Consider the following 72,089-nt stretch of genomic DNA (forward strand, 5'->3'; position numbering starts at 1 on the left):
TATTGGATTCATAGCTGCATCTCATGCAAACTCGAAATTGAACATGCATTTAATATTTTTGTATTTGATAATACAACATTTTAATTATTAAAGTTCGTTACAATTTTTTTTTTCATAATAAAGTATTATGTATTATGTACTGCAGCATGATGATGATGAAATTATTTTACTGCTAAAATTGATCAATAGTTAACATTAAAACACAACAAACAAATTCTCTCTAACTTCGAATGTTAATATTTTTGCATAAATGAACAAAAAAAAGTGAAGTTATTAAACTATATATCAAATTTAATATTACTTTTTTTTAAAGAGATTCTAGTGATAAGAACGATACGTAAACCATAATAATTAAAAACATAATAATAGAGAATTAATTAATTCTCAAGAAGAGTTGTTATGGAAATTAAAGCAAGATATATAAGAAATCAAGAGAAAGAAAAAGAGGTATTAAATGAGGTCTCCACCTTCTTCAAACGAAAAAGAAAAGAAAGTAAGAAAAATACCAACAGTGTCTTAATAATGTGCAAAGTCCAAAGAGGATCGAAGGGAAAAAGGTTGGTCCCATATACAATTAAAGACAAAGACCAGCAAAAAGAGTTTCTTGACTTAAAAAAGAAAACAAGAGAAAGACTAGAGAGAGTTTATTGAAGAGTACAAAACTATCCAGTTCTTTAACTAAATAAGATATATAAACTTTTGGTTAAATTGCAAAGTAATTTACAATTTAGAAAATATTGTAAGAATTGCAGTAAAAAATAAAATATTTTAAAATAGAAATTAAATAAAAAAAAGTGTATAAGTTTAAATATAAAAATAAAATAAAAAATATAGCTAGACTCTGTACGTATATATAATAACATGCTAGAGCACCTAGTCTTATAAGCAGAACGAGCACCCAACAAACCTGAACTATCTTTTTATATTAATTATAATTTCATTAATTTAAACCTGAAAAGATAAGATTAAGATGAATATATATATATATATATATATATATATATATATATATATATATATATATATATATATATATATATATATATATGAATTTTCTAAGTTATTTAAAATCTTGTGTTTTTCATTTTAAAATTGTAAGATATAGCTATAAAAATATAAAATAAAAAAATAATTTATTAAAACATAAAAAGTCAAGAAGCATATATATATAACTGTTCACAAATAAGTGAATAAAAATTAAATGAAGTAACACATTAAAATATTTCAAAAAAAGTTTAAAGAAAATGCCATTTGGAAGAACTTTAATTAATATTATAGATAAATTATATTCATAATGTATATATATATATATATATATTGACATTAACTGGTCCATATGAGAACTTTACGCGTGTTAGATGTCATCTTCAATCACCTTATCAGTATTGTCCAAAAAATTGGAATACATGTGAGGAAAACAAGTAGACATTTTAAAGGTGTCTCTTTCAAACAAGAGAACAAATATTAAAATTAAAGAGGAATATGCATGCTTTGTAGACTACCATTAATTAATCTGCAATTTTCTATATACATATACTAGCTACTTGCAAGTGTTTAATACTCTGGGCTTGGCTAAGAGAAGAGATATTTGTTTGGAATGTCTTAACAACTTAATTATCTTCCATGTGATGGATCTTGTAAAATCCCATTGAGGATGAGCATTTGTTCTAACTCTAAGTAAAGTTAAGGCTAAAAAACAAAACGAATATATTCTTAACTTGGAAATATTAGACTGAACCAAAACTACTTATATTTTTCTTGAAGAAGCTATGGTCATTTATTTAATTAAGGAGCATGCATGCAGTTAAATATCTCATTTTAATATTTTTACTATTAATAAGTTTTCATGTCAAACCGATTAAATAATAAAGGTCTATTTTTTTTTATTAAACAGGTTTACATATAATTTAACTTAATAAAAAATATTAAAAAATATAGACCTAACATTAATTTATCTTAAGTCTTTGGAATGAATATGTAAATTCACTATGCATAAAATATTACCCCTTGACCTCTGACCTCACAGTCCATGTTCATAATAACCAATAATTTGATTGCTTTTGAAAAGGTAATTTAACTTTATAATTTGTTGGAAATTGCCATCATCATCCATTATGCAAATTAAACTGCAAGCAGGACGGGACAATGATAGAACATGCTGTTGTGGCAATATGGAGAAATGGGACAATTTCTTTAGACAAATAACCAAAAAATAGAGGTTTAAAAATGTAGAGAAAACTTCTTAGATCCGTTTAAGGGGTAACGAAAAAGAAAGAAAAGGAGGGTGATTGATTTGGGAAAAAGAGTGAGGATAAGATCCAAATCCAATTAAAAGAAGTTTGACAATGATGCTTACTGTGGAGTTGGGTACTGTTATAAGTAGCATTTTAATGTGTATTGTAATGGATAAATATTTATTTTTATATACTCAGAATTTGCATGTAATAAATAAATATTTAAAATATATCAATTATATTATAAATCTATAATAAATAATTTAATTTGTAATACAAGATTATTTTTGAACTAAAATAGATAAACAATTAAGGAAAGTAAGTATATAAACAAAGATAAAAATATTTGAAAGAAATAGTTTTTTTATCAACTGCAAAAGAGTGTATGAAACAGATAACAAGAAAAGAGAGTATTAAGAATATCAAATTGAGAAGAGGAGAGTTTCACACCTAAATTGAGAATTATTTTACATTTTTTTATGTAGAGAATTATATATTAATTTTACGTTAGAGCAAGATGGAAACAGTAAAACTATCATCATTAATTGGCGTGGTGAAATAATGCACCGAACGATTTAACACGAGTTGTTATAAATTTTCTTGTATAAAAAAAAATTCGATTCTTACGTATTAAAAATAAAAGACTAGCATTAATTAATGATTGACGGATATGAATCGTTACATACAATACAACTATAGGAAGGTCTAATAATTTGATTGTAGCTACGTGGACAAGGTTCATTGTCAATATAATTGTACCTAACAGCTTTGCATTTGTTTTGAAAATGAAGTGAGGGAGGAACACTTGTAGTGTGTGTGTATATATATATATATATATATTGACAGAAACACTTGTAGTATCAAGAAGAAGTTTTGACGCAATATAAACTTGTTATTTAGAATTAAAAAATATAAATGAGAGGACGTTTTATAAATTTAATATATATGATATCATTCTAAAAATGGATTAATAGAAGCCATAAACTAATTTTGTTAGCACTTGGTAAATTTATAATTATATATGCAAGTTATATAACTATGAACTTAGAAATTTGAAGAAAGGGGAACCATTTTTCTCACTGATCGAGTCGTTGCATGAGTTAGGTGCTGCCTTTATTTGTTGGCGTGGTGTAATGGTGTTGTTGTTTTTCTTTTCTTTCCTCTTCTCTACTTTTCTGGAAGTATTGCTGTGGTGTTTTTGTCAAAGAATTAGGACGTGACGAATGAATAAACTTAATGAATTCAGAATCTGATGATAATAAACAGAGAACAATTAATAATTTATTTAAGATCCATTAAAAACATCAAAATTAAATTATCAAATTGATTAAAAACAAAATTATATAGTTGATCTATCACTTATTTTATGGATTGATAATGAGTTTATCTTTCATATATTTTTTATGATAAGAATCATGCATAATAAATATATTAGGTCAGCCATTTGCTGAAAATTATTTTGGTTTATTAAATTATTTTTTTTAATAAATTAACCAAGGTGTTTAAATTAATGTTACGTAATTTTCAAGTTTTCTGTATCAACTTTTTGTTTATTGGCTTACTCAAATATTAATGTTTTATAAATACAAAATTAATTATTGCAAATGTTAGATTTATCATACGATTCAAGTTTATACAGTAAAATATACTATCATTTGAGATATATTTCTTAAGTTAATCTCAAGTAAATTGTAAACAATCTCTTCTTAATTAATTTTTCTAGATCATATTTTCTTTTTCATTTTTACACTCAATTCCTTAATTTTTTTTTCATTTGATCTTCTTTTTTCATTCTCTATCTTCTTTAATGTTACACTATTTATTTTAATAAAATTATATTCTTAATATCATACTGTTCATTTCCATTATTACATTTTTTTAAGGGTAAGAAAACAAATTATTTATTATTTCGTTTGATCTTTATTAAAATATGTACACTATTTATTATTATTTAAAAAACATTTTTGGCTACAAAAATACATATGAAAAGTCATAAATATGTTCTTTTATACATTTTAAATTTATTTCCTATGCAATTAACAAATTTTAAAAATTTCCAATTCAATAAACTTATTTAACATTTTTTTATTTTAACTAAATTCTTTTTTCAGAGTTTAGTTGTTTTATTGTCCAATTTTAACAAATATAATTAAAGATAGTTTCACACTTAAAAATTAAAATAACGTGAAAAAATCTATTAGAAAAGAGAAAAAAAAAGAAGTGTTTGAATTTGTTTACCATCGAAATTAAAATAACGTGAAATTATTTATTTTTTTTATCATACGAGTATACATAAAGATTTTGGTAGAAAAATAAGACTCACATGCTTGTCGGCTGTGTGTGCACACCAAAAATTCAAAAAGAATAAAGAGTTGTCGGGGTTAATTTTGTCATTTTAAATTTCCTCCTTTCTTATTCACAAAGTACTAATGAAAACTGAAAAAGAAAACCATACGTCTCATCTTTGTTCCTTTTATTTATTTCCTCTTGCCCTTTGTTAAACTTTGTTTTAGAATGTGTTATGGAGAAGCTTTTTTATATCAAATTCATTTTTGTTTTTTAGTTTGCTAACCATGCAAGTTCAGTACAAAATCTAGCATCTCTTTGCTTTCAGAGAACCCCCATACATCACTCCAGTGATTAACTAAATCTATCAAAACACCAAATCAAAGTTTCAAAATGAACACAGTATCCCCCAAGTCACCAATGAGGTGCCTCTTATAAAAGCACCGTCTAGCATCTACAATACAAGAACTGCAAAATTTTGTTAGCCTGAAGCCATGTTCAAGTCACGGAGCAAGAAGAACAAGATTAAAGCTGTATTCAAACTGCAATTTCAGGCAACTCAGGTAAAATGAAGCGAAATAAGTATTTATCCATTATATACTAAATGACAAAATGAGGTTTGGCCTAGTAGTTACAAAGTTACAATTGTCATTTTGTCATATTGCCAGGAAGTTTGAAATTTAATACAGAATCACTTATCACATTGTAGATTTAGGTAAGTGAGTTTGATAACTTACTTATTGTGGTGAATTTCATGCCAATGCATTATTTCATCAGGTGCCAAATATGAAAAAGTCAGTACTGATGGTAGCTTTGGTGCCGGATAATGTTGGGAAGCCGACGGTGAAACTAGAGAAAGTTGCTGTCCAGGATGGAACCTGTTTATGGGAGAATCCAATCTTTGAATCAGTTAAACTCGTTAAGGACACAAAATCAGGAAAACTTCAGGAGAAAATCTACCATTTTGTTGTCTCAACTGTAAGCAGTAGATTTAATTGCATACTATCTTTTACCTGTCTAGGATATGTTGCTGGAAAGTCTAATCTCTATAGGTTCTTGCAGGGATCTTCAAAATCTGGCTTTCTTGGAGAATCCTCGATTGACTTTGCGGATTTTGCTGCAGAAACTGAGCCACTGACTGTTTCCCTACCTCTGAAGTTTGCGAATTCAGGCGCAATCCTACATGTTGGTGCCTTCTATTCCCCTCCCCACCTAGTTTCTTGTCTCTCTATATCATGCACATGATTACACATCTTTAAAAATATGGGCTTCATCAGAGCTTTTTCTTTCCATTCACATTCCATATTATTTAATATCATCAGATTACAAAAACCAAATATAATTCCTCAAATAACATATGTTGAGACAGGTGACAATTCAGAATGTGGAAGGGGTACATAGAGATCAAAGGTGAAAATGAACCATGCAGCCAGCTAATTTAGTTTAATCTCTACAAATTTCCCTTTGTTTCTTGATTTTACTTCTCTCCTTTTTACTTACCTGTTGCAGCAGTTTCAGAAATGGGGAAGATAATTGGAATGGAAGCTCAAGACACCTACTGAGCATTTGCAGTACAGATGAAGGTTCTCATAATGCTGATAAAGTAAGGTTTCACATGATACAGTGGCTTTATTCAGCTAGCAATTTCTATTGTACAAAGTTGAAAATTTCCTAAACAGAACCTTCTTAAGAGGATAGATTAAGAAAACAAATAATCAATATTACAAAATTTCAGTAACTATTAATATTTTAAAGGATGAGAACCTGACGAAGACAAGCATCTAATGGCGTCACTTCTGTGGCAACTTCATGGCAGGATTTTCCCCAGCTATTACCACCCTTGAGACAAAATTCAATGCCATCAAGAGGAACTATTGAAACCATTGCAACAAGAGCTCAAATGCATCATATGGGGCCAATGGGTTCAGCATCAGATAGGAGTTTAGGTGACTACTGGAGAAAAAGCCTGGAAGATACTCTTCCTCGAGAAAGATTACAAGAGCCTTCAGATAATGTCACTGAGAACCTCAAAAGTGAAGTTGCTTCTCTTAAGAGGAAAGTGGAAGAATCAGAACATGAGTTACAATCGCTTCAGAAGCTGATGGAGAAGGAATGCAGTCGAGGACAAAGTATGTCAAGACAGATAATCAGCCTCAGAGATGAGAGAAATATGATCAAAACTAAATATGAGCAACTCCTGTCCCAGCAAAATGAGACCAAATCTTCAAAAGCCTTACAGACTGAGATTGCAGATGCTAGACAGCAGTTAGAAGCAACAAAAGAAGAGTTTCTTTATGAAAAAGAGTTTAGTTCTAATCTTCAATTGCAACTCCAGAAGACACAAAACTCAAACTCTGAACTGCTTTTGGCAGTGAGAGAACTTGAAGCAATGCTGGAACAAAAGAATAAGGAATTGTTGGAAAATAATAAAGAGAATGAGGATGCCACAGAATTAGATCACTTGAAGCAGAAAATTGCAGACCAGAATGGTGAAATAGACAATTATTACAAGCAATGTGAAGAGCTAAATGGGCACATAAAAGAGCTCAATTTTGAATGTGAGGTTCTGAAGAAAGAAAACCTGAATATCTCTTTGAGATTAAAACACGGAGAAGAACAACAAGTTGTGTTGCAAAATAAACATTCAGCTTCTTTGGCAACTATAGAACAACTTGAATCACAAGTACAGAGATTAGAAGAGAAGATAAAGAATCAGGCAGATGATTTTTCAGAGACTTTGATTTACATCAATGAACTTGAAAATCAAGTCAGTGATTTGGAGAGAGAACTGAAAACGCAAGCAGAAAAATTTGAAAAAGATTTCCATGCTATGAAATGTGCAAAACTTGAGCAGGAAGAACGGGCCACCCAAGCAGAGGAGACATTGATAAAGACAAGACACAACAATGATCTCAGATGTCAGCGTTTGCAGGATGAATATAGAAGTCTTTCTGTTGAAATGGCATTGAAAGTAGAAGAAAATGAAAAGAAGACCATGGAAGCTTATGCAGAAGCTGATGAATTTCGGAAGCAGAACAAACTTATGGAAAAAATGCTCCAGAAATGCAATCAAGAGCTCAGGCTTATTACAAATCAGAATGAATCAAAACTGCAACAGCTCTTGAACCAAATAGATTCAAAACAAAAGGCAATAGAAATGATGTCACAAGAACTAGAGATTAAGTCCAAACAACTTGAAGATCTACAAAGGCACAGGGATGAACAGGATGAGGCATTATCGAAGCAAATTCAATTGCTCAGAATTGAAATTAGAAAGCTGATGGCAGAGGAGCATGCATTGTCTAAAACTGAGTCAAAAGAGAACATGACAACGATGTTAATGCTAGAGAACAATGATGAGGAGGAGATAAGGCTTGGCACCCTAATGTCAGAAGTAGAAATCCTTAAGACCCAGCACAATGAATTGAAACATAACTTGCACACGGAACAAGCAGAGAAAGAAAATATGAAGAAAAAAATATCTCAATTAGAAGGAGAGCTGAAGAAGAAGGAAGAAGAACTAAGTGCTGTAGAAAAGAGGCTCAAGAATAGCAAAGGACAAGCAACAGCCACAAATATGAATTTGGCTTCATGGCACTACGAGAGTGCTGCATCTTCTTCTTCCACTAAGGATCGCAATAGTATGTCAAAATCAGAAATGTACAAGGTAATTTTCCAGCTCCTTTGCTTAGAATCGTAATTAAGAATGTTAGTATCTCTCTTGCATATTAGGTCAGGTTGCATGTTATCACCACAACCACCCCCTTACAAGTACACTACATAGTAAAGAGAATTGAATAATCAAGATAGGACCCAAGCAGATTGTCAAAATTTTCTGAAATGAAGTAATAATTAGAATTTTCAACAAACAGATGAATCATCATTTTCAGGGAATGTCAAAAATTTTAATACCTACTGTAAAGCGAACATTTGACATGAACACAACAAATACTTAAAGAAACTGTGTGAAAACACATTATAATCAGTTTGGTCATACTTACATGGAGTGCTTCTCCTTAATGCTTTGGGGATGATAATGCCATTTTTTAGTCATTAATACAAAGTTAAGTCATATGACAGCTGTTTGATGATCAATGCACTAGACTAAAATTTTGTGCTATCTGCCAATTGATAGTCAGCAAAGTTAACCGCAATACATTTTATATTGTACATTGCCTGTGTTGCATGCAATAGAGTTAGCAAAATGAAAGAGTAGGGATCATTAGTATTTTTCTCTCTTCTGTACTGTGAACACAATTTTGTCCCCTGGTTAAGTAGGTAACAAAAATTCAGGGTTCTGTGTTGTGCCTTGAGCTGTTTTTTCTAAAACTAATTTGAAAATCAAACAAATTACTTTTTTTTTTGCTGCCATCCTATATCTTATATTTTAGTAAATAAAATGAATTTTAAAACTTAAAACTCTGCTAAAAGAAATATACAATTAACCAATGAACTTGTAGCTCAGTCTTAGTCTTTAAGATTTGAATGTGATGTTAATGTCAGAGGTTTGGTCCTCCACTAATTGATCTTTCCCTTCTCTCTCCCATGAGCTTGAATCGAATATTTAACCTAAAAAAGAGGAAAGAGAGACAATAGCTAATTAAAGTTTACTTTGGTTTTGATTAGCACACATTAGTTGATGACTTGATTATATACATTAACTTATAATTTTTTTATATTGGTAACATAAAGGAAATGGATGATGCAAACACCCATGTTGACAAGTCTGAAATAGGAAGAACGATATGCACTTCAGCTGAGAACAAAGTTTATCTAGCATCACACACAAGGTAAAATCGAATTCCTTTTCTATCGTCTGAATTTGTAGTTCCCTTGAACACAACGCATTAGACTTCTTATCATCCATTAACATTGAAATAAAAAATTGGTGCTTCAGGCTCTGATATAGTACACCACTCATGACTCATCTCATCCAGGATGTTATTTATTTTAAATTTTGTCTCCTCTTTACATTGACAGTGAAGTGAAAACTTGCTTGGAGAATGAGGTTATCATCTTCAGTAATGATCATGCTGGTGAGTGTCATACAAATAAATTGTTGAATGAAGTGGAAGTACTAAAGGAAAGGAATAAATATATGGGAACTCAGCTGAAAGAAATGGAAGACAGATATTCAGAGATTAGTCTTAAGTTTGCAGAGGTAGAGGGAGAAAGGCAACAACTTGTTATGGCTCTACGTAATCTCAGGAATGGTAAGAACTAGAATTCTTTACAGGCGTTATTGCTCACGTACAAAATACACATGGGTTATGAAACAGACAGGATATCATGGTCATTTGGTCGAATACAGATCAAGCTTAGCCATTTCACTTCAGTCGAATCTACATTTTCACCTCCTCCAATTTAAATTTGCTGGGCTGCTTAGTTCATTATTTCGGGTCGAATGATGCATTGAATTGACAAGGTAGCTATGGGTTGTGGCCTCAGATAGGCTATGTAGAAAATGGATTATAATTTATCATCTATTTGAACAATTTTGGTGTACATATATTGCAAACTTTATAGCCGATTAATAAGGCCAATGATGCTCAGATTTTTTTTTAATCAGAAAAAGACAATTCTTTTTTGGTATTCAACGGGGCTAAAAAGCCCGGAAAAAGAAAGCTACACAGAAATTAAAGGAGGAGTCACAGCTCCCATCGAATAAAAAAAAACAATTGGCTTAAAAAAGCACGCAATTGTTCAAACATCAAAAAATCTCCCTCAGGTCTACACCCCAAATTAGCAAAAGACAATTTGAATATATATAAACCGAGTAGCACCAGCAATGCCACTAAAAACTATATGATTTAAGGCATAGTTGCCCGATAATGTCAGCTAACAGAGGTTAGGAGTATTTTAACTCATTATATGAGATAAAATAATTACTAACCAAAGAGAATAATACTCCAGCTAGCTAAAAATAACCAAAACCATCCCTTATACATTTTATTGAAAATGTGAAAGATCAAAGAACAAGGCTACTGAATTTTGAAAACCTATCATCTAGCTGTGGTACTTGTGCTTTTCAAAAGCTGTTGGCTAATTTAGAAGCACCGATTTTAATTTTCTAAATAATTAAAAAGGGCTACTTGTTTTTGTTTTGTTTACAAAAAGCTAAATTGAAAAGCAGTTTGACTGTTGATTAAATATATATATATATATATATATATATATATATATATATATATATATATATATATATATATATATATACACACATATTGTTGGAAAAAAAATCACCTGTATGTAATATTAACATTTCTTTTTAATCATTTTGGTTATAGCAAAACATTTCTGAATTTCTTATAATTTTGGTAAAATAATAAAAATAGAAGCACTAACAATTTTTTGGTTAAATTTTGTACCAAATATGCAAACCTTCTTTTTTTATATATGGATATGAGTAGCCTACTAGCCTATGATACTTTTTGAATAAAGAAGCAGACTTTTTTGATAGGAAGAATCAAATCCACAACCTTTTCTTCTTTCTTAACCACCAACCAACTTTATATCTCTTACTTTCCACCATTAACAGGGTGAAAAAAAACAAACTAAAATTGCTATCCTAAGCAGGATCTTAGATCTTAAATGAATCATCATGTGAAATCCCCATTGGCTTCAAAGATAGATTATCCAGTACGCTATCTAACTTCCTGTTCTGATCTCGAACTCCATTTTCATCACCAGTCTGAGAATTACCCTCTTATTATGGTTTTAAACCAAAATACCTTTTAAAAGGTTAAAGCCACTGACGTATATAATATAAATTCTCCATTCTTTTCTTCAATGATGGATTATTGTGCCTGTTATAGTCCGCATAAACTAGCTGGTAATTAGGCCAAAAAACTCCTTAATACAATGATGATTAATAAGTAATAACTATCATTGCAGACTTGGATTCCCTATCATAAGAATAAGAAACATTCAATGACGTAGGACAATATGAGTCATTAGATGAATGAGTATAAATCTATCTAACGGTTTATATTTTGTCACGTGTTCACCGCACGGTGAATATGAACGAAAACTTCCCACCTACATATTGCACCTTTTATGCATTCATTAACACATTGGGAGCAAGATAAAACTAAAAAGGAAGAATAATTCTACCCCCTTTTTCTATCTATGCCACTTATGGCTATATTGCTTATTGCCGTTAATGCATTGAAAAAGGTTATATAATTTGGTTAAAATCATTTGACTAGTCTATTGCACCACTTATATATTTTCACTTTAACACTAGCATATAATCTAAACGTACCTTCATCGATCTCTTATCATTAGGAGTTCATGTTGAAGTGGAATATCTTGCTTTCTTGATTGAGTTTGAAGATGGACCTGATTGCTTCTGTCTTTTCTGTTCCGGAACATTTCTAGATGCTCTATTAGGTTGGTACTTAAACAAATCAATTACGGAAGGATTTATTCTCTTAGAAGTCTTGGACATGCTCCCTGGGTACCCAAAATAAGGGCCAGAGTTCTCACTTGATAATGATTTTTGACGCAATCCGCTCTTTTCTTTTACTTTATTAATAAACTCAGTTGTCCAAGGTGAATTCTTTAATATAATAGCTGACTGGCGGGCAAATGAGAATGGAGTTATGCCCAAATGTGAGATTTCCTCCTTGAATGGTGATTCTAAGTTTCTCATCGATGCCTGAGTTACAACAATGTTTTTGCGGGGCTTGAAATCAGGAGGAAAAACATCTTCTCCAAAATCTGGTTCAGGGTAGTTGTCAACTTGTCCTCGTGTATCTTTAAAGGATCTCCATATTTTCGATGAGCTGGATGCTGGGTGACTACTATTATCAAATGACAATTTCCTTGCAATTTTATTCTTTCTCATCTGATCTGTCTCTGCCATCAAACTTGTGAAGTACATGGAATCAGGAGTGGCAAAGCTTTTATCAAATAAGGGGTTATCTGTCAAGTCCGCCACCTCACCTCTAATGTCTCCATGCAGCTTCTCAGAATTACTAAAGTTATGCCAATTCACACCTTTGCCCATCAAAGCAGTGCCCAGTATTTCATTTTGAGCCAACTCTTTATTTTTCAAGGATAAACTGGGTTGTTTCAGTTTCTCTGATTTGTGGGGAGCTTTGCAGTTCCCTGGTGAATAAGAGACTCCAGAAAGGTTTCTCATTGTAACTGCACCGGTGCTTTGCTTTTGACTGAAAAACTCACTCATGGAAAAACTTGCGTTTGCCAAGTCACTAGATCTCCCTGCATTTTTTGACATACCAAAATCAAAAGGTTTTGGCAAGGTAGAGGAATCCGGGACAGCCTCAACTACTTGATTTAATGTCTCAAATTGCAACAATTCATCCAAAGATGGTTCATCTATCTGATCACTACTTATAGGATTTTTTCTTTTTCTTTCATTTTCAACTTCATATAAACAACATCTATCTGAGTCCAGACCAGAAGATACTGAAGAGGAGCAATCTGTCATTATGGATTTTGAATCCTCCGGTTCCCCATATCTGCAGAAAACACTGAATAGAGAAATACTTTCTTCTGGAACATGATACTTTTCTAAAACATGCATCCTTTGCTCATGTGACCATGCAAGAAACTCATTAAGCATGACCCCTGAAGATAGTATATAGTGTGCAGTTAAAGGATTTATTCCAGGAAATTCTGTAAGAAATGACTCGGCAAAAGTTACTGAGTCAGGCATTTTAGGATACAGACCCCTTGTCATATTGGTAGCACTCTTAATGCAGCTTACAATAACTTCATTTGTCAACTCAGGTGAGTAAGAGAAGAATATCTGCAAATCAATTCCCAGGCTTGTTGCTGCAGCATAGAGCCTATCTGAGGATTCCATTACAGTTGAAAGAAAGTTAAGCTCTCCTTCAAACACCTGGAAAGAGAATATAACATATTTAAACCAGCTCAATGTATAGGTACCTAACAACCACCATCACAACAACTCTCATATCTTAATCATATTTACATTTATTATGATGCTTCTATTCCATCATATCTCAATATAATAAGATTCAGAAAACTAATTATATCAGCTACCTTGTACTAAGAGTTTATATCTTCCAAGCATCTAATACAAAATGATGATGGCTATGATTAAAATCCCTTAATCCCCTAATCCCCCTTTCTGCAGGGGTTTATATAAGTTTTTACTCTGTGATACATTAGTCTTCCAAAGGGTCTAAAGGAAATTTCAAAAATAGAAAAGCTGAAGCCAAGTTCTGAGATTGAGATTCTTTCCCTCCAAAAGGCTTCTCAAATCTCAAATAACTCCTAACAAAACCAACTGGTCAATGTCAAGTACCTTCAATTTTTCTAGAGCACTACTTGACATTGCAGTATTTTATAGAAACAGTTAAATAAATAAATAATTAAATATCACACAAATGTAATTAATATAAAAATTGAAATTACCAGAAAGCAACCACGGAAGTAAAAACTAAGCAATGTCAGAACATCTGTGGCAATATTCTCAATACATAAAGGCAAGCTTGAGGATGCTTCAGTCGCAGGAGTTGCTTTCTTCCCAAGGTTTCTACTATCATACTGTGCCAAGCAAATAGCAGAACTTAATATAATATCCACAGGCAAATCTAAATCACGTTCAACAACTTGAATTCCTTCTTTCTCCATTGCAAGAATTAATTGGTAAGAGCTTCTTCTAGACATTATCATTTCCTTATCTACATTTTGAGTATTTACGATCATAACTGTTCCAGGAAAAACCTCCATGCTTTTATGATCATGCTCAGTTTTCACAGCAGGAATTAGTGGCGCATGATTATCTGCTTCAGGTGCAACCTTTGAAGATTTTTTATCATAGCTTTGCTCCACAGGACAAAAGTTCAGTAGTCTCTCCAAGTTCTGGTTCATACTTTCCTTATGATTGAAAATGAGACGAGTCTCACTTTCCTGGAAGACAATCATTCTTAGTTGCATGAGTGAGTTCATAATATGTTTACAGGTTGATTGGTAGACAATATATGAACTAGGAATTAAGAGTAAAAATCAATTGATGCAGCTAATTCAGTAATTCCAATTAAAATAGGCAACAGATGAAAGCATTTTATTTCAAGACCAGTACCTCAGAAATTCCAACTTCGTTTACTATAATCACAAATTTGAAGTTCCAGTCATCTTCCTCTGTGGACTAAACTTGTAATTTTGTTAATAATTACCAGGCTAAGCCATTAACCCACCACTCCCCTTCAAATAAAAATTGTTTCACATTTCCGTATCTGTTCAAATATAGTATTCCTACTAAAGCCTTCTTTCTGGTCTACTTAGACTGGTACACATGCAGAGATACAGAAGCAAGAACCTGTTGTTACATTTCAATTTAAAACCAATTGACACTAAGTGAAGTTGCCTAACAAATATATAAGCTGCACCCCAAGAACTGAGGCAGGCGATATGAGACTTCCAAACACATGTCACAAGTATGATACTGTCCCTCAAGTCGTGAATAAGTAATACACCAAATTAGTTGATTAAATTACGAATATCGGTCAATTGAGTTCCTGAAATTACAAAGTCTTTAAAATTACCGACAACAATCATTTCAGAATTTAGTCTCTGACGTTATATAAAATGGTCATTTTAGGTCTTGATATTACAAAAATAAGGACTAAAATGGCTGACATTTGGTAATTTCAGGAATTAAAATCACACTTTTGTAATATAAGGATTAATATGACTACTTTTTGTAATTTTAGAATTTTGGGCTAATTATTTCTTTCATTTTTTTTTATCCTTTTGCTCTTAATGCCTTCTACTTTGTAAGGTACCACAAAAATCCACTTTGTGGAGAATCCAGAGTAGGGACACTGGGGAGTGTAGTGATGGCCATAAGAGGTCAATGAAAGAGCTACAATTTGAAAACACATTATAGTTGTGTTTGAGCATTTCCTTCAATGGAGTAATGAATTATATTAGTTCCTGTTGTAATCGAAATCTCAAAACATGTTGATGAACAGCTTCATATATTTTTTTCCTCATAAATGAAGTAGCTCTATTAGAGAGAAAATACTTCCCTATTATTGGTATAGCAGATTTGAAATCTAATTTTGGAAATTTTATCCGCAGTTTATCTTAGTATCATAAAACCCTATTCGTGTATGCCTGTTTACATCCCAATACGTGAGATATTTTACATTATACTATAACAGTTGAGCTTGTGCAGATAAAAATATATGGAGTAAGGAACTTAGACAAATAATTTCTGAATTTGTAGTATAATATAGATTCTTTATATATTATCCATAATCATAGAGGCTTACCATTAACATTTCAATGTTTGGGGGCATTTCAACACCTTCACAGAGTGCTTCGAGAGCAGCATGACCATCCAATTCAACCCTCAAAAAGTGAAGATGAGGCAATTCAACCAAGTTTTGTGAAAGCTCAGATATCCTAGATGAGTCATATGGGCCTCCATATTCCAAGATAATGTCAAATTTGTTCAAAGGAAACAAGGGAAAAACATGCCTTCAATCAAACAGAACAGTTAACTTAGTTTTGTAGCAGAAAAAGTATGATAAAAAAATGGCACCAAAAAATTTATGGTCTGATTTGATGCTCACGATGTATGATTTGAACAACTAATTTGAGGAAATTGAAAGGAATTCGGTTTCATTAAAATAATGTAAGCATGGTCCTTATGTGCTCACCATTTTGGATTCTTGTTGCTTCATACCCAATATACAAAAAGAAAATCCATGTGTCGAGAATTGGCAATTTGAAAACATGCTAAACATATCTTGTACAAAAAATAAAGTGCAATTCTATGTATGCAATATAAATAAAAATATCCTCAAACAAAAGCTTACTTGTGTGAAACCAACAAGCAGTCTGAAATCAGAAGTTCTTTCGTTTTAGTATCTGTGTCCTTAGGCACAGTATTGGCATATGGCTGATTTCTATAAGAATCATTTAGTTCAATGAATGATAACCCAAGGGAAAGGAGGATATTTTTCAATGAATACCAGAATACTTCTTCAGCCACAATTAAAGTTTTTGAACTATTCTGTTTGGTGTATGACTGTAAAATCTTCTTGACAATTGTTAATGATGGGTGTGCCATAGTAACATTGCTGTCCACCTTCCCCTTTTCATCTTTGATCAAAGATTGGAGGAAGCCTAACTTTGATTTCAAATACTCCAAGTTTTGACATAATTTGTCTAAATACAAGAATGCTGGATGGAGACCATAGAAACACAAGTACCAAGCAGCCTGTTTAATAGCACATAACACAGCAAAAGCCATATTGTTTCCATTTACATGGTATTTAATCAGCTTGTGCTTTTGAAGACCCAACAATTTTAAATAATCTGCATCCGAGTTATGCATTTTTGTCATCTCTGTATCACTGTGCAGAATGGCTAGATAGCTTTTTTCAAAATATCCAGCAAGGGCCACAATATTATCGGACAATCTAACTCTATGCAGAACAGTATGGAACACTTGTGACTGTGCACCAACCTTCAATTCATTGGATGAAACTTTTGGAATGCAAACATTAGCATTAGTGGACTCTACTGCATAATTACAATTCCCCTTACCAGTCGCTTCTTTAGGGTTTAAGAAATAATCAAGATTGCTGATTTCTGACAGAGATTTAAATAACAATGAAGCCCTCTCAGCCTTTTGTTCAGGTAATTGTTCTTGACTTCCTTGTTTAGAAGATACATGTTCTATAACTTTGCCTGAAGCAACTTCTACTGGATGATTGTCAACTAGAGGCATGCCATCAGAAAGCAACTTCTTGAACTCTTCATTTTGTTTAATGTCACATTCATCTATGGTGTCATCACAGAAAACTAGATCAAATGCCAATTTTCCATCATCAAAAGATGTTCCTCCAAAATCTTGGTTGTTCAGATCTATCTTGGCCAATATGTTCTGATACCAGTTAGAGATTTTGCAATTGCACCTATCTTCTTCAAGTAGATCCCAGCTTAAGTAAATTCCATCAGAGGCAGAGAGGGGCCGGGTCTTCAAGCTGGAAAATTGTTCTACAATGATGTCATGTAGAGTTATCATCTTTTTGTGATCAGAGATAACAGGTACGGGCAGTGATTTGAATGTGTCATCTGTTAGTGCTGTCTCATTACTAACAATCAATTCATCAAAACTCTTGAAGTTAAACTCTTTCCTAAGCATCCACTCTTCTGAAACTAAATCATCCGAAGCTTTTAAGTCATAGAAAGCTTCAAAGGTTTGCATTAAGTCTTCATCAAGGAACACAAACTCCTGGAAGGTAACAAAATTCAGTATCAGATCACTATTAGCATGCGATGTCCTTTGCAGGCCAATATTCCTATCAACATGTTCAGTTTCCAGCATATTCATAAAATCCCTTTCAGGAAACAGATCTGATAACTCCAGGCTCTTCTTTGATACACACTCATCTGAGAAAAACTCCATCATGTTATGCTTCATAGAACCCAAAAGTTCCTTGCCCTCTATAACAGATTGATATTGTTCATCAAAATTTTGAGATCTGATATTTTCAAAATATGAGTCAACAATGTCTACCAAAGACAAGTACGTGGGAGTTCCCAAACTTTCCTCATCCACTTCCAAAATAAGAAATTTGTTTTTATCAGAGTGTGGCTGGTGCTGAACAGAAATATGACCTTCTAGAGAATATGCATTTTCCCCCATCAAGTACTCTGAAATTACATCTTCAACCAACAATACTGATTCCAGAGCCTCATAAGGATATTGCCTTGATGGTTCAGGCTTGAGCATTTCCTGCAAGGAAAATAAAATAACTTATTCTCTATGAAGTTTGGAAACAAACACATGAATGGAAAATAAATAATAAAAAAAATTGAAATGTTTCCTTGTGCCCTATTACTGTATGACCTATGCAAGTTCAATTCCACTCTTATAGTTATGCTTGAACAGTTCATACTGAATGAAGCAAAAAGTTATCAACATTCCAAGGATAATACTAAAACAAAATCCATTCAGCTCCTCCATATTTCAAGTTCAATAACGAAAAATGCATTAAGATATTTTATATTTTGAGAACTCATAATCAAAGCTTACAACAAGAGAATAAAGCAACTGTTTCAAGTTCCAACATCCAACTACCAGACACATTTACAGAAACAATGCATAGTTCATGTGAAATCTATAAAACATATCTTTGTTACCAGAGTATTTTCAACTTCTGGAGTTAGAGACAGCATTTGCATCCTCTCCGTCTCAGTGACACATACGTTTTCCTTTAAAATACAAATAAATAAATAACGAAGGTGAAGATTGATTCGATTGAATGAATTTTCTTAAAACACAAAAGGTTATATCATATATAACTACAAAATTAGAAAGGAGCATCTCACCAAGAACGTGCCAAGCTCTGGTATTTCGAACTGAATTGTCTCATAAACATCATCGTTCTTATCATTGAAAGCAATAATTTTACTCTCCTGCGAATAATAGCGCTAAGATCTTATCTAAATAATTAAATAAACAAAAAAATGCAGCAAACAAGGAGCATTAAATAATTTAATTGATAAATATACATTCGAAAATTTGATATCAGCTTCGGAGACACGATCTTCGAAGATAACCTCCGCCTCTATCTGCAACGCAACCAAACATCGAAAAACCGCGAGAACACTCAAGAACATGAAGCTTCATATGTAAGTACGCATTGCACATATCATAGAATCACAATTTCAGAGTGAAATTCTAACAATGATGATAATCAACACGAGCAGATCAGACAAACGCAAACTCAAAATTCACGTTGTGATTTCGAGTCTGGATGCTTACTGCGGGATTTGACGGAGTGGCGAGATCGTGAGAGTTGATGCGGATTCGGTGAGGGAGGACGGCGGAGAGGAAGGTGGAGAGCGTGGCGTGGACCGGGAAGGGGTCGAGGTGGAGGGGGAGGTGGATCGGAGGATCGAAGCGGAGGAGGTGGTGGACGGCGGAGGGAGGAGGCGGAGGGAGGCGAGGGATTGGGAAGTGGAGGAAGGGGAAGGTTTGAGGTGGAGGGAGAGCGAAGTAGTCGTTGTTGAGAAAGTGAGTTCGCATTTTCTGAAGAAGGTGCTACTAACGGACTAAATTGATTTGAATTTGGCGCTAAAAGTTTGGTATTTATAGCGCGAGCGAGATTTGGACTTTGGAGCTGTGCATGAACCGAACCATGATGAGAGAGGTTCGCTCCGATGACCCTAATTATGGATCCGATTCCAATTGTTCGTTTTTTATTATTTTTTTATTTTATACACTCTTTTTATGTGTGTGTGATTTTTTTCAAGATTTCTCTTGTTGTTTCTAGGATTTATTTTTTTTAAATGAAGGATTTTTGTTAATTATCTTCTCATGAAGGTGTTTACTTCTTTTTTGGTTGGCCAAAGGAGCACTAAAATTGGTTAATGTGTATTAATTCAAATTATTATGGGAACCAAATTAAATATAAAATCAATGCTGAATAGTTTTTTATTTGATTTTCTTTCTTTCTAAATACTATCTGTTAGGAAAGGAAAAAAAGAAGAAAGTCATGAAGCTTCAAATGAAATGAGTAAGAGCACAGAAAATCGTAGGTTGATTTGGAATTTTGGTTTCCTTTAATTTTTTACCTGCGATTTTGTTTACTCCTGTAATGCTAGTTCTCAAATTTTAAAAAACTTGTAATTTTTTTATTAATCTACAATTTCGTATACATTTTTATTTTTATATTTTAATTAATGATTTAAATATATTTTAACTTGATGATAAATTAACAAATTTTATTGTGCGTCCCTAAATTTTTTTATTTGCATTGATCAGTTCCTTAATAAAGCAAAAATTTTATTTTTGATATTTAATTTGAGTCATCCCTAATATTATTCTAGTAGGTCTTTGTAAAATATTTGATATATGAATTTTTTTTATTAATTTATTTGAAATATATACAATTGAATATATCATTTATATTTATTTTAAAATAATTTTTATGAATAATTTTGTTAAAGAATAATAAAATAAAGTATACATTTCTATAATATATATATATATATATATATATATATATATATATATAAGTTAATTAAAATGTAATACATTTATATCTGTTATTATTAGACAGGAGACTGTGAGTGTGCATTTAAATACACAAGAAGAGAATAGTGTAACACTTGCATCTCTGAGAGGATAATAATGAAATGAATGTTTTAAAAATATTGTTTTAATGGAGAATTAACGGAATATAATTTACGTATCTAAATTTCAAACACTTGTATTTGATGTTTCACATGCTTGATGCCCAAGGTTGGCCAATATCATTCGTGTCATCTCAATGAATCGAGGAAATTAACAAAAGGAAATAACTTGAACTTTCCTTGGCTTCTAAACCCCCAAAGAATAGTCCATATTTCCATGCTGGGCGAAAAAGACATTTATCTTATTATCCATTTATCTTTTATTAATTATTGCATATCCAAGACGTACGTAAGAACGGTTTGTTCCTACTTCAAAAGCTCTCGGGGTGTATGAGAATGAGCCACGTGTCTAAAGCTAGTCAACACGTGTCAAGTGACAAAGATGTGTTGGTTATATATGTCACACGTGTCTCCAGTTTTGGGATGCCAGAGTCATGCAAAGGTGGCAAAAGTGTCATGCATGTCCTTCTTTATAACCCTTTTGTTAGGAAACATTCCTCACACCGAATACAGTGTACAAACATTTTCCTATTCATTCAATCATGGATTCAAGAGCAGTTCAAACTCATTCGCATGAACATCACCATAATTCTCACAATGTTGGGTCACACGCAGGTACGAATCTCCATTTAATTTGAATTTGTATGTTTGATTTGGTTTTACAAGAACTTTTGTTTGCTTCCTCTAGATACAAAATATTTGTTGATATTTTGCTTCAAAATTTTGGATGTAGTGGCACATGGTGAAGAACAACACCACCATGACCATGAGAAGAAGTCGGTTCTGAAGAAAGTCAAGCAAAAGGCTAAGAAAATTAAGGACACAATCACAAAGCATGGCCATCATGACCATGAACATGAACATGGTCATGAGTATCACCTTGATGATCAACATATCCCTGATGATCATGACTTGGAAGAGGAAGATGAGATGGATGAATACCCAGAAGTCCATGGAGCACCGAGTAAGTTCTTTTCTTGCACATTAGAATTAATAGTAGTTATATGTTCAACTCTTTCTGTGTCCTTTTCTAAGTGTTGGAAACTCTCACATAGGTAGTTTAATTAGTTGCCAATATGAATTAAGACTGCTTATATATTAGTTAGACAGTTTCACTTAATGTCAATTAGTTGTTCTAGAAGGAAATTGGAGCCTTTAAACTGAAAAGAATCAAGAAAAAAATTTGATTTCTTGGGTTAGTTATAATAATATACATGATTGTTGTGCAGTTTATGACAGTGCCGCTGTTAGAGGTGCAGCACCAGGGCATGCCAATACTTTAGGGAGGCCTGGAGTTAATTTTGGAGGCACAACAGTTATGGGAGTAGAACCTCTTCACGAGCTAAGAGTTGTAGTTGTTTCTCCAACTACTGAAATTAATCAAAACAGAACCACTGACCCAACTAGAACATTTGTTGAGGGAGAGAAAGCAGTGCATCGTAAGGTCAATTTGGAGAGACCAATGTACTTGGAGGAAGATCCACATGCGCCAAGAAGTACATCTCAAGCATATGCTCCAGCCAATTATCAAACCAAAGTCACTGATCCTACCGGGGCAGGTAAGTTGAACTGAGCTGCATTTATAACTCAATTTCAATGACCTGTAGGTTATGGATTTGTTAATGTATCAATACACAATCAGGGGGTTATATATGGTGAAATGGATACACAATAAAATTTATTGTTGTTTAGAATAGTTGGACAGTTGATTTTGTGAGGTCCTTAAGTGTTTGATACATAAGTGTGATCCACAAGATCAGTAACAGTCCAAAATAGAAAATTCACTATCAGTTCTATCATCTTAATTTAAGATGAACTATATTTGTGTACCATGAGATTTAACATTTTCACTATGATTTCTATTTTTACTTGGGTTGGGAGTAATTCATAGGAAGTAGTGGTTCTTCTTAACAAGTGGAAACAATGCCTTGGGCTGATTCTTATCTATTCTCAAGCCTTTTCTGTGTCATGTCTTATGGCTAACAGGTGGGGCAGAAATTGACATTACCCCTGTTGAGAAATCTTTCTCTAGGATGGCTGTTCACAATGAGCCAAAACCATACCCAGAACCAAAACTCTTTTCAACTGTTCCTGAAACTCACTACCCTTCTGCTGGAAGCCACTCCCAACTTGCACCAGAGCTATCTTCTGCAACTAACTACCCAACTAACTACCCATCTGCTCAAAGCTATGGTCAGTACATGCCAGAACTATCTAGTGAAGTTAAAACTCAGTACCCCAAAAGCCATAATCAGTTTATGCCAGAGTTATCTACACCAACCAAAACTCCCTACCCTTCCACCAATATCCATGACCAACACTTACCACAACAATCTAGTGCAACAAAAACTCAATACCCTTTATCTGGAAGTCATGACAAGTTTGCACCAGTGTTATCTACTGAACCTAACATTCAGTACCCTTCAACCAAAATCCATGACCAAGACTTGCCTCAGCAGTTTACTGCAACAAAAACTCAATACCCTTCATCTGGAAGCCATGATCAGTTAACACCAGAATTATCTTTCTCTACTGAACCTAACCTTCAGTACACTTCAACAAAAATCCATGACCAACACTTGCCACGACAATTTAGTACAAATGCAACACATACTATATGTCCTTCAGCTGGAAGTCATGATCAATTTCTACCAGAATATCCAACTCAAACCAAAACCCCACAAACCTATACCACCACCCAAGTTGAGGAACCACACTATGAACCATCAAACGAGAGCAGTTACACAGATAAAATCTCCTCCGCAACCACAGCAATAGCTGACAAAGCCATCACTGCCAAAAATGTTGTAGCTTCAAAGCTCGGATACGGTGATGACACCACCGAAAAAACTCAAACAAATCATAAAGAAGAGAACACAAGCAATGAAAAACCGTCAACAATCACATCAGCAACCTCAGCCAAAAACACTGTCTCTTCGGATCACCAAGAGAACACAGGCAGTGCAAAGCCATCAACAATCTCTTCAGCAACCTCTGCAATAGCTGATAAAGCCATATCAGCCAAAAACACAGTCTCTTCCAAGCTCGGATACGCTGACAACAACACCGAAACAACTCAAGCAAGCCATCAAGAGAACACACAACCATCAACAATCTCTTTAGCAACAGCTGCAATAGCCGATAAAGCCGTCTCAGCAAAAAACACCGTAGCTTCCAAGCTCGGATATGGCGACAACACTGAAACAAAAACAACTCAAACCACTCAAACAAGGAATCAATTAAAGAACACAGGCAATGAGAAACCTTCAACAATCTCATCAGCAACCTCTGCAATAGCTGATAAAGCTGTCTCAGCCAAAAACACCGTAGCTTCGAAGCTTGGTTTTGGCGACACAGCAACAACAACACAACAAGAGAAGAGAACTGACCATGCTGCTGCTCCTACAGAATATGGAAAAAGTGTTGCTCAGTCCCTGAGAGAGAAACTAGCTCCAGTTTCTGGAAAAGATGCTGGTGTAGGAAGTGGTGTGAAGTCCAAAGTTTCTGGAACTCAAACTAGTAGTATGGGTGTGGAACAGGACAAGGGGGTTTCTGTGAAGGACTATTTGGTGGACAAACTGAGGCGTGGTGATGAAGACAGGGCTCTCTCTGAAGTGATATCAGAGACTCTGCACAAGAAGGAACTGCCCCCAGTGGAAGTTACTGAAGAAGGTGTGAGAAAGGTGGTTTCTGATGCTGTGCATAAGAGAGAGGATGATCCTGAGAGAAGAATGGAACATCAAAGAATACTGGGAAAGGTAACTGAGTCAGAGGAAGTGAAGAGAAGGTTAGGAGGTGAAAGTGTGGTGACAGAGAAAAAGTACCAAGAGATGTATGTGAATAGTCCAGGGAAAGGTGTGGTTGATAAGCTTAAAGGTGTGGTTGGGACATGCTTTACCAACCCAGCAGAGAATCAATCTTCACAAGGTAAATAACAATGAATAGTAGCTCTAGTTGTCTCCATGAGGTTTCTCTTGTTTGATCAATGCCTTTTGCAAATTTTACTTTTTTCTAAATTAGTTGATTGTATTCTTTTACCATACTTCTCTGACTAATTCTTTTGTTACTCTTCACATTCTGCTTGAGTTTTGCAGCTAGACAAACATATTTTGTATCGATATTAAAATTTATTTTCTCTCTATTTGTTTATTATATTTGTCTTGTGACATTTTTTCTATTTTCTTATCTTGGAAAAAGTGTTTTGAGAAACAAACGAAATTATGATTATGTATTTTTCTGTTAGTCTTAAGACTTGATTCCAAGATGAATCGCAGTTATTTGTTTACTTGTTTTGGTCATGCTTGCATATTTTTCTATATGTTTTTTTTTTTCATTTTGTAAGAACTGTTTCAAAAAAAGTGGAGTATTTTTTATCCTAGTGGTTTTAGACTTCAGTCCAAGGTGAGTTACAATTTTTTTTTTTTTTACTTTATTTTGGGTATGCTATTTTTTACTGAAGCAAAGTGCCACATTAATTTTGAATTTGTGGTTTGCATGGGTCGAAGATTCATCTATGAATTATGAGGCAGGAAGGGCAGAAGTGGAACAAGTTAACCAAGGTGCAGCAGGTGAAAGAAGGCTGCAGGAGTCATCTAATTGAAGAAGGGCTTTGAAGGAGTCTTTGCTTTGGGTGATTGTGTAGATTTTCTTAAAAGCTGTTTCTATATCTGTGTGTCTAGTTCTTTGTTGGAAGAAAGTTAGGATGTTCAAGTCACAGTAAAATAAAAAATTTGTGTTTTTTTTTAATGTTTATGTAAATATCCAATTTTTTCCGGGTTTATTTTTATCTTTTAAATAAGAATATTTAAAACATTTTTGAGAAAAAGAAAAAAGAAAAATTATAGAAGATGTGACAGTTACAAAATTGATCATCAGAAAACTGGAGTAATGGTGATTCAATTGAGCAAAAATTGTTCTTGGAATATAAAAGAAGAGACGCACTAGCATACAAGGAGAATTCTGTGAAGGGAAACCCATAGAAAGATTGTTTTTTCGCAATTCTTTCAAAAGATGATTATGATGCTATAAGATCAGGTTTGTTCTTTTTTTTTTTTTTTTTCTTTTCCCTCGTTCATTTGTTGTTATGTTTGACTTTTCATTTAATTTTTGGTTTCATGAATTCGTGTATGTATGCTATCCAAATGTTTATTTTCTAATAAGCATATACATTTTGACCACATGTTTACCTTCATATTGTGGGTTAAAAAGCATCATTTTTTATTGCTTATTGGTCCTCGAAAAATATTCATTTTTTTTGTTTGATCTTTAATAATTTTTTTTCGGATCAGATTTCTTGAAATTTTTTGAAATTTTTTGTTTCAGATCTTTATTGTTAGTTCAAAATCATTATTCATCCACGTGGTTGTTAATTGGCCATGATGCATGTCACTCGTGTGTGTATTCTTTGTCTGATTGGGATTATCGGGTTGGAAATATCGGGATTACACGTGCAAATTTTTTTTTTTTTAAATAAAAATAAAAATGATGTCCTATTACCCCTTTTTTCTTTCTTCTATTTGTCTCCATCATCCATCATCTTTCCTCATATGGTGTTTCATTTTCTATTTGTCTCCATCACCCATCATCTTCTCCAGATGCTGTTTCATTTTCTATTCGTCTTCATCACCCATCATCTTTCTCAGATGGTGTTTCATTTTCCCCCCAGTAGGTGGACTAAATGAAAACAAGCTAGATGAAAGAATAGACATAGACATGAACCAATAAAATCTTAACAACAAAAAATCAAATCACAAAATCGAGAAAAGAAAAACTGTTTGATGGGCTTCACTAGGTTTCACGAGTGGATTCGCAGTTGGATTGATCACAGTTGTTGGGTTTTATGACGGGGTTGCAGTTGAGATCAAAGTTGGGTTCCTGCCAATAATTCTACACTATGAATAAAGATAAAGAAATTTGTACACTATGAATATTTGGAATTAATTAAGATTGGCTAATTCGATCTAAATAACAATATGCATAAAGATAAAGAAATTAAAGGAAGAAATAAAAATAAGAAAATTAAGGAAGGAAATATATGAAAAAAATAAAGAAAAACTTTTTGTTTGGGAATTTTAACAAACACGTCAGGTTTAATTTTATTGGAGCTCCTATCACCTAATCACTCACATTTATATTTAATAAATGTTATATTATCATTAATCCACCATATTGTCTTAACATTAATTCCTTAAGTGAAGAGATCCAAATCCATTGATTAAACTATTAACATTAATTCATTGATTAAACTATTAACATTAATTCCTTAAGTGAAGAGATTCAAATCCATTGATTAAACTATTAATTCTTTGGATTAGCATAACCAAACAATTTCCATTAAAACAAAGACCTTATTGATGTTCAACTATCTCCAGACATAAAAATTATTGAGTATTCTCTCTAATTTGTAGCTCAAAGAAATTTTTCTATTACAATTAAATAAAAAATCATACAAATAGGTGTAACCAAGTTAAAAATACATATTAGACATAAAAAAAAACAATTACAATATTTTATTGAATAAAAAAGTAATCATTACATGGAATAACCAATTAGATTGGTTCATGGCAATAAAAAAAACATAAGAGATATACATCACATCCTAAAATGGCACCAAAATCTAACCAAAATTTAAGAATACATGATAATTATCACTCATCCAAACTTAGCTTAGGATAAAAAAAATAACATTAAAATTTTATAGGGACGAAAAGATATATTTTAGTCTATTATTTTTCTTGCTTGACATAACTCTCAACATTTGTTGTCGGTCATAAAAAACTTTGAGATGGATTTGATGGAATGACCTATGATTCAAGTTAAAAAAGTGGGGACCTTGATGTGAATTTGGTGGAGTTGTCTAAGGTTTGTCTAAAAGATAATATTTTTTCTTTTATTTTATTTTGAATAATAAAATTTTGATAATTATAGTTTCAAATATGTAGTAACATACTAGAATTTAATAATGTAAGACCTTTTATTGTTTACTTATCACACATGTAATAAAAGGATTAATTTAAATAATAGTTATAATTTGAAGACTCATTATTAAACCAAATTTTATTACCTTTATTGTAAATTACTAATGTTTTTTTTATTAAAATATTAACATTTACTTAAAATACATTTTTTTATTAATTTAAGCAATTCTACACATTAAACTAAGAAAATAAAATGTTTCTTATTTTAATATTTGGCACAAGAATAAATTATATTTCTTTGTAGATTATTTAAGTTATCGTATGAATTATTTTTTTAAAATATTATATTGAAGGTGAGTATTTTTATGATTGCTTAAATTTGGCACTTAAAATTATTTAAAAAGTAAAATGGAGATTAAAGTTATGTTGCTCCTATTATTTAAGCTGATAACTTGTGAGGAAAATAAAAAATATGATACAAAATTTTGTGATAAAATAATTAATATTCATTTTCAAATTAATTAGAAATAGACAATTAACACAAACAACCTTTCCAAATAATGATAATGAAAACTGAAAAACGTATGCATGAAGAATGCAAATCTTCATAAGTTGGATATTTCAATAAATTGTAAATTTATTTTTCTCTTCTATCACTATTCTTAAAATATCACCACACAAGTAAGAGAAATCCAGGCAAAGACTTTAATATATGAAGACCTGTGGTCTAACAATGGTCTAACAATAGAATAGCTAGGACCATGGATAAATAATTTAAAAAAACATGCCACACTTCTTGGTAGATCATATACTCTAATTTACATTTTAAGTTAAATATGATCTACAATACATGGAGAAATTTGGACCAAGACTTATAAAAGGAAAAACTATGATCTCAATAATTATGATAGACCAAGTTAAACAAGCATTTTAGACTTCTTTGTATCTCACTAATTAATTTTTAATGAAAAAAAAATAATATTCAAGTTAAAATAAAATTAGAAATAGTCGACACAACAATCTTTCCAATTGATGATAGTGAAAATTAGTCTTTTTTCATGTATAAGAAGAATATTATTTTGCAAATTAAAAAATGGATCAAAATTAAATAGATAGATTGGAACGAAATAGTCTTTTTTTTATATAGATTTTTTGACCGAAATAATCTTTAAATTTAGATCCTTTTCCTATAATTGATGTATTCATCATTTATAATTTTTTCATTGCTTAATTCTAAACATTTGTTGTCAATGATAAGAAACTTGATATGAAGGTAATATAGTGTCCTATATGGAGGACCTTGACATGGACTTCATGGAGTAGTCTATGGTTCAAGTTGGAAAAGTGGGGACCTTGATATGGATTTGGTGGAGTGGCCAGCTGTTTGTCAGGACAAAATTTTGTTTTTCATTTCTTTTATTTTGAATAATAAAAATTTGATAGTTTAAAATTAATTATGGGTTGAAATTGCAAGTAATAGAATATTTGAATTTTATAATGCAAGACTTTTTGTTATTTACTTAACACAAGTGTAACGAAAGAATTGATTTAAATAATAGTTAAAATTTGAAGAAGAATTAAGCTAAATTTAATTACCTTTTATGTAACTAAACTACTCAAAATATTAAAAAATTATTAATATTTTCTTAAATCAAAATTTTCATTGATTTAAGAAATTCTATACGGTAAACTAAAATAAAAAATATTTATTATTTTAGTATTTGGCATAAGAATAAATTATATTTCTTTGTAGATTGTTTAAGTTATCGTATGATTTTTTTTAGAATATTATATTGAAGGTGAATATTTTTATGATTGTTTAAATTTGACACTTGCAATTATTTAAAAATTAAAATTATGTTTCTCCTCTTATTTAAGTTGATAACTTGTAAAAAATATAAAATATGATACTGATTTTTTTGAGAAAAAAAAGTTAATATATATTTTTTTTCACACTTCTTTTTATACAACTAATTAATTTTTATACGATAAAGAAAATAATATTCAAGTTTGAATACAATTAGAAATATATAATACAACAACCTTTCCAATTGATGAAAATTAAATCTAATCTTTTTTTCATATATAAGAGAATATTATTTTGTGAATTGAAAAATTAATCAAAATTAAATAATTAGCTTGGAATGAAATAATCTTTTTTTTATAGATTTTTTTTTATCCGAAATAGTCTTTAAAGTACACCCTCTTCCTATAATTGATTTATTCATCAATTATATTTTTTTTCCTTGCTTGACTTAACTAGCTCGCAACATTTGTTATGAATGACAGGGAACTTGATAGGAAGGTAATGCATTGACCTATGGTTAAAGTTGAAGAAGACCATAACATGGCTGGACTTTGTGAAGTGTTCAAAGGTTCAAGATGAATAAATGAAAAACCTTGAGATGACTTGATGGTGTGGGCTATGGGTTGGGATATCATGAAATAGTACATTTGTTGTCAATGACAGAAAACTTCATATGAGCACAAGAATGTTAGAAGATAATTTTCTTTTACATTATTTTTGTAAAAAAAACTGTACCAAAAAGAATGTTTCTTATTTTAGTATTGAGCACAAGAAAAAATCATATTTCTTTTTACCCTATCATATTTCTTTGTTATTTATGCTTAATTTTTCGTATTCTAAGAATTAATTCGGGAGAATTGGATAATTAAGTCGATAATTTAAAAAAGCCAGCGTAAAAAAAGAAGAAGTGAATTAAAATTTTAAAAAAGGATATGTCAAAAATAAAATTTCCTAATTTTTTTTTTAATTTAAACCGTTCTAAGAAGTGAATTAAAGTTTTAAAAATATATTTTAGTATTTGGCACAATAATAAAAAAAAGGTAAAAAAAACAATGAAAGGGAAGAAAAAAACAGGCAGGGCAGCAGTATAAATAATAGAAGTTTTATGATTTATATGCAGAACCAAGAAGCACTTATACAATTAAGCTGTTTCATATATCCTTGAGTGATCATGAATTCCTCCATTTATATTCTTGTCTTTGTCCAGCTTTGGTTGTTCAGCTTACCATGCAGAGAGAGTGTGTGCATCCCAAGTGAGCGTGAGACACTTTTGAAGTTTAAGAATAATCTCATAGATCCTTCCAATAGGCTTTGGTCTTGGAATCATAATAATACCAACTGTTGCCACTGGTATGGAGTCCTCTGCCACAACGTCACTTCCCATCTTCTTCAGCTTCACCTCAACTCTTCAGATTCTCTTTTCAATGATGATTGGGAAGCTTATCGGAGATGGAGCTTTGGTGGAGAGATAAGTCCTTGTTTGGCTGATTTAAAGCATTTGAATTACTTGGACTTGAGCGGCAATGAATTCCTTGGAGAAGGTATGTCAATTCCTTCTTTCCTTGGGACAATGACTTCCTTGACTCACCTCAACCTCTCTCTAACTTGATTCTATGGGAAGATTCCTCCTCAGATTGGGAATCTCTCCAATTTGGTCTACCTTGACCTGAGATATGTTGTTGCCAACGGAACAGTACCCTCTCAGATCGGGAATCTCTCTAAGCTTCGATATCTTGACTTGAGCGCCAATTTTTTACTTGGAGGAGGTATGTCAATTCCTTCTTTCCTCGGGACAATGACTTCCTTGACTCACCTCGACCTCTCTGGTACTGGATTCATGGGGAAGATTCCATCTCAGATTTGGAATCTCTCCAATTTGGTGTATCTTGACCTGACGTATGCCGCCAATGGAACAATTCCATCTCAGATTGGGAATCTCTCCAATTTGGTGTATCTTGGCCTTGGAGGTGATTCTGTTGTCGAACCTCTGTTTGCTGAAAATGTAGAATGGGTATCAAGTATGTGGAAGCTTGAATATCTTCATTTGAGTTATGCAAACCTATCCAAAGCATTTCATTGGCTACACACTCTCCAATCTCTTCCTTCTTTGACCCACCTATATTTGTCAAACTGCACACTCCCTCACTATAATGAACCATCCTTGCTCAACTTCTCATCTCTGCAAACCCTCGATCTTTCCCGTACTCGTTATTCCCCTGCCATTTCTTTTGTCCCCAAGTGGATATTCAAATTGAAGAAACTTGTTTCTCTTCAATTACAGAGTAATGAAATTCAAGGTTCGATTCCTGGTGGTATCCGAAACCTCACACTTCTTCAAAATCTTGACTTGTCTGGAAATTCATTCTCATCTTCTATACCTGATTGCTTATACGGTCTTCATCGTCTCAAGTCTTTGGACCTAAGTTCCTGCGACTTGCATGGGACTATTTCTGATGCCTTGGGAAATTTGACTTCTCTTGTTGAACTTTATTTGTCAAACAATCAACTTGAAGGAACCATTCCAACTTCTTTGGGTAATTTGACTTCTCTTGTTGAACTTCATTTGTCATATAGTCAACTTGAAGGAAACATTCCAACTTCTTTGGGTAATCTCTGCAACTTAAGGGTGATAGATTTATCATATCTCAAACTCAACCAACAGGTTAATGAACTTTTAGAAATTCTAGCTCCTTGTATTTCCCATGAACTCACCAATCTTGCAGTTCAGAGTTCACGACTTTCAGGCAATCTGACAGATCATATTGGGGCATTTAAAAATATTGTGCAGCTAGATTTTTCCAACAACTTAATTGGTGGTTCTCTTCCTAGATCATTTGGAAAACTTTCATCATTAAGATATCTCGATCTCTCTGTGAATAAATTCAGTGGAAATCCATTTGAAAGTCTTGGATCACTCTCTAAATTGTCATCTCTTTATATTGATGGCAATCTTTTTCACAGAGTTGTCAAGGAAGATGATCTTGCAAATCTTACAAGCTTGACGAGGTTTGGTGCATCGGGGAACAATTTCACTTTAAAAGTGGGTCCCAATTGGATTCCCAATTTTCAACTTACCTATTTGGAAGTGACATCATGGCCGTTAGGTCCCAGCTTTCCATTGTGGATTCAGTCACAAAACAAACTTGAATATGTTGGACTATCTAACACGGGGATTTTCGATTCTATTTCCACACAGATGTGGGAAACACTTTCCAGGATTTTGTATTTAAACCTCTCTCATAATCATATCCATGGTGAGATTCAGACTACATTAAAGAATCCAATATCTATCCCAACTATTGATCTAAGCTCAAATCACTTGTGTGGTAAATTACCCTATCTTTCAAATGGTGTGCTTCGGTTAGATCTTTCAAGCAATTCATTCTCTGAATCCATGAATGACTTTTTATGTAACGATCAGGACAAGCCAATGCTATTAGAATTTCTGAATCTTGCATCAAATAATTTGTCAGGAGAGATACCTGATTGCTGGATGAATTGGACATTTCTTGTGGATGTAAATTTACAAAGCAACCATTTTGTTGGGAACTTGCCCCAATCCATGGGTTCCTTGGCAGACCTGCAGTCTTTACAAATTCGTAACAACACACTCTCAGGAATATTTCCAACCAGTTTGAAGAAGAATAACCAATTGATATCCTTGGACCTTGGGGAAAATAATCTTTCAGGAAGTATTCCAACATGGGTTGGAGAAAACCTCTCAAATGTGAAAATCCTCCGCCTTCGATCAAACAGATTTGGCGGCCACATTCCAAATGAAATATGTCAGATGAGTCTTCTTCAGGTTTTAGACCTTGCACAAAACAATCTGTCTGGCAATATACCGAGCTGTTTCAGTAACTTGAGTGCCATGACACTAAAGAACCAAAGTACAGATCCTCGTATCTATTCTCAAGGAAAATATGGTACGGCTTACTCTTCGATGGAAAGTATTGTTATTGTGCTACTATGGCTGAAAGGAAGAGAAGATGAATACCGAAACATTCTGGGTTTGGTAACAAGCATTGATCTGTCAAGTAACAAGTTATTTGGGGAAATACCAAGAGAAATCACATATCTAAATGGATTGAATTTTTTAAACATGTCCCACAACCAATTGATTGGTCATATTCCACAAGGTATAGGTAATATGAGATCATTACAGTCCATTGATTTTTCGAGGAATCAACTTTTTGGTGAAATCCCTCCAAGCATTGCAAATTTGAGCTTTCTGAGCATGCTAGACTTGTCTTACAATCATTTGAAGGGAAATATTCCAACAGGAACTCAATTGCAAACCTTTGATGCCTCCAGCTTCATCGGCAACAATCTATGTGGTCCACCACTGCCCATAAACTGCAGCTCCAATGGGAAAACCCATAGTTATGAAGGAAGTGATGGGCATGGAGTGAATTGGTTTTTTGTCAGTATGACAATTGGATTTATTGTGGGATTCTGGATAGTGATTGCTCCTTTGCTGATTTGTAGATCATGGCGGTATGCCTATTTTCATTTCCTTGATCATGTGTGGTTCAAACTTCAATCTTTTCGCTTAGGTAGTATCACTGTTTAGTGTTGCTTAGAATACACCGATGTTTTATCATTGTATTGGCAGGTTGATCAATTTGTAGTCATTGCTGTCTTCTTCTTTTTCTTTTTTTTTCAAATTTGAGAGCCTTATTTAAATTCTGTTTTTGGATGTAAAGAGGGAGAGTAGCTGAACGTAAAGAGGGGAAGGATAGGAGGTGTGGAGAAATGGAACTAAGGATAACCAAGTAATTTCAAATGCTTTGGTAGTCTCAATAGCATTTTTGGTAGTGACAATAGTAGCCCATATATATATAAATGATTATATGTGTGATACAACATAATCCAGGATAGATAAAACAACCCATACCAACTATACAAATTACAAGTTAATTATTATTTTTACATATTTTGATGCACAATAAATAGCACCAACACAACAATGTTATATTTACTAATATATTTTTTAATATTAACTATTTTAATACAATTAATACTGTTATTTGAACAACATAGACATTATCTTCATTTTTTTTTTCCTTCACCGTCTTCACCCATCTCCCTTTGTTACTAAAAAATGTAACAATTACAGCAAAAGTTAATTTCTTACGAAACATGCTTCATTTAGCTTATTTTAAAAATTAATGTAATAACATTTTTATTAGATGTAAATAAAGAAGAGTAATTATTTTAAAAAGAATTATATAAACATACACTTATTAGTATTGGATATGACTTTACACTCCATATAAAACAAATTCAATAAACGACACCTGAATCTTTTGTTCATAAATTTAGGGACATGAAAGGTGCATACATTTTTCTAGTAGTGTCACAGTCCTACTATTGTACGTATCCCACTTTTTCTCTTTTTTCAGAATGATAGATACCACCACGCATATTGTTTCTGGTTCTATACTCCTTTCAGGACAGATTCCTCCATGAAAAGTGGTATTTGGCTAAAGAGTGTTGTGTAGGTACGTATAAAAAAAACAATTCGACACGCAAATTTCCAAACAGAGCACTAAAATGGCAAATATTACATACCTGGATATAACTAAATTTGGGTTTATACAACTGACTAATAAGATTTTAAAAAACAGTTTGCCATTGCAATTTCTACTTGATCATGATTTACTAAACATTTTCTTTGAGGAGTCTTTGTAATTGCAACATGACAATAATTAATTATGACTGTATCAATTATATTTGTCCATAGTATTTTCCAATACAAAAATCACGAGAAAACTATAACAACAACTGTGGTGGGTGAATGCATGCAAGTGATGCAACACAAACCTTGGGGTGGGATCGATCCAATTCAGATGGCTATGACTAGGAGGGATGGTCTAGGCCCAAAATGTTTGAACTTTGAATCTACATTTGGGCATATATATGTGTACTCTGCCAATACAAAACAATTATTTTATATTTTTATCATTTAATATTCAGTCTCTCTTTTACACTATTAATACATAGACCTTGAGTGAGTTTATCAGATGTGCATCAAGCATTTTTTTTTCTGTGGCTGTACAAGATCTTTTACAGTTGCTGATGTGTGTAATTATAACCACCGCCAAGATTGGTATGAGCCTCTGTCTAATCTTAAAGTAAAGCTTTTCTGCCTTTGATGAGTGTTAAATTGACTCAATATAATTGTTGTAGATATAAACAATTGTACTTCATTATAAAGAGTTTTTATCTGCAATTTAAATAACACGTTTAATCATAAAGTAATAGTATATACTTACTCCGAACAATGGTGGAAATAAAATTAACAATGATCGACATGGTAGTTATCGGACTAATTTAATAGTATGAATAACACAACAATTGATTCTGGGGGAAATAAAATAAAGTGAAAAAACTTGTGTAAAAGACAGATACACTTTGATAAAGGGGATCTAAATTGTTTTACAAAACATGAAACCATATTCGACTTAGCTGGAATTATGGTTAGTGTTATGAGTGCTGGTGTTTCTGGAGTTCGGGGCCCAGAATTCCTCCAAAGAAAGGAATAAGATAAGAAAAGGAAACTTTGATTTCTGCTTGAAAATTCATTACATGGGTCGGCAATTTATAAGCTTCATTTGCTAATTATTCGTTCCTTTTTTGCAGGTTCTAGAGAAAGCTAGCAATAACAGAATTGCAACAATTATCCTAACAGAAAAAGCGTATTCCCGACAGGATCATCCAAGGGCCCAATCCCGCAATGCCAACTCAGCAATTCTGCTCCTATTCTGTTAGTGCTTGCCTCCTCGTGGTTTGATTTGTCTGATGGTTGATTCATAACAGTTAGAGTAACATGCAAGTAACTTTGTTACTTTGATTTTGATGTTCCTCCACACCGGAAAAATGATATAGTAACATAACAAGCACAATTAATTAGATTTCTTTATCTTACACAAAGAATCAAATTTTAATTTTCTTTATGATATCAAGAGTTTAATCCATTTGATTCAACAGACAATACGTGAGCTGTTAGAATCAAGAATTTAAAATTAATTTTATTCATTGAAAAATCATTGAATATAATTCTAAAATTTTAAATAAGAAATTCATTTAAAAACGTCAAAATACTAAAATTATATATAGCGCCGTTATTTAACAATGATTTGACAATCGATGATTCCTAAGGATATACTGAAACCAGCGACAAACAACTGAGGCAAACCACGTGAAATTAAGGAATATAATTTTCGAAGAATTAAGGAATTTCTGCTATGTAGCAGTAGTAATTAACTAGTTTTTTTATGTATAAAAGTAGTAATTAACTAGTAGTTAAGAAGTTGTTTTGTGAGAGTTTTTGTATTAATATAAAATAAAATTGTATTAGAAAAATTAAATAAATAATGCTGTGCATTCATACTGCATGGTAAATAATTTCAATCTTTTTGTTCATGTAGTATCACTTTTTAGTGTTGCTTAGAATAAACCGATGTTTTATCATTGTATTGGCAGATTGATCAATTTGTAGTCATTGCTATCTTCGTTTTTTTCTTCAAATTTGAGAGCCTTATTTAAATTCTGTTTTTAGATGTAAAGATTTGCATATTTAGTATAGTTTTGTACTTAAGATCAACTAGTTGTAATTCTCTGATAGAAAACATTAGCTAGATCACGTAGATTAAAATTCAAATAGTTGGTAAGTTCTTTTAGTTTTGAAACCACATGTTGGGAATCTCTCCAATTTAGTGTGCACTGGATAATACTATTCTCTAATCCAAATCACATATTCGCTTGAATTTTATTTACTTGAGATGATGAATGCATTCTTGCATGCCCACTTTAAAATCAACCTTACCTTTAATAAGCATTATTCTTTCACATGTACCCGTTTTGCAACTATGTACAACTTAAAAGGCAAAGAGACAATGCTTGGCTTCATCAAGACCAGTGGCAAGGAACAGGAGCACGATAGCAAAAAAGCATAAGCATGATCTTGTCTGCTATTGGTATTTAAGACCTATAAAACATTGAAAACATTACATTGTGAACATTTCACGTGAATCATTGAAAACTACAATCTATTGTATCCTGAATGAAAGACCATTTGCAGAATTACCCTCCTCTTAAATGCCAAGTTGCCAAATTATTGTTGAAATTTATGGTGTGTGGACTCCAACTATGTATGGCCAGGTATGGAGGCTTCAAAAGTAGGACTTGATCAGTTGCTCAAATTTGAGAGACAAAGTGTTCTGCCACAAGACGACGCAAAATCTTTCCGGTTGCAGTCTTGGGCAAAGAATCAGTAATGAAGACCTTTTCAGGGACTTTGAAAGATGCAAGATTCTTCTTGCAATATCTTAGCACCTCTGCATCATCAATGTTTGATCCTTCTCTTGGGATGACAGCACAATATATCTATTAAAAGGTAAAAATAAATATGATCAATATATACAAATTTCAAAGAACTAATAGACACATCATTTGAGCAAATTGCAATCCACAAATTTCTGAATTTTTTTCATTTATTCCTCTCCTAGTACAAACAAGAAAAAAGGTCATATACTAATCTTTTGAGAATTTTGAATTAATTATGAAGATTACGAAATATTGAACACTTTAAGGAAATTTTGGTAATATTGATGAAAAACAGTGAAGAGGTTCAAATAAAAATCGCCTGCTCTCAAATAAAAATCGTCACATGGTAATCCAACGTAGCTTTTTGTCACATGGTAATCCAAAGCTAGTTCCATTTGCCAAAAGAGGTTCAAATAAAAATCGTCTGCTCTCAAATAGAAGAGTTTTCTTGTACACCACAAAATGTTGGTACATGATTAGAGTGTGATCTTTGAGGGCAGAAAGTGATAAAAGTTAAATGCCACATAAATCCTCGATTCGGTTTGGATTGACTTTCATGTACATGTTACTAAGAAATAAAAAAAATTATTAAATGTTTTATATCAAAATATATAAGAGATATATGATACAAAATAGTTTGTAGTAATAGTACTTTAACTTGTATTTTGAAAGACTTCTCTATATAAACAGCATTATATAAGGTTCACTTCCATTATTTTTGGAAATGTCTATTTTTTTCACCTAACGGAAAGGAAAACATCATGGAGGGAATGCTCTGTAAAAACAATTTGTTCTTCATATCCTTATTTTGAAACAAATCTTTTAAAATTTGAAGTGGTGGTTAAAAAATTTTCAATTTGATTTTTCCTTGCATATACCACATTTGTGTTAAGCAAAATTTAGATTCCCATATAGCATCTCCAATATGCCAAGTACCTATAAACAAATGTAGAATGATTTAGATTTATTTCTTAATTATTGTTAAAATCTAATTGAAAAACATAAAATTATTTGTAAATTTAATATCCTGAATTGAAAAACATAAAAACACACCTACACAACCACACCAACTATTTTTTTTTTCAAAACTATCCCCACCTCAATTTAGTGATATAATTTTAGTTGTCTTTGTGTGTGTAGATGTATTGTTAATATTTATAGCATCCTTCCTCATAAAATTTAGGGATATAAAATAATTTGGTTTGCCTTTTATGTTTGTGTGCGTGATGTAATGTTAATGTTTACGACCAAGCTAAAAGTACAAAAAAATAATTTTTATCTAAAGGTTTTCTTGTAATAAATATAATGTGTGAAATTAGCCATAATCAAATTCTACTTTTTCTTTAATTTCCTTTTCATATACAGAGCCATATATAACATGAAACTGAATTTGTCCGTTTTCACACTGGACTAACAGCGCCAAGAATGAGAATGAACATAATTTTCAGCAATTAATTAACTTTGATCTGTAGACTCTAGGTTAGTATTAAAAACAAAAAATAAATCTCCAAAAGGTTTTGCAATAATATCTATTGTGAGTCTGTCAGAGATTTAGTACACTCAAGAGTGTAAATATTTTTTACACTATCAACTAATCAATGGTTTACATTTCAACGTGATATGAAAATGGTAATATATAGGTAGTATTTGAGTTATTTTTTGGTACTTTTAGCTTGTGTGAGACCACTGCAACAATCTGCTGTGGGTGCTTTCGCGTCAGCACCCAAATATGGCAGACACGTTGCAACACCTGTCAGGGATTCTGCACATCTCTGTTTGTCTTGAGCTGAATCTCCCATTGCATGACTAACCAATACCAATGTTATTGCTAACACTAGCAAGTGTGGTAGACAAGCATTTGAATCCATTTCTCAATCTTGATGAATGAATGAGTGGAGATAGATTATATTATAGTCTATAGAAAAAGTTGTAGGTAGAAATTGTTAGGTTGTGGTGCTACATGTAAAATATTGGTTTTTTTGTTTTAATTTATTAGAAGGTTCTGTAGTGTGTTATGTTTTAGAAAACATGGGAATTGGGAAGGAAACTAGTAGATGAAAATAAATTCTGTGCTTTCACTGTGAGTTCAATGAAGAAGACCAGTTTGTTGACTTAGTCTGGATCATTTCAATTTTGTACAACACCAATTGTCCACTAAAGAGTTATATACTATTTCTCGTGGTTTTTTTTTTTTTGTCTAGAGCTTAGTGTTCATGGATAAACATATAATTTTTTTATTTTAATAAATTTTAATATAAAAAATAATATATTAGAAAAGTGTGAGTTAACCAGGCATAGAGAAATTTCAAAGGTTGTGAGTTATAACAAGTCTTTGTAAATCACATGTCCTTCAAATTGTGGGTTAACCAGGCATAGACACGGGGTGGAGGACATGTTTCAAATAAATATAGAGATTTAAAATAATATTGTTAAACTAATAGAGATTTAAAATAATATTGTTAAACTAATTTTTCACTTGCTACAAATCAAATCATATCATTAAACTAACTATAGAGATTTAAAATAATATTGTTTAAATATTAAAGATTTTATTTAAAGAAAAATATTATCAAACATCAAACACAAAAGTACCCCTAGTGAGTTAAATATATATATCAAGAATAAACACATAATTTTATTTTGTTAAAGTACATTTTCCTACTGCAAAAGTGTTAAATCCTCTCATTTTATTGTACCCCTAGTAGTTATTTGTTCCTGAATGAGTCTCTTTAGTGTCCAATTTGCTGATGAAGGGTCCCAATGAAAATGTTGTCACAAATTTGAAATGAAACAACTATAAAAAACATTATAATACAGATAGACGAAAACAATGTTAAATACTAAATCAAATTAAATATGTTTTTATTCCTAATAAATACTTAATCTTTTAATTATTTTCTAATAAATTTTTATTTTATAATGAGTTGCTAATAAATTAGCACTTTTTATTTTTTATCCTTGATATTTTATTTTAGTTTCTAATAAATTTAAAAAAATCATATTTATTTCCTAATAAATTAGTGAGTTTTATTTTAGTCTGTATTAATAATAAATGAAAAATATTTATTATGAAACAAAAATATTATTAATTTATTAGGCTTAAATAATTAAGCATTTCATGTGTGGGATAGACTTAAACATTTCTTGTGAACAGGACCTGATCCTGAGTGTATTTTTCATATTTTCCCAAGCAAAAAAAAAAAAATCCAAATAAACTGAAACAATGTTTGACTGATCTATTTCCTATCTTCAAAGTTAAAAGGCAAGTCTCTGGAGAAGATGACTTCGATAAAGACACAATAAAACTGCTTCTGGTGAAGAGGGAATTTCAAGACATTGGTTCTTCCCCAAAAGCAACTTAACTCTAATGAGAATGTGAAAACTGAACAAGAGGATATATAGTCTAAAACCAACTAACATTCCAAAATTCCTCACCAACCATCCCTATTATATTTGACAACCACACCCGTGATGAAAATTATAGTGCGGTCTCATTCCACTGTCTCAATTAAATAAAAAATATACAAAATATCACAATAAGGATATGTTAATTAAGAATTTAGTTTAAATACACTTTCATTTGCAATTAATTAATTATATATATTTCCTATAACTTTTTTACTAATTGTTTTACAAATCATTTGGTGATTTCTAATTAATTAACAATTTAAATTTTTACACTATCTATCAAAATTAAACTCATATATTAACAGCATCAAAGTTATTTTCGTTTTAATTTTGATACTTTTGTTCTAATTAAGTAGTACTAGCAGTTGCCATTCTCATTATTTTATTATACGTACATTCTACATTCTGCTTACAACTTGCAATGAATGGAAAAAGTGGAGCTTGGACATCATTTGTCTGCATGACATTCACACCACTCACAAAAAGTGAGTGGAAATTTTTAGACAAAATAGATGAAGAATTATTAATGTTCAACCATCATTGGAAGTGGAAAGTTCATTATGAGAAAGAAAAGCAGTTCGCCAAAATGGAAAGCAGTAGGTAAAGAAAGCTCAAGTAATTTTCAACTTTTAGACATTCCATGTAGAGATAAGAAATGACAGTTCATAGAAAAGAAAAGGAAAAAAAAAATGATGGCTTAAAGATCTTTATCTTTGAGCTGTTTGTCTCTACTAATCAACTATAGTTAGCTATTTTAATTTATGACTGTCAACTTGAGATACCATTAAGATAAAAGTGGTGTGAAAAAAGAGCATCAAATTATGCGTACGTATGGCGTCGATCAAGAGTCACATCACTTGTTCTGTGAGGGAAACAAAAAACATTACAAGTTCAAAATTAAAAATAATAGAATTCCCTTTATAAAACACATATATAATTTGTTTCTCAATTCTCATAAGAAAAAACCACTTGCACTAATGGGTTGGTACAATGGTCCTTGTGGCAGCCATCATGCACAACAATGCAAATTCCCTGACTTGGTAAAAAAGGCTAGGAAGGAATTCGTAAAAACCACTGAATCAAATTCTTTTGTAACATTTGGAAATATGTGAGTGAGATTTTCAAAACACCAAACAGTTATAGTATCAAATGTTGTATCTTCAAATTTGGCTTCTTTCTACGAAATAAAGTTGCAAAAACGGAAGACCGAGAGCTTAATTAGACATAGACTGCCCAACTGTTGGGAACATCTAAATACATTAGAATTTCTTGATCTGAGCAATAATAAATTGTCAGGCAAGATTCCACAGTCCATGGGTACACTTGTTAATTTGGAAGCTTTGGTCTTAAGACACAACAATTTTATTGGAGACCTACCATTCACCTTGAAGAACTGCACTCGTTTAGATATACTAGACTTGAGTGAAAATTTGTTGTCTGGTCCAATACCGTCATGGATTGGACAAAGTTTACAACAATTACAAATCTTGAGTTTGAGTGTAAACCACTTTAATGGAAGTGTTCCTGTTCATCTCTGTTATTTGAGGCAAATTCATATCTTGGATCTTTCAAGAAATAACTTGTCAAAAGGAATTCCAACTTGTCTAAGGAACTATACTGCGATGATGGAAAGCAGAGTAATCACAAGTCAAATTGTAATGGGGCGAAGAATATCATCTACATCAATCTCCCCTCTCATTTATGACTCTAATGTGTTATTGATGTGGAAAGGTCAGGATCATATGTATTGGAATCCAGAGAATCTTCTAAAGAGCATTGATCTCTCAAGTAATGATTTAACAGGTGAAGTACCAAAAGAGCTCTGATATTTACTTGGATTGGTATCTTTGAATTTATCAAGAAACAACTTACATGGACAAATTCCTTCTGAGATTGGGAATTTAAATTCGTTAGAATTTCTTGACTTATCAAGAAATCATATCTCAGGAAAAATTCCATCTACTCTTTCCAAAATTGACCGTCTTGCTGTCTTAGACTTATCAAACAACGATCTCAATGGAAGAATCCCTTGGGGAAGACAGTTGCAAACCTTTGATGGCTCTAGTTTTGAAGGAAATACGAATCTTTGTGGTCAACAACTTAACAAAAGTTGTCCTGGAGATAAGCCAATAGGGACGCCTGAAGGAGAAGCAGTTGATGGTGAAGATGAAGATTCAATATTCTATGGAGCATTATATATGAGCTTGGGCCTAGGATTCTTCACAGGCTTTTGGGGCTTATTAGGGCCAATACTACTTTGGAAACCATGGAGAATTGCTTACCAAAGATTCTTGATCAGACTCACAGACTATATACTTCTAATGGTGGAAGTGAACATGGCCAAGTGCCATATGTGGTTCAAAGGCTAGTAGGTACGTAATTCCAATAACTTCACCCTTTGGAACTTCATAGTGTTTACTAATAGTTACTTTCCTTCTGTTTCTTTAATTTGTGCCTTCACTAATAGTAGTTACTTTATCGAAAAAGATGATTACTATTTTTCTTGTTAAAGAAATTGTTTAGATGCTGGTGCATGTTCTCTGTTTAGAGATTTTTTTTTTTAAATGATATGTCTAATGTTTGAAGTTTAAACCTCATGAAAAAATGCTTACAGCTATGCACATTTGTGTACTTGAATGGCTATATAACTAGATTTCCAGTTCATTTAATCTTCTACGAAAAATCGTTTTCTAATTCTTCTCCATTTCCATTAATATATGTAATCTGATATGTAGCACGTAATTTGCAGTTTATGGCGTATTAGCTTCAAAATTTCAATCCGGGGTGAAAGCTTCATGAATAGCTGAAGGTTTACGATATGTACTATGTAGTATTGATCGATGTTTGCTATGCAATGCAAAATAAGTGTTTGGAAAAACCTATTGATTTTGATTGTCTTTTTATTGTATAATCTCTTTTCAAGAATGCCAGATATCAAAATTATGTTTGTTGATCAGGCTAGTATGTTCCGACTACTTATTTAAGCCTGCAAAATTTAAATACTCAGCTTTACGACCTACAAAATAATGATTATAATTACATTAGCATTTCTCTTTAATTACACTGATTTGTTGGTAATTTAATAATTAAAAATGCTTTTGTTTTTATCATCAAAGTGTTCAGTGCAAATTAGACAATTATTACATCAACATGCTGGTGTCATAGCTGTCTATTGAGGTTCTCCTCGTCCTCTAAGGCTCTACCTTGATTCAGCTATACTTCTTATCAACAAAGGTGTGCAAATGAAGTTGGTCTAACATCCAGCTATCTTCACTTCATTTTATTTCTTGTCCAACCATTTTTAAGGTCTAATATCAAAGAGCCTATGAATTTTACACATATTTTTACAGAAACTTTTGTCATACTACCCTTAGCTCCAAATAAAGAAAAAAAAGCTTTCTGTCATATATGGTTCTTATTTTGTGGAAACAAAATATAACAAAAAGTGTCAGCTCTAAAACATGATATGAAAATTATACAATTAAAGTGCAGAATATTTATAAGACATGCAGAGTAGATTGGAAAAAGAGCATACAAAATCATCTTGATAACTGAATTTATTATTCACATGTAGATATCATAACCGATGTCTGTAACTGAGCAGATAAGAATTTTTTCTCTTTTAAATATAAAGAAGTCATCTCGTTTGAGTTAAAAACCAAGACAAGTTCAGAGAAGCCAAAATATAAAATAAAAACAGAAGTTGTAAAACATATAAGACATCACCGAAACTACTAGAACCCTCTAGAACAATATTTTATTGGACCTAACAACAAAATGTCACATCATGAACTTTTCAGCTGAATTTGAATAAAACAGAGCACCAAATCCTATTACTATAGAGCACACCTAAATTTTAATTAATTTTTCTCCCTTAACTCACATGGATCAGAATATGTTATCATAGATTAAAATAAGAGTTTCCAAATTGTCAACAATCAATCTTGTTATTATTGTGAGGAAGAAATTCTCAACACAATGTAAACTTTTGCCCTATTATTGAGAGGAAGAAATTCTCAACACAAAAAGGTACTAAATAAGCAAAAATAAATTACAATCCCGAGAATCAATAGCTAGGCATTGCTATTTTGATAATAACAGCAATAGCATCCTCCAAACCTTTGTTATATGCTGCATATTACAAAATTCTAGCAGTCATTAATACCATTTTGCATTATGCACGCTATTTTGTTCCCATTGCTGTTGTGGAAGTACTTTTGCTCCAGACATGGAATGAAAATTGATCAGGAATTTTGTTTTTTTGTTCCATCGATTGAGTTTGTATAAGTGAGGACATGTTGATATTCTGACCAATTTTGTTTTCGAAATTATAATAATTACTAGTTCGCTATCTAAATTCATGGGAAATTGAAAATTGATTCCCAAGAAACTGTATTCTTGTTGTACATTACACTTCTCAGGTGTTCTTAGAAGTTCTCTTCCTACTGGTAAGCCGTATCATATTCACTCTCCCCTGCATTCTGATTTTTACTTATAAATAAGTTAATATCTAAGAGCAGGGTTGAATGAGCATAAAAAAGGGGCTCACATACAAGTCTAGATCCTGTTTAGTTTGTGAACTAAAACTATGTTTTGGTTTTGCCTATCTCTTATGCTATTAAAATTATTCTAGAATCCACCTACAGGTTTTTTATTCAAAAATAAGTGTTGGAATTCTAAGATATGATATCAAGTTTACTTATGTAATTTGTTTGGTGACCTATTGTGGAAAATTTCTCTAGTATTTACTCTCTTGGATTTTTCAAAAAATTTGATATCAGAGTCAATGGTTTGACTTAGTGACTAGTTTAGACGAGTAAGATGGCGTTGATGGATTCATGGATATAGAGTTCCTTGCATCAAAAATCTTTCTAACGGGTGAATTCATGCATGAATGTCAGGTAGCAAAGTTGCAGGTGTTACAATAGTACAAGATACTAGAACATGTTGTGGCAATGGCTAAACAAGCCGGGGGCAAAAACGATTAAGCTCTAAGGGTCACCAATGAATATTCTTGGATTGAAAATGACTTTCGCTCGAGGGAAAGGCTAACATGTGAGAAAAACACAAAATGAGAAAAAGACTATTAAAGTACAAATGTGAGGAGAAGTCTCACATCAGATAGAAATGAAAAAGTTAAGTATCATATAATGAGGAAAAAATCATTAACATGAGCCTTATAATTTTTTATGTTAAAATATGATGTAAAAATCACTTATATAGTTATTCAGGATAAAATATTGAGAGGAAAGACAATTGACTTGAGAGTCTTTTTCTTAGTTTAGAGCTCTCTGTCATTAACAATTGATAATTCTGTCTAGCATGCTATATTGTAAAGAAAAATACTTCTCTCATTATTTGTTCATTTTACATATTTCCTAGTGCCAAAATATTTTTTTATTGTATTTTTATATCCTTTAAAATAAATTTGCTTTTGGAATTTTCTCTTGGACCAGATAGCATTCAAAGAATTTCAGATAATGTAAATGCACGGGGTTCTTTTTTATTTTTGATTTTGTGGCATTTATCTCAATATTTGGTTGATATATTGAAACTTGCATTGATAGCGATTAGCTGATGTATCAGCCAACGGACCCTAGTATGGAAAAAGAATACCGTGAAGACAGAATTTTTCCACAAACTAATGTATCAGCGTGAGTTTCCTTTAATTTTCTTTTGATTTAAATATTTTTGTGGACGTGTTTTAATTTTCCTTTTTGATGTGATTGGCGAGCTTAATTTTCTAACCCATATTTTAAGGGTTGGCAGACTTGGAAAACAATTGCTTGGATTTAATTGAACTGGCTGTTTATACATGTTTTCTTTTTAGAATCATATCACATATATGTAGTCTGTTGATGAAGTAGATAGTGGGAGCTTATGTTTTGGGCAGAAATTGTGTCCTCAAACTTTCATCTGATAAGACAAAAAAAAAAAACCACCAATAACTTGTAGATGTATGTTCTCTTAAACAGGTGGTATTCTTCTAGACCAAAAAAAACCACAATAATATTCATCTATGCTATCATAAGAAGTAGAAAAAACCACCAATAACTTGTAGATGCATGTTCTCTTAAACAGGTGGTATTCTTCTAGACCAAAAAAAAAAAAGGTGGTATTCTCTGTATTCAATTATATCTTTTGGCTGGAATCTTCCGTGTTCATATGTTGGGGATTAAGATATTTAATAGGGATTAATTAACATGAACATATCCAGAAAATAAGTAGTGGAGGAGTAAAATAATAACAAGCTTAAACATACAAAATTATGTTAATTAATAAATTTCATAACTATATATTTTATATAAAAAATTAATTAACCTGTATATATAATTTTTTTAAAAGAAAAATGAGAGGGAAACCATTCTTGTTTCATTTGATACTGCCATGTTAATCAATCACGTCTAATAAATATTTTATTATATTGTGATTTGATTTTTTTTCTTTAATTAAGACATGGCTCTTAAAAAATTACTCTTACAAAATCTTACCATTCTTCAAGAAAAAAAATTAGAATTTAAAATAAAAAATCAATAATTATATAATTGTGTAATAAAATGATTTCGTATATTAATTACATGTTCATGAAGATAATTCGACCAAAAAATTATGTTAAAAATTTAATAAATAAAAAATATAAATATGATTCTATTTTTACATTATCAAGGGAAATTTTGTAATGTCATTAAATGACACGTGAGGTGCCCATAAAAGGTATTTGAGTTTGTCACTTTAACCAGCACCATGCTTAGAAAAAGTCTATGTAAAATTAACACAAACAAGGCTTAAACATTATTTTGGCTACTATAAATTAGTTAGTGTGTTTTCTGCTTTAGTTTTTCAAAGTTTTTTATTTTAGTCCTGGTCAAACTTAAAAAAAAAATATTTAGTCTTTATTGTCAAGTAAAAATATTAATTGACGACATAACATGGAATTACATTAACCGTTAATTAACTTATAAAGATTTTAATAATAAATAATATGTAATTATTTTTAGTAAATTATGTTTTTTTTTAAATTTCTCATAAGTTGATCTAACATCATCAATTATTTTAAATATATGAAAATGTAATAATTCAATTTACCAAAAAATTTACATATAATAGCATGTCAAACTATTGATATTGTCGACAGGCCAATGAACTACCAACATCACTCTTACATAATCAGTAACCTATTGATAGTTGATAGCAAACAATAAATTCAAATATTAAAATTACAAGCACTAAAATATATATAAAAAATATTTATATATTAAAGTGCAAAGAAATTCTTAATTTTATAGGGAAAAAACAATTATTTAAACCCGCCAAAAATATGATGTGTTATTTTGTCAAAATACAAGAAATACAATACTAATTTATTTTTACACTAATGTTTTTGCACAATCTTTGGTCCCCAATAAATAAAAAAGTCCTTGCACGTTAGAATATTTCCAAGTCTTTCTAGAATTGACATCATACTGTGAAAAGTCTACTAAGAACTAAGATGAATAAATATCATTAGTCATTTGGTTAAAGCGCAAAAAATGCAAGCTTAATTAATTTGTCTTGATATAAAATTTCCACAAAGACTAATAATTTCAAAGTCTATATAGTCGTATTACTTTTAAATTTGGATGTGATTGTGTGTTTAATTTTCTATCCCATTAAAAGAGTTAGAAAACAAAGAAGACGACAATATCATCTTTTTTTATCATTATTTTAAAGTACTAATATATTTCAATACATGTGAAAAATTTTAAAAAATTATAGTTTATACGCTATTTATTTAAAACATAATCTTTATATTATAATACAAAAATATCACTATTTCATACTCATACAATCAGTATGAATATAATAAACACTATAATTTGTCTAATTATTATTATATATATCATTATTATATAACAATAACATTTACAATATTCGTATTCTATTACTATTAGACTCAAATAAAAATTAAATTCTCAACTATATTATTTATTGAGAGATTCTTTTAACTAATTTCATGTAATATACTTATTGGTCTTCAAGCTCCACTCAATTTTATCAGGGACTAACATACAACCATTAATTCATTATATTGTCTTTATAAATATTTCTAATAATTTTTGACATATTCTGAATATTTCGAATGAGAGAAGCATATCGATGAGCCAAGATGATAGGACCCTTGATCAATGAAATAGCATGAGGAGAATGAGCGTAGCAGATTCTGAATTTCTCTCAATCTAGCTTGTCGAACCCTTTATATAACACTAGAAAATATACATTTAATGTTGTTATTTTAACATCAATTTTATAAAAATGAATGTTAAAAAAATAGTATCATAATTAAAAATAAGTTGAGTTTATTAATATCGATTTTTCCGAAAAATCTTTTGGTTCAAACGTCTTCACTTTTATCGACAAAGGAAGCTAACTATTAGTTGGGACCCACATAGAGTCTTGGTCTTGGTGAAATACTTACTCTGTCAAAGGACTAGATGATGGGATCTAATTGGCACTCTCATATTGGTGCAACGGAAGAGAGACAATTTCAAATTAGCATTCATTGTGTGAATTTCATTTACAGATATACTCTTTTCTATTTTCGTGATAATTGAGATAAATAGATAAGATTTGATAAGTCCAGCAACCTAACACTAGCTTGATGCAATTTTTAATGCTCTACTTGCTACTTTTGGCAAAGCAAAAGTGCATGTACAGAGGGGGTCTAACACAAGGATGCAAATACACTGGTAGTAACTAGGAACAAATAGGGTATCTTGCATTCTTCTTCTCATGCACAAATTTGATTCACAGTTAAGTATAGCTGCACTAGGAGAATATAGTAGAAAGCACTGTTGAAGATGAATAGGAAGTGGTGAAATTTTAGATATCACAGATCTAAGCACAATAATGAAAAACAAACAGCATTACAAATATATTATACAATAAATACAACAATAGCATACTAAGTTTCTGGAAACAAGATTTTGCAGTTCATTACTTAAATACAAAACATTGTAAACTCCTATATTAAAGAAATTATCTCGCATTTGTAGCTGCCAACAATGGTTTCTTCTCTGATCAGAAGCCTGCAGCACATCTGCAACAATCAGCATTTTTTTTACAACAATTAATGTGCTGGATTAATTACAAGATATAAACAGAATTATATTTTTTCATATAAAATTGAAAATGGAAGTATACATGCAGGGACCATGGCCCCCAAGTTTTTCACAAAGTGTATTTAAAATACCATGTTAAAAGAATTACGGTCCCCTTAAAATTTATGAAAAAAAATATTGAAAAATAATACATGTCATCTTAGTTCTTAGTTGACACTTAGGGAGACAAAAAGAAAAAAGAAAGAGAAGTGTATGTATAATAGGTAATATAATGTGATGGTAAAAAGTGAGATAAAAAGAAATTAAAGATAATAATAAAATATTTGTAATGTGTAAGTGTACATTTATAATTATGGAAAATCATTTTAAAAAATGCATCTATTTGTTTCTTCTATAAATGTCTAATTAATATATTTGAAAGAGTTTATGTTTCTAGTATTTAGGAATAAAAAAATTATATATTTATTTTCACATAAATGATAAAATTAATTAGATAGTAATGTTTTTATGCTTAATATAGTTGTATATTTTTTCTTTGTAAAAAATTTTAAAAAAATTACAAGTTAAATAATAATTAGATTAAATTATTATTATTATTCTTGGCCTCCTCTAAGTGAAATCCATATTGCTCTTTTTGATCCAGTGAAGCAATCTCTTGATATATGTAAAATAAGACTAAGTCAGAACATAAACCATGAAATTGACAAATTAATCTAGAACATACCTTTTTGCCTTGGAGCGATCAGCAACAATTCCCACATTCACAATAAACATACATATACAAAGTCTGTTAATCTGTTCAGAAACCTGATGTAAGCAATTCTCCAAGGACGCCACAGTAGTAATGGCCCTAATAAGCCCCAAAATCCAGTGAAGTATCCAATCCCCAAGCTCATGTATAATCCCTCATAGAAAACTGAATCATCACCTTTGACTGGTGGTTCTTGATGCTCTGCTGTTGTCTGATCTCCATCCCCAGGACAAGTTTTGTTAAGTTGTTCACCATAAAGATCAATGTTTCCTTCAAAACTAGAGGCTTCAAAGGTTTCAAAATGTCTTCCTGATGGGATTCTTCCAGAAAGAGAAAAAAAATCTCAAGAGAACAAATGTTTAAAATTAGAGAAATCTTAATGTTTAAAATTACTAGCATGCTCTAAAGTAAAATAAGGTCCTAATATATTTTCTAATTCAAGAGAACAAATGAAATGACAAAAATTCCTAAGTATTTAGTATGCTCTCTTCAAGCCTAGAAGACATATTCTTTAAATTGTGAACCAAATTAAAGGTTATATGAAGGAAAAATAAAAAAAATGCACTAAGCCAATGTAATAAGAGAAAATTGTGGGACAGCGTGATGGTTGTTGTGGTTTCAGTGGTAAAGTGATTGCGCCGGTGGGAATATAAAAGAGAAATATCGTTAGTGACACTGTCTAGTACTCTTTTGTTGGTTATAAAGAAAAAAAATCTTTTTTTTTAATGTTGTATATTATTGACTAAAAATTATAAATTTAAATTGGTGAGTTCTATTTTTTATTTAATGATTATATATATTTCTTAATTTTGATGTGAAACCATTAATTAAAATTTGTGATTTTTTATAAATTTTAATAAATAACAGAAAAGGGTATTGTTAGTCTTCCTCAAAGATAAAATAGGTGTAAGGTGTATAAAAGAAGAAAAATAAAAAAGGAGAGTGATGGAAATGTGTGTTACTTTCGGCCAATTAAAATTTCTTTTCTTCTAATTTTTTAAATTCAAATTTTAAACCTTTTTTACCCTTTTTCATTTTCTTTCCTCTCTTCCAAAACATTCGTAAGTTGCACATTAGAATATTTCTAAAACTTTCTAAGATTGATATCATACTAAGAAAAGTCTACCTAGAATTAAGACCAATAAATATCATGTGTCATTTTGCTAAAGCACACAAAATGTAAACTTAATTTGTCTTGATGTAAAATTTCTACAAAGACTAACAATTTCAAAGTTTATGTAATCGTTTTATCTTGATGTGTTTGTGTGCTTAATTTTCTAACCCATCAAAAGAATTAGAAAACATACTAAGAAAAGTCTACCTAGAATTAAGACCAATAAATATCATGTGTCATTTTGCTAAAGCACAGAAAATGCAAACTTAATTTGTCTTGATGTAAAATTTCTACAAAGACTAACAATTTCAAAGTTTATGTAATCGTTTTATCTTGATGTGTTTGTGTGCTTAATTTTCTAACTCATCAAAAGAATTAGAAAACATACAAGACGACAATATCATCAAAAGAATTAGAATTCAAATGGAGCATGTCATCATTGACATGAAGACTGATGAGAAGTTTGAAATAACATTTCTTACATAGAATTCCAAGATTTCACACGTAGTCCATTGTTTAGAATAAACTGCTACATATATATAACCCGTTGTTAAAAAAAATAAAAAAAAAATAAAAGGTTTAATTATCCTTTTGGACCTTAAAGTTACGACAATATTTTTTTTAGTTCTTATAGTTTAACTCATGGGACCAGAAACTCACAATGACACACTTTATCCGCAGCAATCAAAACCATCATCCCATTGGAACGATCAACTTAGTTCAATGCTGTGATACCACTCCAACTTGATGAGAGACTGTCAAGAAGGAGATTACATCATGGCAATTGGCAAATGCTAAGCTTGCAGAGGTCGGTGGCAGACTCAAGAATAATGGAATGTGTAGTGGCTTTGTCTCATACCTCCATTACACTTCATTTGTACCTGAGCTTGCTTCCCTATTTTTATTAATTTTGTTCATGTTTATGTGTGAGTTGAATCTTCCCCGCGAGGGTCAAAAGATAAAAAAAATTGTAAATATAAGAACCAAAATGAAAGTCTTAAATTATAGGGACTAAAAAAAATTATCACAACTATAAGGATTAAAAGGGTAATTAAATCAAAATAAAATAAACTAGAGCAAAATAATGGTGGTGTGGTTAGACACTTTTAATCCTAAATGTCTCCTTGTAGACATATATACCTCTACATATGTGTGCATTTTGCAACCACCACCATTAGTGGAATAAAATTTTAAATGCAAACCCTTCTATGGTATATATCCTATATAGGCATTGTTAGTAGTAAATACCAACCGTGAACCAGAAAATTGTGGATTCAACCTTTTTCGTCTTCCTTCTTCTTCATGGCAGTGCTATATGCAACTCATGTTCTTCTCTTGATATTGTCCACTGCAACAACTCTCCACTTCAGTGCAAGCAAGGCAGCAAGGCTCAATATGACTTGCAGTGAGAAGGAAAGGAATGCACTCCTCAGCTTCAAGCATGGACTAGCAGACCCTTCAAACAGGCTTTCATCGTGGTCTGACAAATCGGATTGCTGTACATGGCCAGGGGTTCACTGCAACAACACAGGTAAAGTCATGGAAATCAATCTTGACACACCTGCGGGCTCTCCCTATAGGGAGTTGAGTGGAGAGATTAGTCCTTCTTTGCTTGAACTAAAATATTTGAATCGTTTGGACTTGAGTTCAAATTATTTTGTTCTTACTCCAATACCAAGCTTCCTAGGCTCATTGGAGAGTCTGAGATACTTGGACCTTAGCTTAAGTGGGTTCATGGGATTAATTCCTCATCAACTAGGAAACCTCTCAAACCTGCAGCACCTTAATCTTGGATACAATTATGCTCTTCAGATAGATAACCTTAATTGGATATCAAGGCTATCTTCCTTAGAGTACCTTGATTTGAGTGGTTCAGACCTTCATAAACAAGGTAACTGGCTTCAAGTACTGAGTGCACTTCCATCTCTTTCAGAACTACACTTGGAGAGCTGTCAAATTGATAACTTAGGACCACCAAAAGGAAAAGCCAACTTCACACATCTCCAAGTCCTTGATCTTTCAATTAACAATCTCAATCACCAAATCCCTTCATGGCTATTTAATCTCAGCACAACTCTTGTCCAACTTGATTTACACAGTAACCTTTTACAGGGACAATGATAGGGGAAGAACTAGAAGACTGGTTTCGAGGGTTCCAGCACCTCCAGAAATCAAGATAAGGAAGGGAATTTAGCTTTTCATTCATTGAATTGTGCTATGATTACATGATGATTTATACTGAATTCTGTATAACAGATTTTGTCATTTTGCATTTACAGAATATCAGCAATATCCTTTATTGTTATTCTGATCATCCTACGTGGCAGCACTAAGAGCAACAGCTATATTCCCGTACGGTGATGAAGGATTTTACACAAAATCCTTGAGGTAAGCGGGCCTGACAACCTTCCTCTTGGATTTACTTGCTATTCGCACCTTTGAATTAGGCTCCCCTGTATCTACTTGTATGTTTGACTCCTCTGTGTTGGCTTGTGTGCTCGGGTCCTCTGTGGCTTCGTTCATTTCTTCCTCTGCATTTGCTATTCTATCATTCGGTGGCCCTTGCAGAGTCACCTTGTCCTCAAGGTGATAATCTTGCTGTAAAGAATTCCAATCTTCCCACGAAGTCTCGTCCGGCGAGAGTCCTTCCCATTGCACTAGGACTTCCCATTCTCCTGTCTGAGGATGCCTTCTATGATCCAAAATGGCTAACGGAATTGCGAGGGGTTGATTCTGGTAAAATTGAATAGGCAATTTAGTGACCTCATTGGTTCCGGGAGAGGTTGGGTCGCCGTGAAATGGCTTCAGGAGGGAACAGTGAAAAACAGGGTGAATACGAGCTTATTCCGGCAATTTCAGACGATAGGCCACAGGCCCAATCCTTTCAATAACCTCGAAGGGCCCATAGAAACGCTTTGCTAGTTTCCCTTTTGTTTCAAAGACTCCCTTAGCTGAAGCTTGGCGACGTGGCCGGAGTCGAAGAAGGACCCAATCTCCCTGCTGGTAGACCACTTCCCGGCGCTTGTTGTCAGCAGACTTTTTCATAGCTCCCTGAGCTTTTAGAAGTTTCTTCCTGATGATGCATAACATTTCTTCCCTCTCCTTAATCATGTCCTCCACCGCGACTATCTTAGAGGTTCCCATCAGATAATCAGGAAAATTGAATGGTTTTCGTCCGAATGTGATCTCATACGGGGTCGAACTGGTGGCGGCATTCCATGCGGTGTTGTGACACCATTCAACCCATAGGAGAAGCTTTCCCCAAGTCCTCGGTCTGCTGTGCACGAAAGCCCTTAAATATTGCTCAATTACCCTGTTCATGACCTCCGTTTGACCATCACTCTGTGGATGATAAGCGGAGCTCATGCGGAGCTGCGTCCCACTGTACCGGAATAACTCCTGCCAGAATTGGCTGACAAATAGGGGATCCCTGTCGGAGACCAAGCTCCGGGGGAGCCCATGAATCTTGCCGACTATTTCCATGAATAAAGTGGCCACCGCGTGAGCTGTGTGAGATGTCGGGAGCATGCCCAAATGAAGCCCTTTAGAAAAACGATCGACAACAACCAAAATCACAATATTGCCATGGTATGGAGGGAGTCCGGCAATGAAATCAAGAGAAAGGTCTTCCCAAGGACGGTGGGGTACCGGCAAAGGGCATAATAAACCCGCGCTTCTCTTCGTTTCATACTTTGTCTGTTGACAGGGAAGACACTGAGAAACAAATCGGGTTACGCCATCCCGAAGGCCCTGCCAATAGAAGTTTTCCGTGATACGAGCAAGAGTCTTGGCAATGCCCATATGACCTCCAGTCGGAGTGCAGTGATATTCCGTGATTAAAGTAGGTATCATCGGAAATCCTCGGGGTACCCAAATCCGATTCTTATGAAGGATAAAGTTATTGGTAATGGAGAAATGAGGATGACTCAGGGGGTGTTGCAGAATCGCGTTCCTCTGGGCTACATACTCAGGCAGGGAATCCAATTGTTGACGAAGCTCTGAGATAAACGTGAGACAGGGCACGGAGAGTATCATCAAGGAAGATCTTTGCTCCGGGAGACGAGACAAGGCGTCGGCGGCCTGATTATGACTGCCGGAGCGATATACAATTTGGTAATCATACCCCATTAATCGAGCTAGATAAGTATGTTGTTCCGGGGTTTGAACAGCCTGAGTAAGCAATTCCTTAAGGCTCTTATGATCTGTGACAATGATAAAACGATGCCCAAGGAGATATTGCCGCCATCGTTTTACAGCCGCCTTGATGGCAAATAGCTCACGCACATACGTAGATGCCCTTAGAAGCTTAGCAGTGAATGGTTTGCTATAAAAAGCAATGGGGTGGCCTTGTTGGGAAAGCACCGCCCCCATTCCAACCCCGGAAGCGTCCGTTTCCACCTGAAAGGGTAAGCTAAAATCCGGCAATGCAAGAACAGGGGCCTGTGATAAAGCACATTTCAATTTATCAAAAGCAGCCTGAGCCTCGGCTGACCAGTGAAGCTTGTCTGAAGTGGTGAGGGCTACTAAGGGGGCGGCGAGAGAAGCATATCCCCTGATGAAGCGCCTATAAAAGCCTGCGAGGCCTAAGAAGCTTCGAACAGCTCGAGTCGTCTGAGGAATGGGCCATTGCTGTATTGCTGAAATTTTGGAAGGAACGGGTTGAACTCCTTCGAAGGACACCATGTGTCCCAAGTACTCGACCTGGGCCTGTGCAAATGAACATTTGGAAAGCTTCAGAACAAAATGATGGCTTAGCAATACCTGAAAGGCGACTTCGAGGTGAGTGAGATGCTCTACAAAAGTGGCGCTATATATAAGAATGTCGTCGAAGAAAACTATAATGAATCGACGAAGATACGGCTGGAATAAGGAATTCATGGTTGCCTGGAATGAAGAAGGGGCATTGCAGAGCCCAAATGGCATAACACGGAACTCATAATGACCATGATGAGTTATGAACGCCGTTTTAGATATATCACCGGAATGCATTCTAATTTGGTGGTACCCCTGAAGTAGGTCCAATTTAGAAAAGCAGCGGGCACCCTCGAGCTCATCCAGGAGCTCATCAATAGTAGGTAGCGGAAACCGATCCTTCACTGTGAGAGAATTTAAGGCCCTATAATCCACACAGAAATGCCATGTACCATCTTGTTTCTTCACAAGTAAAACCGGTGAGGAAAAAGGGCTATTACTGGGTTGAATTAAGCCCTTTTGGAGCATGAGTTCAACCTGATTTTCAATCTCCTGCTTTTGAAAATGTGGGTACCGGTATGGTCTAACATTCACCGGGGTGGCATTAGGAATAAGATGAATACGATGATCGGTGGGTCGTGCCGGCGGAAGCTTCTCAGGGACCTGGAAGAGAGGTTGAAAGCGATTAATGAGGTCCTGAATGACGGGGTCAATATCGGAATTGAGTGTAGAAGTGTCGTCATGGAGGACAGCAATGTGGAAGTATAAACTCTCGGGTTGATGCTGAAGAAGACGATGGAACTGGGAGGATGATAAGGAGTTCAAAGTGGTCTCTGTGTCCCCCTGAAGCTCAACGAAAGTGCCTGCATGGAAAAATTTCATGCGCAGTGAGTTGTAATCCGTGAGCACAGGGCCCAATGATTTCAACCATTGGATGCCCAAAACCACATTAGCTCCTGCAATTGGAAGAACATGGAGGTCAACGATGAATTCAGTGGCTTGAATGGTGACCGGAACGGATTCACAGATGCTGGTGCACTCTAATTGTTGTCTGTTCCCCACCATAACTCGCAAAGGGGTGGTGGTGCGAGGGATCAAGCTTAATTGAGAAACAAGTTGATGTTGAATGAAATTGTGAGTACTGCCGCCGTCAACCAGCAGTACCACATGGCGGTTTCCGATGGTCCCCATGAAACGCAACGTTTCAGGCGCGACATTTCCGGCTAAAGAGTTAAAGCTGATTTGGGCCGGGTACGGGTCTATCGGGTCGGGTATGGGTGTTTCGGGTTCGGGTTGCGGGTTGGGCTGAGGTATTTGAAGTGGTGGAGGGTCTTCATCCTCAGAGATGAGGAGAAAAACACGAGAAGAGCAGCGGTGCCCCCTGTGGTAGCGATCATCGCAATTGAAACACAACCCGCGCTCCCTGCGGGTTGCAATCTCTTCCGGGGTCAAACGCTTTACGGCGGGTGGTGTGGGATGGGGAGGGCTAGGTAAAAGAGGGGTGGGGCTAGGGTTAATGGTTCTGAGAGGAAGGGGCTGTGTTAAGGAGGGAGAGGGAAAAGGTGGAGGTGGTTTGGGGCGTTGCTGGGGCCGCGCGTCCATAATTTTTTCCTCCTGCAGACGAGCCAGGCCCGCCGCCTGAACAAGGGTAAGAGGCTGGTGGGCCTGGACCTCACGGCGGATTTTGGGGGTGAGTCCCGAAACAAAGCAGCTAAGTAAAAAGGGAGGAGGAAGGCCAATCGTACGGTTTGCAAGTTCCTCGAAGGCGGCGAGGTATTCAGCCACCGTGCCTCGCTGTGTTAATTTGAAAAGGGTCCCCGTGGGATCCTCGTACTGCGACGGAGCAAAACGAGTTTGAAGCGCCTGTAGGAAGCCTTGCCATGAAGTAAACTGGCGGTTACCGTTCATCCATTGGAACCAAGACAAGGCGCGACCATCCATGTAAAAGGAAGCAACGGTAAGTCTCTCATTTTCTGGGGTCTGATGATATTAAAAAAATTGGGTGATCTTAAAGATCCAACCCATGGGGTCATTACCATCGAAACGGGGAACATCGATTTTGATTTTGTGGGTGATGGCAGGAGAAGCAACAGGGGGTGGGGAAGACGAAGCGATGGGGTCAGGGAGCACAGGGGGAAGACGGTGGAGAAGCTCGTCAAGTTTCAGAGCCATGGTCTGAAGGGTTTCAGCAAGGGAAATTTGATGGGTCGTGAGTTTGCGGATGGCTTCTTCAAGGGTAAGGGGAGAGTCAGCCATGGAGGAGGGATCAACGAGAGCACCAAGATGATAGGGGAAGAACTAGAAGACTGGTTTCGAGGGTTCCAGCACCTCCAGAAATCAAGATAAGGAAGGGAATTTAGCTTTTCATTCATTGAATTGTGCTATGATTACATGATGATTTATACTGAATTCTGTATAACAGATTTTGTCATTTTGCATTTACAGAATATCAGCAATATCCTTTATTGTTATTCTGATCATCCTACGTGGCAGCACTAAGAGCAACAGCTATATTCCCATACGGTGATGAAGGATTTTACACAAAATCCTTGAGGTAAGCGGGCCTGACAACCTTCCTCTTGGATTTACTTGCTATTCGCACCTTTGAATTAGGCTCCCCTGTATCTACTTGTATGTTTGACTCCTCTGTGTTGGCTTGTGTGCTCGGGTCCTCTGTGGCTTCGTTCATTTCTTCCTCTGCATTTGCTATTCTATCAGACAAATTCCACAAATAATATCAAGCCTTCAGAACATAAAAAATCTAGACCTGCAGAACAACCAGCTCAGTGGGCCACTTCCAGATTCATTAGGCCAGCTTAAGCATCTTGAAGTTCTAAATCTCAGTAATAATACCTTTACTTGTCCAATTCCCTCACCATTTGCAAACTTGTCATCCTTGAGAACTTTAAACCTGGCTCACAACCGACTGAATGGAACCATTCCTAAGAGTTTTGAGTTCCTCAGAAACCTGCAGGTATTAAATCTTGGAACTAATTCTTTGACTGGTGATATGCCTGTAACTCTTGGAACTCTCTCAAATTTAGTGATGTTAGACCTTTCATCTAATTTGTTAGAAGGATCTATAAAAGAGTCAAATTTTGTAAAACTTTTGAAATTAAAGGAACTACGTTTGTCTTGGACAAACTTGTTCCTCAGTGTCAACTCTGGATGGGTTCCTCCTTTTCAGCTTGAATATGTTTTACTGAGCTCCTTTGGAATAGGTCCTAAGTTTCCAGAATGGCTAAAAAGGCAAAGTTCTGTGAAGGTTTTGACAATGTCTAAGGCAGGTATCGCAGACTTGGTTCCAAGTTGGTTTTGGAATTGGACTTTGCAAATTGAATTCCTGGATCTGTCAAACAATCTGTTAAGTGGAGACCTATCTAACATCTTTCTCAATTCCAGCGTCATAAATTTGAGTTCTAATTTGTTCAAGGGTACATTGCCAAGTGTGTCTGCAAATGTTGAAGTTCTGAATGTTGCCAATAACTCAATTTCCGGAACAATTTCTCCCTTTTTATGTGGAAAGGAAAATGCCACTAATAAGTTAAGTGTGCTTGATTTTTCAAATAATGTCTTATATGGTGATCTTGGTCACTGTTGGGTGCATTGGCAAGCATTGGTGCATTTGAACTTGGGTAGTAACAATTTGTCTGGTGTTATTCCAAACTCCATGGGGTATCTATCTCAACTTGAGTCTTTGTTGTTAGACAACAACCGCTTCTCTGGATATATTCCTTCAACACTGCAAAATTGCTCTACAATGAAATTCATTGACATGGGCAATAACCAACTTTCTGACACAATACCAGATTGGATGTGGGAAATGCAATATCTAATGGTTCTTCGTCTAAGATCCAACAATTTCAATGGCAGCATTACTCAAAAGATTTGTCAACTTTCTTCCCTTATAGTGCTGGATCTCGGCAATAACAGCCTGTCAGGATCCATTCCAAAATGTTTGGATGACATGAAGACAATGGCTGGTGAAGATGACTTCTTTGCCAACCCTTTAAGTTATTCATATGGCTCTGACTTCAGTTATAACCACTACAAGGAAACTCTTGTCTTAGTTCCCAAAGGAGATGAGTTAGAGTACAGAGACAATCTGATATTGGTGAGAATGATTGATCTTTCAAGTAATAAGCTGTCTGGAGCAATTCCATCTGAAATTTCCAAGCTATCTGCTTTGCGGTTTTTGAACTTGTCTAGAAATCATCTGTCTGGAGGGATACCAAATGACATGGGAAAAATGAAATTGTTAGAATCCCTTGATCTCTCACTAAACAACATTTCAGGTCAAATCCCTCAAAGCTTATCTGATTTGTCCTTCCTCAGTGTCCTGAATCTATCATACAACAACTTATCAGGCAGAATTCCCACGAGCACCCAACTTCAGAGCTTTGAAGAACTTAGCTACACTGGAAATCCTGAGCTTTGTGGTCCTCCTGTAACAAAAAATTGCACAGACAAGGAAGAGTTGACAGAGAGTGCTTCTGTTGGACACGGTGATGGTAATTTCTTTGGAACATCAGAGTTTTATATCGGTATGGGAGTTGGATTTGCAGCAGGATTTTGGGGTTTTTGCAGTGTTGTTTTCTTCAACAGAACTTGGAGGCGTGCTTATTTTCATTATCTTGACCACTTGAGAGATCTGATTTATGTGATAATAGTTTTGATGGTAAGAAGGTTACATGGGAAATTTTGAGTTTACATGTTAACTGTTAGGAGTGAGAGACATTACAACGTGTTATTCTAGACATTAAAAATGTGAAAAGGTTTACCATACTATGTACATGTTCATATGGGGTGTCTGTTTGTTTTGCTTTCATTGGTAATAAATGTTCTTAATGTTAAGAGAACTAGACGAGCTTCAGACTTGAGCATCAAATTCTGTTTTGTATTTATGACGCATTATTGTCTTCTAGTATCTGTGCACTAACAATGATTAGCATTAAAATACCTGAAATGACACACTCGATGATTGGATTTAAGAAGATTGTTTTACACATGTAACTTAGAATTTGCCTGAATGAATTTAATTAGTGTAGAATGTTGGAGCTTGCATAGGATTCTGCAGTTTCTAAACCCTTCCACATCTTCCTTCTCTTGCTATTCATGCATTTTTTCTATAATACTCATTAACAGGACTTAGGCAATAATTGGGTAATAAAAAGTATAATTTCTATACTATGAATATTTGAAATTAATTAACATTAGCTAATTTGATTTAAATAACAATATGCATAACGATAAAGAAATTAAAGGAAGAAATAAAAATAAGAAAACTAAAGAAGAAAATAAAAGAAAAAATTAAGGAAAAAAATTGTTTGGGAATTTTAACAAACACCTCATGTAATTGTTGGGGTTAAATCAATGAAAAAATTGTTGGGGTTTAATTTCATTGAAGTTTCTATCACCTAATAACTACACATTCATATTTAATAAAGGTTATATTATCATAAACCCATCATATTATCTTCACTTTAATTCCTAGTGAATAGACCTAAATCCCTTGATTACACTATCAATCCCTTAAATTAACATAACTAAATGATTTTCATTAAGATAAAGTGTTTATTGATGCTCAATTCTTTTTATCTTATTCCTAGACATAAAAATTATTAGGTGTTTTTTGCAATTCGTAGTTCAAAGAATTTTTTTAATTACAATTGAATAAAAAAAATCATACAAACAGGTGATTAAGCCAAAAACACATATTAAACATAGAAGAGAAACAATTAGAATGCTTTATTCAATTAAAAAATAGTCATTACATAAAAAATGAACCAATTATATTCAACTCCAACAAAAGAGAAGATTAGTTCATGACAATAAAAAAAACATAAAAGACATATATCACATAAATATCCTAAAATGACACCAAAATCTAAGAATACATGATAATTATCTATCATCCAAACTTAACTCAGGATAAAAAAAAAAAGTAGCACATTAAAATTTTATAGGGATAGAAATGATATATTTTACCCTATTTTTTTCATGCTTGACTTAACTCTCAACATTTGTTGTCAATGATAAGAAACTTTGGCATAGATTTGATGGAGTGGCCTACGGTTCAAGTTGAAAAAGTGGGGACCTTGATATGGATTTGGTGGAGTTGTCTGTGGTTTGTCTAGAAGACAATTTTTTTTTCTTTTCTTTTATTTTCAATAATAAAAATTTGATCATTTAAAATTAGTTATAGGTTCAAATTGCATGTAATAGAAGACTTGAATTTAATAATGCAAGACTTTTTTTGTTGTTTATTTGGCACAAGAATAAATTATATTTCTTTGTAGATTGTTTAAGTGATCTCATGAATTATTTTTTTAAAATATTATATTGAACGTGAGTATTTTTATGATTGCTTAAATTTGGCACTTAAAATTATTTAAAAAGTAAAATGGAAATTAAAATTATGTTGCTCCTATTAGTATTTAAGTTGATAACTTGTAAAGAAAATAAAAAATATGATACTAATTTTTATGATAAAAAATTAAGATTCATTTTCAAATTAATTAGAAATAGACAATTAACACAACAAATATTTCCAAATAGTGATAATATATAAACTGAAAAGCTTATGCATTAAGAATGCAAATCTTCATAAGTTAGATATTTCAATAAATTATATATTTATTTTTCTCTTCTATCACTATTCTTAAAATATCACCACACAAGTAAATGAAATTCAGACAAAGACTTTAATATATGAAGACTTGTGGTCTAACAATAAAATAGCTAAGGCCATAGATAAATAATTTAAAAAAACATGCCACACTTCTTGGTATATCATATCCTCTAATTTACATTTTAAGCTAAATATGATCTACAATATATGGAGAAATTTGGACCAAGACTTATAAAAGAAAAAAGTTATGATCTCAATAATTATGGTAGACCAAGTTAAACAAGCATTTTACACTTCTTTGTATCTTACTAATTAATTTTTAATGAAAAAGAATATAATATTCAGGCTAAAATACAATTAGAAATAGACGACACAACAATCTTTTTGATTAATGACAATGAAAATTAGTTTTTTTCACATATAAGAAGAATATTATTTTGTAAATTAAAAAATAGATCAAAATTAAATAGTTAGATTGAAACGAAAGAGTCTTTTTTTATATAGATTTTTTAACTGAAATAGTCTTTAAATTAGATCATTTTCCTATAATTGATGTATTCATCATTTATAATTTTTTTCCTTGCTTACTTAATTCTAAACATTTGTTGTCAATGATAAGGAACTTGATATGAAGGTAATGTAGTGACCTATGGTTCATGTTGAAGAAGATAGAGACCTAAATATGGTTGGCTGGACTTTGTGGAGTGTCCTAAGGTTCAAGATGAAAAAATGAAGGACATTGACTTGGACTTGATGGAGTAGTCTATGGTTCAAGTGGGAAAAGTGGGGTCCTTGATATGAATTTGGTGGAGTGGGAAGTGGTTTGTCTAGGAGACTATACAATTTTGTTTTCATTTCTTTTATTTGGAATAATAAAAAATTGATATTTAAAAATTAATTATGGGTTCAAACTGCAAGTAATAGAATATTTGAATTTTATAAGGCAAGACATTTTGTTATTTACTTAACACGTACAGGTTTAACGAAAGGATTAATTGATTTAAATAATAGTTAAAATTTTAAGACTAATTAAGCCGAATTTAATTACCTTTGTTGTAAACTACTCAAAGTTTTAAAAAAATTATTAATATTTTCTTAAAATAAAAATTTCATTGATTTAAGAAATCCTATACTGTAAATTAAAATAAAATGTTTCTTATTTTAGTATTTGAGACAAGAATAAAATATATTTCTTTGTAGAAGATTATTTACGTTATCGTATAAATATATTTTTTAGAATATTATATTGAACGTGAGTATTTTTATGATTGTTTAAATTTGGCACTTACAATTATTTAAAAAGTAAAATGAAAATAAAAATTATGTTTCTTCTATTATTTAAGTTGATAACTTATAAAAAATACAAAATATGATACTATTTTTTATAGAAAAAAGTTAAATTCTTTTTCACCACTTCTTTTTTTATCAATAATTAATTTTTATATGATAAAGGAAATCATATTTAGGTTTGAATACAATTAGAAATAGATGACACAAACAACCTTTTCAATTGATGACTATTAAATTTAGTCTTTTTTTTCATATATAAGAGAATATTATTTTGTGAAAGCCAAATTAGAGTTAAGCCAAATTGGTAATATATATATATATATATATATAGGTAATATTTGAGTTAAGCTCATGAAAGCCAAATTAGAAGCCCTGCAACTGCAACCAAACTTTCTAACAATCTCTTCCCGATATAAGATGCACTATTCTTAGCTGTGGCCGTTTCATCTGTCCCTTGCTTTCTACCATTCTGGGAACTTCCTTCAACTGAATGCACAAAAGAACACCAATTGTCCACTTAAGAGTTATATATTATTTCTCGTGGTTATTTATTTATTTATTTATTTTTGTCTAGAGCTTAGTTTTCATGTGGAGAGCTTGAGACGGGTGGAAGACTAAGTTTCAAATGAAACTTTTTTTAGTAATTGTTTTACAAATCATTAGGTGATTTCTAATTAATTAACAATTTAAATTTTTACACTGTGTATCAAAATTAAACTCATGTATTAACAGCATCAAAGTTATTTTCGTTCTAATTTTGATACTTTTGTTTTAATTAAGTACTACGTACTAGTAGTTGGCATTCTCATTATTTTATTATACGTACATTCTACATTCTGCTTACAACTTGCAATGAATGGAAAAAGTGGAGCTTGGACATCATTTGTCTGCATGACATTCACACCACTCACAAAAAGTGATTGGAAATTTTTAGACAAAATAGATAAAGAATTATTAATGTTGAACCATCATTCGAAGTGGAAAGTTCTTTATGAGAAAGAAAAGCAGTTCGCCAAAAATGGAAAACAGTATAGTTAAAGAAAGCTCAAGTTTTCAACTTCTAGACATTCCATGTAGAGATAAGAAATGACAGTTCATAGAAAAGAAAAGGGAAAAAAAACTATGGCTTAAAGATCTTTATCTTTGTGAGAGTGTTACTGCTTGCACCTGCTTGCTTGCTAAGCTATCATTTACTTAACAAAGGTGTAACGAAAGGATTGATTTAAATAATAGTTAAAATTTGAAGACTAATTAAACCAAATTTAATTACCTTTGATTTAAAGTATTAAAAAAATGATTAATATTTTCTTAAAATGAAATTTCATTGATTTAAGCAATTTTATATTGTGATCTAAAATATATTTTTTTTCTTATTTTAGTATTCGATCTGCATAAGAATAAATCATATTTCTTAGTAGATTATTTAAGTTATCATATGAATATTTTTTTTTTGAGAATATTATATTGAACATGAGAAATTTTATGATTGCATAAATTTGGCAATTAAAATTATTTAAAAATTAAAATGGAAATTAAAATTATGTTTCTCCTATTATTTAAGTTGATGACATGTAAAAAAATACAAAATATGCTACTAATTTTTTTTAGAAAAAAATGAATATTCTTTTTCACACTTCTTTTTATATCACCAATTAATTTTTAAATGTTAAAAAAATAATATTCATGTTTGAATACAATTAGAAATAGATCACACAACAACCATTCCAATTAATGACGATTAAATCTAGTCTTTTTTCATATATAAGAATATTATTTTGTGAATTAAAAAATTGATCAAAATTAAATAGCAAGATATGAATGAAATAATCTTTTTTTATATAGATTTTTTTAACTGAAATAGTCTTTAAATTAGACCCTTTTCCTATATTTGATGTATTTATCATTAATATATTGTTTGTGCCCTATGGGCTATGGTTCAAGTTGAAGCCAGAGACCATAACATGGCTGGACTTTGTGGAGTGTCCAAATGTTCAAGATGAAAAAATACAGGACCTTGAGATGGACTTGATGGAATCGGCTATGGTTTAATTAACAAAATAATATTTAAATTAACAAAAGTTGAACTTTTAATAAAAGGCTTGAATTAAGTAATAGTTAAATTCAATACCAAATTTTGTAATAATTAACAAAAGTTGAATTAACAAAATTTTGTAAAAGACTTGAATTAACAAAAGTTGGACTTTTAATAAAAGACTTGATGGAGTCCATGAAAGAGAAGACTTGAATGTTTTTTAATAAAATGTTGGACTTTTATTGTTTAATTAACAAAAGTTTAACGAAAGGATTGATTAAATAATAGTTAAATTCAATACAAAATTTTGTGTATATAGGAATTTTAAAAAGGGAGATAGATAAAGTAAATTCAAAATTATTTCCTATTCTAAGAATTAGCTCGGGAGAATTGGATAATAAAGTCAATAATTAAAAAAAGGAAACGTCATAAAAAAAAAAAAGAAAGACACTTGCAGCAGTATAAATAATAGAAGTTTTATGATTTATATGCAGAAGCAAGAAGCACTTATACAATTAAGTTGTTTTCCATATATGCGTTGCAGAAGTTGAAGAAGTCAGAGACCTTAATATGGGTGGACTTTGTGGAGTGTCTTAAGGTTCAAGATGAAAAAATGGAGGACCTTCACATGACTTGATGGAGTAGTCTATGGTTCAAGTTGAAAAAGTGGGGACCATGATATGGATTTGGTGGAGTGGCCAGCGGTTTGCCTGGGAGACATTTTGTTTTCATTTCTTTTATTTTGAATAATTAAAATTTGATAGTTTAAAATTAATTATGGGTTCAAACCGCATGTAATAGAATACTTGAATTTTATAAGGCAAGACTTTTTGTTGTTTAGTTAACACATACAAGGTTTAACAAAAGGATTGATTTGAATAATAGTTAAAATTTGAAGACTAATTAAGCCAAATTTAATTACCTTTGATGTAAACTACTTAAAGTTTAAAAAAAAAATCATTAATATTTTCTTAAAATAAAAATTTCATTGATTTAAGTAATTCTATATGATAAACTAAAATAAAAAATGTTTCTTGTTTTAGTATTTGACACAAGAATAAATTATATTTCTTTGTAGATTGTTTAAGTTATCCTATGGATTTTTTTTTTGAGAATATTATATTGAACGTGAGTATTCTCATGATCGCTTAAATTTGGCAATTTAAAAAGTTAAATGAAAATGAAAATTATGTTTCTCCTCTTATTTAAGTTGATAACTTGTAAAAAATATAAAATATGATACTGATTTTATTTTTAGAAAAAAAGTTAATATTCTTTTTACTTCTTTTTATATAAGTAATTAATTTTTATATGATAAATAAAATAATATTCAAGTTCAAATACAATTAGAAATACATGACACAATAACTTTTCCAATTGATGATAATTAAATCTAGTCTTTTCTTCCTATATAAGAGAATATTATTTTGTGAACTGAAAAATTGATTAAAATTAAATAATTAGAATGGAACGAAATAATTTTTTTATAGATTTTTTAATAGAAATAGTCTTTAAAGTACACCCTTTTCCTATAATTGATGCATTCATCAATTATATTTTTTTTTCCTTGCTTAACTTAACTGGCAACATTTGTTGTCTGACAGGGAACTTGATATGAAGGTAATGCTGTGACCTATGGTTCAAGTTGAAGAAGTCAGACCATAACATGGCTGGACTTTGTGGAGTGTTCAAAGGTTCAAGATGAAAATATAGAAAACCTTGAGATGGACCTGATGGTGTGGGCTATGGTAATTAGAAGACAATTTTCTTTTACATTATTTTTAGTTTGAATATTAAAATTTTAATAATTTAATATTAATTATGGGTTGGGATATCATGAAATAGAAGACTTGAATTTTTTTTTTTAAACAGGCAGGGCAGCAGTATAAATAATAGAAAGAAGTAAGTTTAATATGCAGGAGCAAGAAGCACTTATACAATTAAGCTGTTTGATATATCCTTGTGTGATCATGAATTCCTCCATTTATATTCTTGTCTTTGTCCAGCTTTGGTTGTTCAGCTTACCATGCAGAGAGAGTGTGTGCATCCCAAGTGAGCGTGAGACACTTTTGAAGTTTAAGAATAATCTCATAGATCCTTCAAATAAGCTTTGGTCTTGGAATCATAATAATACCAACTGTTGCCACTGGTATGGAGTCCTCTGCCACAACCTTACTTCCCATCTTCTTCAGCTTCACCTCCACACTTATGATTCTGCTTTCGATCATTCCTATGGATTCGATGTGAATGCTTACGAGAGATCCCAGATTGGTGGAGAGATAAGTCCTTGTTTGGCTGATTTAAAGCATCTGAATTACTTGGACTTGAGCGCCAATGAATTCCTTGGTACGGCAATTCCTTCTTTCCTTGGGACAATGACTTCCTTGACTCACCTCGACCTCTCTGATAGTGGATTCTATGGGAAGATTCCTCCTCAGATTGGGAATCTCTCAAATTTGGTGTATCTTGACCTGAGAGAAGTTGCCAACGGAAGAGTACCCTCTCAGATCGGGAATCTCTCTAAGCTTCGATATCTTGACTTGAGCGACAATTATTTCCTTGGAGAAGGTATGGCAATTCCTTCTTTCCTTGGGACAATGAGCTCCTTGACTCAGCTCGACCTCTCTTATACTGGATTCATGGGGAAGATTCCATGTCAGATTGGGAATCTCTCCAATTTGCTCTATCTCGGCCTTGGAGGTCATTCTAGTCTTGAACCTCTGTTTGTTGAAAATGTAGAATGGGTATCAAGTATGTGGAAGCTTGAATATCTTCATTTGAGTTATGCAAACCTATCCAAAGCATTTCATTGGCTACACACTCTCCAATCTCTTCCTTCTTTGACCCACCTATATTTTTCAGAATGCACACTCCCTCACTATAATGAACCATCCTTGCTCAACTTCTCATCTCTGCAAACTCTCCATCTTTACAATACCAGTTATTCCCCTGCCATTTCTTTTGTCCCCAAGTGGATATTCAAATTGAAGAAACTTGTTTCTCTTCAATTACAGGGTAATGAAATCCAAGGTCCGATTCCTGGTGGTATTCGAAACCTCTCACTTCTTCAAAATCTTGACTTGTCTGAAAATTCATTTTCATCTTCTATACCTAATTGCTTATACGGTCTTCATCGACTCAAGTTCCTGGACCTAAGGCTCAACAACTTGCATGGGACTATTTCTGATGCCCTGGGAAATTTGACTTCTCTTGTCGAACTTCATTTGTCATCTAATCAACTTGAAGGAACCATTCCAACTTCTTTGGGAAATTTGACTTCTCTTGTTGAACTTGATTTATCACGTAATCAACTTGAAGGAACAATTCCGACTTTTTTGGGTAATCTCCGCAACTTAAGGGAGATAGATTTAAAATATCTCTATCTCTCTATTAATAAATTCAGTGGAAATCCATTTGAAAGTCTTGGATCACTCTCTAAATTGTCAACGCTTCTTATTGATGGCAATAATTTTCAAGGAGTTGTCAACGAAGATGATCTTGCAAATCTTACAAGTTTGAAGGAGTTTGATGCATCAGGGAACAATTTCACTTTAAAAGTGGGTCCTAATTGGATTCCTAATTTTCAACTTATCTATTTGGATGTGACATCATGGCAGATAGGTCCCAACTTTCCATCGTGGATTCTGTCACAAAACAAACTTCAATATGTTGGACTGTCTAACACGGGGATTTTAGATTCTATTCCAACACAGATGTGGGAAGCACTTTCTCAGGTTATGTATTTAAACCTCTCTCATAATCATATCCATGGTGAGCTTGTGACTACATTAAAAAATCCAATATCTATGCAAACTGTTGATCTAAGCACAAATCACTTATGTGGTAAATTACCCTATCTTTCAAGTTATATGCTTCGGTTAGATCTTTCAAGCAATTCATTCTCTGAATCCATGAATGATTTTTTATGTAACGATCAGGACAAGCCAATGAAATTAGAATTTATGAATCTTGCATCAAATAATTTGTCAGGAGAAATACCTGATTGCTGGAAGAATTGGACATTTCTTGTGGATGTGAAATTACAAAGCAACCATTTTGTTGGGAACTTACCCCAATCCATGGGTTCCTTGGCAGACTTGCAGTCTTTACAAATTCGTAACAACACACTCTCAGGAATATTTCCTACCAGTTTGAAGAAGACTAGCCAATTGATATCCTTGGATCTTGGAGAAAATAATCTTTCAGGAACTATTCCACCGTGGGTTGGAGAAAAGCTCTCAAATATGAAAATCCTCCGCCTTCGATCAAACAGTTTTTCCGGTCACATTCCAAATGAAATATGTCAGATGAGTCTTCTTCAGGTTTTAGACCTTGCAAAAAATAATTTGTCTGGCAATATACCCAGCTGTTTCCGTAACTTGAGTGCCATGACACTAGTGAACCGGAGTACAGATCCCCGTATCTATTCTACGGCACCAGATAATAAACAATTCTCTTCGGTATCAGGTATAGTTAGTGTGCTACTATGGCTGAAAGGAAGAGGAGATGAGTACAGAAACTTTCTGGGTTTGGTAACAAGCATTGATGTATTCATCATTTATAATTTTTTTCCTATAATTGATGTATTCATCATTTATAATTTATAACAAGCATTGATGTATTAATCGAAATAGTCTTTAAATTAGATCATTTTCCTATAATTGATGTATTCATCATTTATAATTTTTTTCCTTGCTTACTTAATTCTAAACATTTGTTGTCAATGATATGGAACTTGATATGAAGGTAATGTAGTGACCTATGGTTCATGTTGAAGAAGATAGAGACCTAAATATGGTTGGCTGGACTTTGTGGAGTGTCCTAAGGTTCAAGATGAAAAAATGAAGGACATTGACTTGGACTTGATGGAGTAGTCTATGGTTCAAGTGGGAAAAGTGGGGTCCTTGATATGAATTTGGTGGAGTGGGAAGTGGTTTGTCTAGGAGACTAGATAATTTTATTTTCATTTCTTTTATTTGGAATAATAAAAAATTGATATTTAAAAATTAATTATGGGTTCAAACTGCAAGTAATAGAATATTTGAATTTTATAAGGCAAGACATTTTGTTATTTACTTAACACGTATAGGTTTAGCGAAAGGATTAATTGATTTAAATAATAGTTAAAATTTTAAGACTAATTAAGCCAAATTTAATTACCTTTGTTGTAAACTACTCAAAGTTTTAAAAAAATTATTAATATTTTTTTTAAATAAAAATTTCATTGATTTAAGAAATCCTATACTGTAAATTAAAATAAAATGTTTCTTATTTTAGTATTTGAGACAAGAATAAAATATATTTCTTTGTAGAAGATTATTTACGTTATCGTATAAATATATT

At 32.6% G+C, this 72,089-nt stretch overlaps 6 protein-coding genes and 1 long non-coding RNA gene across 9 annotated transcripts in view; 5 read left to right on the forward strand and 2 right to left on the reverse strand.

Moving 5' to 3' along the window:
* The first annotated feature begins 4,698 nt into the window (after positions 1–4,698).
* LOC114391265 (early endosome antigen 1-like) lies at positions 4,699–10,088 on the forward strand. 2 transcript variants are annotated; one of them, XM_028352334.1, is made up of 8 exons: positions 4,699–5,083; positions 5,298–5,498; positions 5,583–5,705; positions 5,890–5,930; positions 6,030–6,123; positions 6,337–8,187; positions 9,213–9,310; positions 9,501–10,088. In XM_028352334.1, the coding sequence occupies exons 1-8, from the start codon at positions 5,015–5,017 to the stop codon at positions 9,742–9,744; spliced, it is 2,721 nt and encodes a 906-aa protein (XP_028208135.1). In that variant the 5' UTR covers positions 4,699–5,014; the 3' UTR covers positions 9,745–10,088. The 2 variants fall into 2 exon arrangements, with proteins under 2 accessions (XP_028208135.1, XP_028208136.1); XM_028352335.1 differs by having other exon boundaries at positions 6,033–6,123.
* A 1,723-nt stretch (positions 10,089–11,811) lies between these two features.
* Positions 11,812–19,566, reverse strand: LOC114390022 (protein SHORTAGE IN CHIASMATA 1-like). Its single transcript, XM_028350712.1, has 8 exons — positions 19,303–19,566; positions 19,050–19,109; positions 18,867–18,953; positions 18,678–18,749; positions 16,343–18,270; positions 15,794–16,001; positions 13,929–14,426; positions 11,812–13,389 (listed from the first exon to the last, which is right to left on the reverse strand). Exons 1-8 carry the CDS (start codon positions 19,564–19,566, stop codon positions 11,812–11,814), a joined length of 4,695 nt encoding a protein of 1,564 aa, XP_028206513.1.
* Positions 19,567–21,172: 1,606 nt separating this feature from the next.
* Positions 21,173–25,455, forward strand: LOC114390100 (low-temperature-induced 65 kDa protein-like). 2 transcript variants are annotated; one of them, XR_003661822.1, is made up of 6 exons: positions 21,173–21,290; positions 21,409–21,639; positions 21,905–22,234; positions 22,662–24,602; positions 25,181–25,346; positions 25,373–25,455. XR_003661822.1 is itself a non-coding variant. In XM_028350784.1 (5 exons), the coding sequence occupies exons 1-5, from the start codon at positions 21,218–21,220 to the stop codon at positions 25,273–25,275; spliced, it is 2,670 nt and encodes an 889-aa protein (XP_028206585.1). In that variant the 5' UTR covers positions 21,173–21,217; the 3' UTR covers positions 25,276–25,427. The 2 variants fall into 2 exon arrangements, 1 of the variants encoding a protein (XP_028206585.1); XM_028350784.1 differs by having other exon boundaries at positions 25,181–25,427.
* Positions 25,456–30,530: 5,075 nt separating this feature from the next.
* LOC114389676 (receptor-like protein EIX1) lies at positions 30,531–34,055 on the forward strand. The gene is made up of 2 exons (XM_028350409.1): positions 30,531–30,940; positions 31,094–34,055. Exons 1-2 carry the CDS (start codon positions 30,571–30,573, stop codon positions 33,970–33,972), a joined length of 3,249 nt encoding a protein of 1,082 aa, XP_028206210.1. The 5' UTR covers positions 30,531–30,570; the 3' UTR covers positions 33,973–34,055.
* A 15,927-nt stretch (positions 34,056–49,982) lies between these two features.
* LOC114388923 lies at positions 49,983–51,283 on the reverse strand. Its single transcript, XR_003661650.1, has 2 exons — positions 50,961–51,283; positions 49,983–50,214 (listed from the first exon to the last, which is right to left on the reverse strand). It is a non-coding gene; the product is annotated as an uncharacterized LOC114388923 (long non-coding RNA).
* A 1,832-nt stretch (positions 51,284–53,115) lies between these two features.
* On the forward strand, positions 53,116–61,698 carry LOC114390144 (receptor-like protein EIX2). Its single transcript, XM_028350831.1, has 2 exons — positions 53,116–54,214; positions 59,511–61,698. The coding sequence occupies exons 1-2, from the start codon at positions 53,404–53,406 to the stop codon at positions 61,496–61,498; spliced, it is 2,799 nt and encodes a 932-aa protein (XP_028206632.1). The 5' UTR covers positions 53,116–53,403; the 3' UTR covers positions 61,499–61,698.
* A 6,952-nt stretch (positions 61,699–68,650) lies between these two features.
* Positions 68,651–72,089, forward strand: part of LOC114388908 (receptor-like protein EIX2) — a 10,679-nt gene continuing 7,240 nt past the window's right edge. Inside the window, exon 1 of the mRNA XM_028349451.1 lies at positions 68,651–70,049. Coding sequence (XP_028205252.1) covers positions 68,660–70,049 — 1,390 coding nt within the window. The 5' untranslated portion in view covers positions 68,651–68,659. The remainder of the gene's footprint in view (positions 70,050–72,089) is intronic.

The sequence above is a fragment of the Glycine soja genome, chromosome 16, assembly GCF_004193775.1.
Source record: "Glycine soja cultivar W05 chromosome 16, ASM419377v2, whole genome shotgun sequence".
In the NCBI taxonomy this organism is placed as follows: domain Eukaryota; kingdom Viridiplantae; phylum Streptophyta; class Magnoliopsida; order Fabales; family Fabaceae; genus Glycine; species Glycine soja.

Excerpts from the sequence above, each read along its gene's own strand:
- LOC114391265 (XM_028352334.1), top strand. The coding sequence starts at position 5,015 with ATGTTCAAGTCACGGAGCAAGAAGAACAAGATTAAAGCTGTATTCAAA. Across the intron at positions 5,499-5,582 it reads ACCATTTTGTTGTCTCAACT|GGATCTTCAAAATCTGGCTT; the intron begins GTAAGCAGTAGA and ends AGGTTCTTGCAG. Across the intron at positions 5,931-6,029 it reads GGGGTACATAGAGATCAAAG|CAGTTTCAGAAATGGGGAAG; the intron begins GTGAAAATGAAC and ends TACCTGTTGCAG.
- LOC114390022 (XM_028350712.1), bottom strand. The coding sequence starts at position 19,566 with ATGCGAACTCACTTTCTCAACAACGACTACTTCGCTCTCCCTCCACCT. Across the intron at positions 19,110-19,302 it reads CCACTCCGTCAAATCCCGCA|ATAGAGGCGGAGGTTATCTT; the intron begins GTAAGCATCCAG and ends GTTGCGTTGCAG. Across the intron at positions 18,954-19,049 it reads CTGATATCAAATTTTCGAAT|GAGAGTAAAATTATTGCTTT; the intron begins GTATATTTATCA and ends TATTATTCGCAG.
- LOC114390100 (XM_028350784.1), top strand. The coding sequence starts at position 21,218 with ATGGATTCAAGAGCAGTTCAAACTCATTCGCATGAACATCACCATAAT. Across the intron at positions 21,640-21,904 it reads AGAAGTCCATGGAGCACCGA|TTTATGACAGTGCCGCTGTT; the intron begins GTAAGTTCTTTT and ends ATTGTTGTGCAG. Across the intron at positions 22,235-22,661 it reads CACTGATCCTACCGGGGCAG|GTGGGGCAGAAATTGACATT; the intron begins GTAAGTTGAACT and ends TATGGCTAACAG.
- LOC114389676 (XM_028350409.1), top strand. The coding sequence starts at position 30,571 with ATGAATTCCTCCATTTATATTCTTGTCTTTGTCCAGCTTTGGTTGTTC. Across the intron at positions 30,941-31,093 it reads CAATGAATTCCTTGGAGAAG|TACCCTCTCAGATCGGGAAT; the intron begins GTATGTCAATTC and ends CCAACGGAACAG.
- LOC114390144 (XM_028350831.1), top strand. The coding sequence starts at position 53,404 with ATGGCAGTGCTATATGCAACTCATGTTCTTCTCTTGATATTGTCCACT. Across the intron at positions 54,215-59,510 it reads ACACAGTAACCTTTTACAGG|GACAAATTCCACAAATAATA; the intron begins GACAATGATAGG and ends GCTATTCTATCA.